This window comes from Carya illinoinensis, chromosome 9, assembly GCF_018687715.1.
Source record: "Carya illinoinensis cultivar Pawnee chromosome 9, C.illinoinensisPawnee_v1, whole genome shotgun sequence".
Classification (NCBI taxonomy): domain Eukaryota; kingdom Viridiplantae; phylum Streptophyta; class Magnoliopsida; order Fagales; family Juglandaceae; genus Carya; species Carya illinoinensis.
This window is the reverse complement of record NC_056760.1, coordinates 26,491,298-26,563,386: the sequence shown is the minus strand read 5'-3', so window position 1 is coordinate 26,563,386 and position 72,089 is coordinate 26,491,298. Positions and strand designations below refer to the sequence as shown.

The 72,089-nt window shown below is 35.4% G+C and overlaps 2 protein-coding genes across 2 annotated transcripts in view; both read left to right on the top strand.

The window, feature by feature from the left end:
• Nucleotides 1-26,631: 26,631 nt before the first annotated feature.
• LOC122277212 (alpha-L-arabinofuranosidase 1-like) lies at nucleotides 26,632-41,347 on the top strand. The gene is made up of 17 exons (XM_043087138.1): nucleotides 26,632-27,013; nucleotides 27,531-27,585; nucleotides 29,011-29,225; nucleotides 29,521-29,642; nucleotides 29,739-29,892; nucleotides 31,324-31,393; nucleotides 32,187-32,332; nucleotides 32,447-32,492; nucleotides 32,591-32,643; nucleotides 32,820-32,964; nucleotides 34,181-34,299; nucleotides 34,440-34,511; nucleotides 34,588-34,691; nucleotides 39,611-39,667; nucleotides 39,784-39,976; nucleotides 40,312-40,458; nucleotides 41,023-41,347. The coding sequence occupies exons 1-17, from the start codon at nucleotides 26,834-26,836 to the stop codon at nucleotides 41,170-41,172; spliced, it is 2,028 nt and encodes a 675-aa protein (XP_042943072.1). The 5' UTR covers nucleotides 26,632-26,833; the 3' UTR covers nucleotides 41,173-41,347.
• A 29,216-nt stretch (nucleotides 41,348-70,563) lies between these two features.
• Nucleotides 70,564-72,089, top strand: part of LOC122276968 (alpha-L-arabinofuranosidase 2-like) — a 1,857-nt gene continuing 331 nt past the window's right edge. The window contains exons 1-3 of the mRNA XM_043086853.1: nucleotides 70,564-70,743; nucleotides 71,567-71,621; nucleotides 72,049-72,089. The exon at nucleotides 72,049-72,089 is cut by the window's right edge and continues 174 nt beyond it. Of these exons, the coding sequence (XP_042942787.1) occupies nucleotides 70,564-70,743; nucleotides 71,567-71,621; nucleotides 72,049-72,089 (276 nt within the window). The remainder of the gene's footprint in view (nucleotides 70,744-71,566; nucleotides 71,622-72,048) is intronic.

Sequence of the window (72,089 nt, the reverse complement as noted above, 5' to 3'; positions counted from 1 at the left end):
CAGGCGGCGGAGAACTGGGCGGTCAAAGGGGCGGCGACGAGAAGGGGTAGGAGAAGGGGGCTGCGCGGGGAGAGAGAAAACTGGAAGAAAAAGAAGAAAAAGAAAGAAAAGAAAGAAAAGAAGAAAAAGAAAGGAAAAAGAAAAAAAGAAAAAGAGGAAAGAAAAGAAATGAGGTCCAATCCTCACTCCGGAGACCAAAAACCAATCCGCCGAAAACGATATTAAAAACCGTAAAACGACTAAAATAAATTAAACACAACATCAAATAAATTATAACCAATTTAAAATACATTAATTTAAAATAAATAAACCAATATATTATTTAAAATAAAATCAACAATTCAGTGAAAATACACGTAAAAGTGGGTCATTACAGTCAAAGTCCCTTCTCATTTTATGTAGCCTTGGTCAACATTGTCAAATAATGCCCAATAAAAGAAAATCTCCTCCGTGCAAATTGAATCTCCAAAAAGTAATATGTGTGTTGTGGGGCCCTTTGAATAGATACATATATATATATATATATATATATATATGTTGCCATGCCCTTTTTAAGTCCCTTTTAATTTCTTAGCTTATATAAAAAAATAAAAGTAAAAATTAGAAATAAAATAAAATAAATATAAAGAATAGAGTATTAAAAATATGATATATTAATAGAAGCTGTATGAGTCTTCTCTCTCTTGCTCTCTCTCTAAGAGGCGACAGAGGTGAAGTTTTTTTCTTGCTCTTGGCAAGGGTAGTCTCCTGATCTTTAGGTTGAGGAGCTTGGTTTTGTTTGTAGCTCGAATTTCTTTTTCGCCTGGGCCACGAGTGCTGAAGCTAGACAGGGAGGTTCATAGTCCAGAAGTTCTCCCATAGGAGGAAGTTAGTGGAGAGAGTTGGTAGTAAACAAAGACACAAGGGTGAGGATACGGGGAAGCTAGAAGAAATGGCAGACTCCATACTGGAAAAGTGGGACAAACTCAAACTCACTGAGGCTGAACAAGAGGAGGTGCTGATCGACCTATCCGCTGATGGCATAGCCTTTAGACGAGGCACTCTTTGCCTGCTGGGGCTTGTTGTGGCAGACAAGGTGGTCAATAAGGAAGCTTTCAAAGCAACCATGGTCCAAATTTGGAAGATACGAGGTGGAGTTCAGTTTAAAAGAGTGGGCACCAATCTGTTCCTGATCGAGTTCCAAAACGCAAGTGACATAGCTAAGGTTAAGCTAGGAAGACCTTGGCAGTTTGACCGTAATTTAATCTGTCTTGAGGACTATAATGGCTTGATTGCACCAGGGGAGATGGTTTTCGACAGAGAACCGATGTGGGTGCAGATGCATAATATCCCCTTAGGTGGCATGACCAGGGGAGTGGGAAGAAACATTGGAGAGCTAGTAGGCGAAGTGCTAGAAGTGGATGTTGATGAAGAGGGAGTTGGCTGGGGACCCTATTTACGAGTTAACATTTCTGTTAATATTACAAAACCCCTGATGAGGGGGGTAGTGAGTTCCTTAAATGGTAACCGAGTATGGATCCCTTTTAAGTATGAAAGGTTGCCCTCTTTCTGTTTTAGCTGTGGTATCATCAAACATGGGGCAGCAGGGTGCGAGAAGACGACTCAAATGAGATCCATGCATGGGAAGGAGGAGTTCCAGTATGGGGCATGGCTACGAGCCTCGTATCAGAAGCATCCAAACAGGGATGTGCCGGGTGGACTCGCCGGAGGGGGAGGCAATCCGGCAAGCAATGCTGGGAGTAAGGGTGATGATGAAGGCGTGGCCCAGTCTTTTCTTCCACAGGAGAAGATGTCAACTAGCCCTGACATGGTGGAAGACACACGACCTAACCCCAGAAGCCAAGATTTCCCACGTGGGGGTCTGCCATCTATGATACGACAAGACTGCACTAGCCCATTACCAGGTATGCCTGCACCTCTTTTCCCTGAGGGACTTTCCAAGGTAGGGGGGACAGCTAGATCTGGGAACAACACGATATGTCTTACTGACTCTGGTAGGGGAAAAAGAGCGAATGAAAAGTCAATGGGTAGTGAGGGGCAAAAGGAAAATCAGGACCCTTTCACGAGTCCTGGTACCTGTTCCCCACAGAACCCTAAGGTTCAGTGCATGACCAAGAGGGACATTAGGGTCCTAAGTGAACGTGAGATGAATAACAATACGAGTGCCAAAGAACAAGGGAGGGGTAGAACATGGAAAAGGAGGACTCGTATTGAATGCTACAAACCCCCTAATCTGGATGAGATAGTGCAGGATGGTGACAGACAGGTTAGCACAGCTACTAGAAACATTAAAAGACCAGGCATACATAACATGTCGACGAGGAAGAAACTGAAAGCTACTTTGGTGTTGGTAGATGAAAACATGAGTGTAGAGGCAGAGGCTGGAGAACAGCCCTGCCTAATTAAATGAAGTGCATCAGTTGGAACTGCCGTGGGCTTGGGAACCCACGGGGAGTTCGAGCACTTCGTGACCTGGTCAGGAAGGAAGTTCCCATGGTTTTGTTCCTACAGGAAACAAAACTACATGTTATGAAAATGGAGTTTGTAAGGAGAAGGGTGGGATATGAGTGTTGTTTTGCAGTAAGTTGTGAAGGGAGGAGTGGGGGGTTGGCACTATTGTGGCAAAAGGAAACTAAGCTTAGTATACAAAGCTTCTCCAAGAACCATATAGATGCTAGGATTTATGATGAAGAGGCTGAGAGACAGTGGCACTTCACAGGTGTGTATGGACATCCTGAGACTGAACTAAGGCAGGAAACGTGGAATATGATTAAAACCCTGAAGGGAGTAGACACTGAACCTTGGTTGGTTTGTGGGGATTTTAATGAGGTGTTATGTTGGCAAGAAAAGAGGGGAGGCAAAGGTAGACCTGAACGACAAATGATAGCATTCAGACAGCTTATAGACGACTGTTTTTTATTTGACTTGGGTTATGAGGGCCACCCTTTCACTTGGTGTAATATGAGGGAAGCCCCACATTCTGTCAGTGAAAGGCTTGATAGATTTTTAGCAAATCAAATGTGGCTAGACAGTTTCCAAAATTATACAGTGGTGCATGGGAGGGCAGCCTACTCTGATCACCTCCCAGTTATCTGTTATTCAAGCAGGGAAAAGAGAAGCACTAGAGGCAAACTGTTTAGGTTCGAGGCAATGTGGGCTGAGGATGAGGATTGTGAAAGAGTTATAGCTGACTCATGGAAATGTGACATAGATAATAACCCTATGAACAGATTCAAGACACAAGTTGAGGCCTGCTCTCAAAACTTAACACACTGGAACAAGATCAAGTTTGGAAGGGTGCAGAAGAAGATACAACAAGCCAGGGACCACCTACAGCAGGTGCAGGATAGAGACCCATACCATATCCAAGTGAAGGTGCACCAGGAGGCTCGAAACAATCTGCAAATTTGGCTGGAAAGGGAGGAGATTTTATGGCATCAGAGAGCTAAGTCACTGTGGCTGCAAGGGGGTGATCAGAACACTAAGTATTTTCACCAGAAGGCTTCGTTGAGAAGATCTAAAAAGTGGATAAAGGCCTTAAAGAACGAATCAGGTGACTGGCAAGATGGTCAAGAAAGGGATGCAGTGATCGTGAGCTACTTCCAGAACCTTTTTTCAGCAAGTTCTCAGAATCATAGCTTAGAATTTTTAGCTGGCATGGAAGGTAGAGTGACTGAGGAGATGAACCAGGACCTATTGAAAGATTTCAGAAGAGAAGAAGTAAAGGATGCCCTGGACCAAATGCACCCTACTAAGGCACCTGGACCTGATGGCCTCCCTCCTATTTTCTATCAGAAGTATTGGCACTTAGTTGGGAAGTCCACGACTGATGCTGTGATGCAGGCCCTGCAAAGTGGTACCCTTCCCCTTACCATCAACCACACCTTCATTACTCTAATCCCAAAGAAGAAGAAGCCTGAAAAAATTACTGAGTTCAGGCCAATTAGCTTATGTAATGTGGTATACAAATTGATTTCGAAGGTCCTGGCTAACAGACTCAAACCAATCCTGAATCAGATTATTTCAAGCTCCCAAAGTGCTTTTGTCCCTGGAAGGCTAATCAGTGATAATGTGTTGGTGGCATATGAGGTTATCCATTATTTGAGAAACAGAAGACAAGGAAAGGAAGGCTATATGTCTATCAAATTAGATATTAGCAAGGCCTATGATAGGCTTGAATGGGGATACCTGGAGGCAGTGATGAGTAGAATGGGGTTTCACCCGAGGTGGATTCAACTAGTCATGATGTGTGTTCAGACAGTTTCCTTTTCAATTTTAATAAATGGAGAACCAAAGGGCCCTATCCATCCCACTCGAGGCATAAGGCAAGGAGACCCTCTGTCTCCTTACCTCTTTCTCATAGGAACAGAAGGATTGGTAAGCCTCTTGAAACAGGCAGAGTTGTCCAGGAGTATAGCTGGGGTCAGAATTTGTAGAGGGGCACCAAGGATATCACATTTGCTGTTTGCAGACGATAGTGTACTCTTCTGCAAAGCCAATAGGACAGAGAACAACCACATACAACAGCTATTGGAGCAGTATGAAGAGGCCTCAGGGCAAAAGGTAAACAAAGATAAAACATCCATGATATTCAGCAGGAATGTGGATTCTAACCAACAGAGGGAGTTACTGAGCTTATGGGGAATCCAACACTTTCAGCAATATGATAGATACCTGGGCCTACCTCCTCTGGTAGGGAGATCAAAGAAAAGAGCTTTCTCAGATATTAAACATAAGGTGTGGATCAAGCTACAAAACTGGAAAGAGAAGTTGTTGTCTCAGGGGGGGAAGGAAGTTTTGATCAAGGCAGTGGCACTCTCTATCCCAACCTACACTATGAGCTGCTTTAAACTACCAGGAAGCCTATGTCATGAGTTGGAACAAATGATGGCACGGTTTTGGTGGGGACAGAAAGAAGAAGAACACAAAATCCATTGGGTAAGCTGGACCAGAATGTGTGATCATAAGCAGGCTGGAGGACTGGGTTTCAAAGACCTGAGGACATTTAATGATGCTCTTCTTGCCAAACAGGGGTGGAGAATCATGCAGGAACCATCTACCTTGATCCATAAAGTGTTCAAAGCAAGGTACTTCCCAAGTGAGGACTTTCTTACGGCAAAACTAGGCTTCAATCCGAGCTTTGCATGGAAGGGGATCTGGGAAGCAAAAAAATTGCTAACTCTGGGATGCAAGTGGAGAGTGGGATCAGGACAGATAATTAAAGTATGGGAAGATAACTGGATACCTGGGCACCCCCCTCTGGGCAGAAATGAAATAACTGCAACAACCTGTGACCAGGATGTAACAGTTGATAGCCTAATAAATTCTCAGACTAGGTGGTGGGATGCAGAAAAGGTAAGGACCCTACTACCAGCACGAGCAGCAGATGAAGTTCTTAAAATAGTGCTAAGTAGTAGTAAGCCAGAAGATAAGATGATCTGGGATCCTGAGTCTCATGGTAGGTTTACTGTCAAGAGTGCATACCGAGTCTTCAAAGAGGCAAAAAGAAGCAGGACAGACTGTGAGGGCTCAAGAAGAATGGGGAGGCAAAAGCTGTGGAAGGACCTATGGAGCCTGAAGATCCCAGCCAAAGTCAAAATTTTCGCATGGAAGGCGTGTAAAGAAAGCCTGCCAACAAAGCATAACCTGCTGCTAAAAAAGGTTCTGAGTGAAGACATATGTAAGATGTGCAACACAGAAACTGAGGATGTAGCTCATGCTTTGTGCCTCTGCCCTTCAGTAAGAGAAGCTTGGGAAAACCATTTACCTGTTATCTTCAAATCTGACCTACCAAGGGTGTATGGGGATATTGCTGGCTTTGTTAGTGATCTACAACAGAAAGAGCAGCTAGAGTTGTTCTTCCTAGTCTCGTGGAGCTGCTGGTATAGACGAAATGATTCAACCTTTGAAGACAAAGTCATTCAGATTGAGCAGGCCATAGCCCATGCCCTGGCTGTCCAGCATGCTTATAAGGCAACCCGTGGACAACCTTTGAAGGCTGTGAGGCACCACTGCCGCTGGGAATTTCCCCCACTAGGTTTTTTTAAGTTGAATGTGGATGGGGCTACTTTCTTGAGCCAACATAGTGCAGGCATTGGGGCCGTATTGAGAGACAGTAAAGGGAAGGTGCTAATGGCAGCAAGTAAGAAGGAATATGAAGTCAGGGATGCAACAAGTATTGAGATGCTTGCAATCTTCAGGGGACTACAGCTGTCTGCTCACCTGGGCATTCAACATCTCATTATAGAGAGTGATGCACTGACTTTAGTTCAGGAGCTGCAGAAACCAGAACCCTCAATGGCATTGGTTGGGAACGTGATCAGGGACACTAAAGAGCTTATGAGCCTCTTCAGTACGTGTGAAGTTAGGTATGTTATGAGGTCGTGTAATGCAGCAGCACATAAGCTTGCAAGACATGCTTGGCATGTAAGTAACATCAGCTTGTGGTGGGGATCTTTCCCTGATGTAATTGCTCCAGTCCTTTGGACGGAGAGACAGTTGTAATGCTGATTTTCTACTATATGAGAAGTTCTATTCCATCGAAAAAAAAAAAAAAAAAAAATATGTTATGCATGTAAATAAACATTGTCTAGTTATATCACAAGTTATAAAATTATGTATAAGTTCATGCTATTAATCAATTTAAATCACAACTCGAATTTATACATCTTAATCATTTTTCCATCTAAAACCAATAATAATGTAACGAAGGAATTAAAATATATTGGTTCTAAATCTATAAAAATATGCAATAACTCAGCTCAATCAGCCTTCCCCCTCTACGTTCACTATCCGATCGAATAATTTTAAAGTCCCCACTAACAATCCAAGGGTTATTTGAATTACCAGTCCCTTCTAAATCAACCCATAATTCTCTTCGAGAAATCTGATTACATTTGGCATACACAAATGTCAAAAACAATTCTTGATCCTCATCCTTTAATTTCAAGGTAATAAACTGATTACTCATACTACAAACCTGGACCACCACTTCGTTACACCACATAATCCATATCTTCCCCTCATAAGATTCATTAGTAATGAACTAATCACACATGAACCATTGAGGAAAGTTGTGGACCCTACTAGTAGCGGTAAAGAGTTCGATTAAGGCCACTACTTTTGGCTTAAAACTTTAAAATCAATTTCTTTAACCTTCTTGTCAAGGTCCCAACACCTTGAATGTTCCATGCAAAATACGTTCCAAACATAAATTTAGTTTGGTAGGGCGAGACACCACCCTTTTAGAACTCATTGCTTTCCTCAGTTTCACTTGGCTACTGTCCCTAGTAGTTTCATTAAGGTCAACAATCAAGAGATTCTCATCATCTTCCCCTTTTTCCAAAAGTGGTCCATCCACCTGATCTCGTTTATTCCCAGAGTCATCAAGGGGCACTGTCTCAATTTCCACTTCTTCACCCTCTGTAAAACATCTCACCCCCGATTTCTCTTCATTGGGCAAAATCGGCTCCAATGCAGTATTTAATGGAGATTTCCTCACAATTGAACCAATGCTACCTCCCAACTTGTTTTGCACCTCATCACCTTCTTTCACCCGATCATCATTCCAGCAATAGAGAAGGTTTCTCCTGCATCCTCCCAAATAGGCACCCCACCTTTATCTGCCACATCAAAGTTCTCTCTGTCCACACCTGCACCATGTTCTTGAGCACCCTCATTACTCATAGAAGCATATCTTCTCATCCTTTAGGAACCAAATATGCATGCATCATTTCTGGATCTACCTCTATTACATGTCAAAATCGTCATCATACTTCCAACCTCTCCCACTTTTTCCTTTCCTTTAGGTTCAATCTCTGGCACCTTGGCCGTTGCTGGGTCCAATTTGGTCCCTTCTATAGGTTTCAATATTTTCACAAATTTCTACACTTTTTGTTAGGTCCCTCATACTTGCATGTTTTATCATTATGTCTTTGTTTCTTACATCGAGAGTAGTAGGAAGTTTCATAAATAATCTATTGGTTTCAACTAGTCGGCTGTCCTGGCCCCCCAATCAAGAAAGATTGTAAGGGAACTTGAGATGCATCCATTTCCAAACAAACTCTAGCTCCATCTGTCTACGTAGCACAACTCGTGGCATTATCTCTTCTAAAAACATTTCCTATCAATGCAGTAAGAGTCTTTAACATCGAAAAATGATAAAAATTGGGAGGTAGTCCAGGAAGGCCCATCTAGATAGGAACCCTAGAAGGCTTCTCCTCTTGGTTAAAAACAAGTCCATCTAAAAGCACAATATTGCACCCCGTAGATCTCACAGGGCTTCCCTCGAGAGCGCTTTATTGAAATCATCTTCAGATGCCATATGAATGAAAACATTACTTGGCCTCTTCATCATTGAGACAATAGGCTGCCTAGTAAGACCTTAATGGCTTCGGATGAAGGATCTAATGGTGTCAATGGAAGGTCTCAATTGCATGAACTTCAGGTCTAGAGATCATCGAATGGTTCAACAGAGCGATCTATCTCTTCTTTAGAAAAAAGAAAACAAACCTCTCTATCGATCACCTTCGGGGGATGAAAAGGGGCACCAACCTCCTATAATGGTTATGGAGCTACCATAACCATGTCAGTGAACATCCAAGGACGAACTGCCTATGGAAGCAAGGCCTCGGTAGCAGCCATGTAATGTGAGAAAAAAAATGAAACCCTAGGAGAGCGTGGAAAATCGCCAATATGGAAAGTTCAGAACCACAAATTATGACTATATGTTATCTTAGTCGTTTTCTTGGATTTCCACCAAATTAAGTTTTGCTTCCATTATTCATAAATAGCTCATACACCAACTTACCCACAAAGAATTCACAAGTACTTAAGAGGCAAAATGAAAATATCACATCACATTAAGCTAAATGAAATGAAACTTAAAAATATAATTTCTTAAGATTTGATTACATATTTGCCATAAATGCTCAATGAGATTCATTTGGAGTTGACAATGAACTCGCTGATCTCTAATGCGATAATAATCTTAGTGAAAATGACTAATTCATCTATATGATCACGTGACACTGGATCTTGGGACGTATAATCATTTTGTTCATATACAAAGTCTTCTATCCAACCCCAAGGTAAATATGTCGCTTACCTTCTAAGATAATATTATGAAACATCTTGCATGCCATTATAATATCTTTAAACATTTTAAGATAAAATTAAAGATCGTGCAATTTCATGCACAATTATAAATAGTGTTGAAGCACTCCAAAATGTCTGTTCTATATCTTTTCTTCTTGAGTCTTGAGCTGTAGTAAAATATTTTTTTAATTTTCAAGTAGAGCATGATTTATTTCTCTTTTTTTTATAAATATTGATCACAAAGGATATATACCATCAGTAAGATAGTATTGTGTAATCATTTTCATTGACTGAGTAGTGACCTTAGGACCACATCCTCAGCAAGCTCTATAAAGCAAAATAATGTTTTAGCACATTAATATCATTATAAGAGTATATTAATCGAAAAAACACATACCATATCCAAAGATGGTATACGCTACAACATCCAAAATTATTGTTGGTTCATGAATGTGACACAATACATTCCCTTTTATGAACCCAAATCATGTCACCCCGTCCTTCGAGGTAAGGAGCTTGGCAAGGATCCATGGTGCTAGAGATGCCAGCTGGTTAGCAACACTCCAGTGTTACTATCTAATCTACATGTTTAATTATGATTCGAATACACATTAAGTAAAGTAAGCCGCAGTGGAATAAGTATAGGTTTAGTCAGAAACTAAATGCTAATTGTACTAGAGGCCTAAACCAATAAAAGGTTCATCCATTAAGAATGATAATATCCATATGCATTGTTATTTCCCAAATAACATCACACAACACCAACTCCTCATCACTTACATTTAGGTACAACAAAACGAACTCGAGACGAATCTCTGTTTCTATCACTAGAAGTGTTGGTCCTTCTTTCTTGAGAAACTCACCATGCCTTTGAGATCAAATGATATGGCCTACAACTCCATAATTTTTTTTTTCCCATAGGCTGGGGAACAGTTTTAATCTAACAACATCACCATTAACATTTTGGTTTTGTAAAGTTACACAAACCTTTTCAAATTCTTTTAAATGCAAATAAGGACTTTCTGAGTTGAAGCCATGAAACTTGAGAAGTACTTGAATTACTTCCGGCTTTAATCAAAATTCCTCATATTCATAGGAAAAATCATGCAAGACGGAGTACTTGTCTTTGTTGGCTGCAAATACTCATGCAAAGTTCTCATTGGTGGATTATTTTGAGCTTCCTCATTTTCAAGTTTATTATGAACATTATAATTGTCAGTCAAGGTATTAAAATGAGAATCTTTTGAATCATCAGACAACCTATCAACCAATTCTCCTAACACAATTTCCTATTTCCTCAATCTACTAGTTTGATCACATTGCCACGAGATCAATCATCATAGAGGCTCAAGTACATCAAAAAAAAAAAAAAACTAAAAGGTATGGTCAAGTTTAAAAATTAATCAATGCATGCACCACCTAAAGTTTTCTATTCTAAAAAGTAAAAGAGAAGGGAATGAGATTACTGAATAATATAAATATGAAAACAGTGCTACTCAATCCCTTTCCCAACAAAATAAACAAAATCATACCTACAAAAATAAGAGAAAGTTAGTAAAATATGATTATTATAATTTTTTTAAAAGAAAAAAAAAACTCTTATCACACGTTGCAATCCCTAGCAACGGCATCCAAAACTTGTTACACCTAAATTTTGACTCAAAATAGTGAACTAAAAATTCAGGACAGTTTTACTTGTAATTATAATGATATTGTAGTGTCTAACAAGGTCAAATCCATGGTGATTGACTTATATGATAAGGAAAATAAACTCAAATAATGAAAAAAAAATTACTAAAAAGAACGTACAATCAAATAGAAGAGAAAATTACTGAAATGAAGATTTTTAAAATAATAGAATAAAACTAAAATACAAAATAAATTGATATAGAGAGCGACTAAGGTTTTAAGGATCTGTCTAATAATTTAAAATATTATTTTCGATCGATTTATTTCAATTAAACTAGAATAATGATTCCATTTAATTGAAAGATTTAACATTTAAGGTCAAGAAAAATAGTCACTAATGGTTAAGTATGAACGATTGATGATTACAACATTCACAAACTCATTTGAATATTACAAAGATTTTTTCAAGCATTCAATGTATTTAGAAATCATAATGAATTAAGATAAATATATAGATAATCAAAATATCCAATAATAAAAACATTCAATCGATCAAACTCACAACATAAACTCTAATGTTAATCCAAAAATAATATTTAAATCATTAGACTTCGCATCTAACCTTAGTGTGAAAATTTAGCCAATCATGCTCATCAAATGAGCCATAGAAATCAAATAAATATTCTCCATTAGAAAACTAAAATAAGATACAAAGTGTAACACTAGAAACATAATCAAGACCATAGAGCAAGAGTAAAGAGAAGATAGAGCCCTAAACGAAAAGGATTCCCGCTCCATTTGTCCCAAGCTGTCCAACAAGCTTCCAGCTCAAATGCTGCCTCTCTTCCCGTCATTTGAGCCTCTGGTTCCGTCTCAGTTCCTCGGAAGCCAGATTTTTCCGCTGCTAAAGTGTAGCCTCATGTTTTTCTCTCAAAGGAAAATAAAAACAGCAGGCAAGAGCCCCCCCCCCCCCCAAAAAAAAAGCCCAAAAAAACTCCCACTCACTCTTGATCAAAACCAGCTAGCCGTCCTTTCAAGAGCTGTCATGCTCTGTTTTTTTCTTCCAAGCTCCCATTTTTCCTCTCTACCCAAAAAGTCTCCAAAAGTAATATCAAAACTCCTTCCAACTATCAATGAAAAAAAAAGCTTCCCATCTCTCCTCTCTTTCTTTCCATGTTTTGGCCTCTAGTCTTACTGAAAAAGCCCAAGAAAATCCTTCTCCTATCCTTAAATCACTCCTCGTTTCTCTCTCTGTCGAAAAAAACCCCTTTGTGTGTCTCTTTTTTCTTTCAAGGAAAAGTGACGTGCCTTTTCTGCTCTCCACCTCTTTCTGTTTTTCCCCCAGCTGTCCCAGAAGTCCCACGTCGTGCTGTTCCCCTTCAGCTTAAACATGGTTCATGCAACATCCTCCTTTCATATCCGTTCCCCCAAAAAGCTCCAAACAAAAACAAGCCTGCCAAAAGATAAAGCTGTCCAGGGAGCAACTCTTTCCATTTCGTCTAATGCTTAGTGTCCTCAAGAAAAGGAAAAAATAAAAAAACTCTCTACGTTCTTTCCCAAAACTATCTTCAGCATGCCCACGTTGCTGCCTTCCCCTTTCAGTACTTATTGTGGTCCCACTTTGTATCATGTGCCTATTTAGAAATATTTCAAAGCCTGAAATAAATTAAAAAAAAAGAATTAAATATATAAAAATATGTTGTGCATGTGAGGAAATATTACGTAATTAAATCACAAGTTATAAAATTAAACATAAACTATGATATTAACTAACTTAAATCACAACTCGGATTTATGTCTATTAATCATTTTTCCATCTAAAATCATTAATAATGTCATGAAATGATTAAAATATGTTGGTTCTAAATACATGAAATATGCAATATTTCAGCTTAATCAAGTTACTCCACTACCCTAAGTGTACTTCCACTGTCCATGTCAGTCCCAAATAGTAGTTGATGGGAGGGCAATTAGCTACCTCACCACCACCCCATCACACAGTAGCTCCAAGATAGAAAGTTGTGTGCTATAGTCCATGGTTTTGCCCATGGTTTTGACTAACAACACATTACAAATGGTCACCCTCACATCCCATATTAGTCCCCCTAGCAATATATGAGTCATCCATGGCTTGTACCTAAGACTTTTGTAACTTTTGATTCACTTTCTTGGAGAGAACTTGATGAGAGACTTTAGACAGCTTTTCTAGCCTTACTTGCTTGAATATTTGAAGCCTTTTTTAAGTAAATTCTCACAAAATGATCTTCATATAAGTTGTTTCTATTTGAGTCTAATTTCAATTGATATATTTTTGTGATTTTTTGTAGATGTTTGATTGTTAAAAGTCTATTTGAGCATGCAAAGGTCATATTGGGGGATAATCTAGACAGTGTGTGATTCTTTGATTTTTTTTGTGAAGTTTTTAGCGAGATCTTGGTTCAGTATTTTTATAGTTTAAACTTAACATGTTAGCATGCAAGTCTGATTTGAATTTTTTCGGTGTTGAAAGTCTTAGTGGGAGTTTTATATGAATCTAGATAGTTGGAAACTAGTGTTGCAAAAACAATTTCTGCTTTAAAAAAACGCTTATCTTTTGTTATGGAAGTATGCACCTATGGTCTTGATATTCACATATGTTATTTTTAGAACTTTGATCTATGTGTTAGAAGGTTACTTTAAAGGTTTATGGTTGTGATCTTGAGGAAATGAACTTTTATGCATGCTAAGGTCCAGTTGGAACACAAACTTGAGACTCATAGGTTGCGTTGTGTTTCTATGCAATTTTGGCTATTTGATCTTGAGTTTAATATTTAGATCAGTTTTAGACTTGAATACAAAGCATATGATGTTGTTTCTTGATGATTTACTTCATGGAAATTTTAGATCAAAGTGGTTTGATAAAAAAAATCAAAACTTGTAGTACTAGGTTTTGGAGTAAATTTGCAAAACAATTATGTTGGTTGACGTTTTGTGATTTTTGTGATCTTTGAATTGTTTTTTCAAAGTATGTTATTTTTCTGGATTGCTTTATGAACATGTTAAGAGCATATTTTTTTTTTTAACTTTTGGAGCTCTTGGAGTTGATTTGAAGAAGGATAGACTAAGAACATCAAGGGTTGTTCTTTGTGGACAAAAAACTTGATGTTTTGGCATGAAAGAAATTTTGGTTTTTGTGATATGTATTTTGTTAATATCCTACCATGATTTTAAACCATAGGATATGATTTTGTATAGTTTTAGTATGAAATTTAGAATTAGAAAGAATTGCAATAAAAATCAAGGATTTTAGAATTTGTATGTTTTGGCCTATGCTTGGTTCTTATAACTATGTTATGTTTTAAAATTTTCTAATTAGATATTTGGATTTATGTCAAAATTATATGAGAAATGTAAGTTTTGGTGAGGTTTGGAGTTTGAATGTGAAATCCTTAAATTATGGACAAAATGATCATTTCCACATATAGAGGGCCAAAATGATAATTTTGCAATGAGTTAGTGTTTTCATATTTCTAAGTATGAATGTGAGGAGTTTCTAACCTTTAGAAATATCTCATTACAGTTCTCATTATTTCGAGCTTTATTAGTCAAACTACAATCACTGTAAGTTAGACTCTGATTTACTTTCAAGGTACTTGTATGGTAGTAAGAACCCATCATTCATGTTGATTAGATTTATATATATATATATATATATATGTTAAGTTATGATATGCCCAGTTTTATTTTCAAGTGTGAAATTATCTATTATATATTATGTCATGCCATGTTTAACTGTTGCATGCCATATGCTTAGTCATGACTCACATGTACATGCCACTTCATGTTAGAACATGTCATGTCCTCTATCATTTCATTTTCAGGCCACTTCATGTCACGAGTTTGGAGTTTATCACAAAAAATAGTATTTTCAAGTTAATTGAGTCTTTTATGTCTATCACAAAGCCAAGTATTAGGATGAGGTAATATTATAGTAGAACTCCATTGTTCATTTTACAGTGTTTAAACTGGTGTGAAATTCATTGTAAACTTGCTGAGATTTGTAATGAAATCTCACTTGGTAGTCTCAACTATCACTCCCCTAAAAAAGGTAGATCATGTGCTAGGATAAAGAGATGCGATAGAGGGTCGACTGGAGGTCAACTAGGTAGCAACATAACAATGGGGAGCTTATCACTTCGATACTCTGTTTTATCAATAGGCTTTTGACTGCCTTGACCGAGTTGCGTGAGCTACTCGATAGGCTAGCGTAATAGTTATATTAGTCTTTGCATGTACTTAAGGAGTGTTATCTCCAATACTCTTGATGTTATAGAACTTTAGGACATACAGTATAACTTTTGGACATTAATTTTTATAGATTATGAAGTTTCTTTACGCTAATTTGGGATATGTTATATCTAGTGCATAGTATTACTCAAGAAAAAAAGTTATCTACTACCAGTATTGCATATTGTTAGATGCATGCTAGATGCATTACATCTTTATTTGTCATAAATGAGGGCAGGTAATCTTGTATTGCATGTCCCGATGCTTTAGAGTCCGTTCGATCCCAAGTAGAATCTGGGAGCATCACAACTTTTATATATATACCCACATTGCCCATGCATGCCATCTTCTTCCTCTGCCTTAGGGTTGCCGCATTTGTACTTATGAGACCAACTCCATTCTCCTTTGTTTCTTAGCCTCTTGTTTTCTCTGGAAGAGTGCTTATTGTTCCCTAATTAAAAATGGGCCCTTGGGCGTTAAGCCCATTCGGTCAAAGGTACTAGTCTTTACCAAGTGCCTTCTGAATATCTTAAGTTGGACTAATTTGCTTGGATTGGGTTGGGCTAGATGTGTAAATTTGGACTTGTGTTCGAGTTGGGTTATATTTTTCAGAGCACTACCATATGTTGCTTTATATGGGCTTGGTTTTAATTGAATAAATATGTTAGCCCCTAAGTATTAAATTACGATTAGCCTATGGCAAAAGTTTACAAGGATTTTAATATTGAGTATGGTTAATTCTATTTTAAGAAGTTAATATTTCCACCATTATTTTATAGATTTAGATAAAAAATATAGAGAATAATCATATGATATTAGTAGTTGTTAATTTTAGTATAGATCATAATATTATTAAATTATTCTCCCTAGTATGAATTTAATTAAGTAGAATATTACAACAAGTTTTTCTGGAAAATTTAGTAACTTTTAGTACTTTGTATAGGTATCAAGTCATAAAGTAGAATAAAAAAAGTAGTGCAATGAGGTAAGTAACTTGATCATAAATTAATATTAGCAAATGTTAGTCTATCATTGATAGCCAGTGTACCTCGCATGTCATAATTTATACAAGCATGTCATTTATCATAGTATGTATATATTATGTATGTCATGCATTTCACGTTGCAAAAGATACGTAAGCTTTCTTAAGATCAAGTGTAAGATAAAATTATATCAATTTAATCAAATGGTTATTCAAATGCATGGTACTACTGTAGTTAGGGCGGATGGGCAAGCCACAAACTCAAATATGGTCCACTATAGTATGCCAGAATACTATTTAGTGTCTCCCCTTACGATCACTGGATGTGGGGCCAGTGCATAACCTTGCGTACATGATTAAGTGTCTTGGTTAGTCAGGTTAGTCAATTAATTTAGGTAAATCAAGATAAGTCATGCATAGCATTAGCATGAATATGAACAAGCATGAGGTTATTCTCTCACGCATGAAATGTTTTATAAAAATATTTTTGTTTATTATTTTTACGTTGTGATGAATTTCTTACTAAGTCTTCCACTCATTTTAGTTTTATTCCATGTTTTTAATCACTCAGGTGAGGATGATGATCAGTATGAGTAGGCGAACCAGGCTTAGATGGAGTAGTTTGATTTAGTTCCAGACTTTAATTTTTAGTTTGATTTATTAAATTATGAAACCTCTTGTCTGACTATTTTTATGAAAATACGTGAAACCCTAGGGAATGGATGTTACAATATGGTATCAAAGTCTAGGTTGATAGATTCTACAAACTTTTTGAAAACAAAAATAGTATTTTATTAATTGTAGGATAAAGTCACCTAAGCATAGGATAAAGTCACCTAGGATGCTCTTGGCCCGCTCAAGAGTTTTTGAGATAATTATAATAGGATGTTTTATAGCTATTGTTAGTGAGCAATATTGTTGTTATGGTAGATATTATTATTACATTTATTATTATCGAAATACTAGTAATTAATGGTTATCTTAGAATATGTCACCTAGCAATGGGAAATTTCATGTAGCATGGATATCTAGAATTTTATGGAAATTATGTGTACTGTAAGCTTGTCAATATGGTTATGATGGTATGATTATTTGAGATAATTACTAGTGGATTCGTTACGAGCCCTAGACAGATCAAGGTTTAGAGATTTTTATTTTAGGAAATTAGGAAGGTAGCTAGTAGATTTTGGAGTTATGATATCTCTCTCTCTCTCTCTCTCTCTCTCTCTCTCTCTCTCTCTCTCTCTCTCTCTCTCTCTCTCTCTCTCTCTCTCTCTCTCTCTCTCTCTCGATAAACAATGAATACTGTTTTATTCATCAGAAAAATAGAGATTACATCAAAGCATCATGCCAGATAACTTGTGAAACCCTTCCAGGAAAAGAGTCCCACCAAATCACTAGTTCATCCATATGCCATGAATGTCTTGCCAAACAATGGGCAACAACATTGGCCATTCAACCTCTATCCTGGACTGTAGCCTTTGGAAATCTTTGTAACATTCTCCTAATCTGGAGCAAGTTTCCCCAAATAGACATAGACACCTGATCTCTATTAAGCTATTGGACTACCAAAAGTGAATCACTCTCCACTTGAAGCTCACATATTCCCAAAGGAAAACAAATTTGGAGGCCCCTCAACACTGCCAAGAGTTCAATTTCCATAGGATCACTTACCTCATATTCTGGTCTACTAGATGTGAAGATTAGCTTACCACCCTCATCTCGAAGAACCATACCTACACCAAATCTGCACTGGTCATGGAATAGAGCACCATCAATGTTTATACTCATGATAAACTGAAAGAGTATGATCCAATGTTTGTTTGGGAGATAACTACTTATTCTCATAAATTAATTGATTTCTTCTGTACTATAACCCCAAAGCACATAGAAATAGTTTCTCCATTTCTCCTGATTTGTTTCTTCTCACCAATTGAGACACAACATGAACTAAATCTCTTTGAAATTGACCCTCTTGCAAGAAACAAAGCTAAGCCTACAAAACATCTTTGAAACTTGGACAATAGAGAAGGGCATGATTAATATCCTCCTCCTCCACCTCACACCATCTGCACTTTGCCTCTATCACCACCTTCTTAGCTTGTAAGTTTTCAAAGATGGTAAACCATTATTACACACCCTCATAGCAAAGATTTTCACTCTATTGGGAACTTGCATCTTCCATATTTTCCTCCACATTCTTCTCTGCTCCTCCCCATATGACACCTCACCAGGCAGCCTCTCATCCCCAAAAGACAAACAATCTATAGGCACTCCTAACACTAAACTTTCCACTCTTCTCATGCTCCCAAACAATACTGTCTGGTCTATTGTTTGGAGCTAACATCATGTAAAGTACCTCATAAGCTTTTCTCTTGGAGGTAAGAGTCTTCTCACCTTCACCATGTCCCACCATTTTGTATGGTCATCTATCAGATCAGATACTTTCCAATTCAATTGAGTTTGACTAACAAAATCTGAAACTAGAACCAATTTATGATTAGGGAATCCATCCCTTCTTAGCTAGGAATGCCATATTAAAGGTCTTCAAATCTTTAAATCTCATTCCCCCATGTGCCTTTGAATCACACAATTTCCTCCAACTAACCCTCCTTATCTTGTTTTCCTCTTTCTTTTGGCCCCACCAAAATCTCGCTATTAAACTCTCCAACTCAATGCACAAAGAAATTGGAAGTTTGAAATAACTCATTGTGTAGGTAGGAATGGAAAGAGCTATAGCCTTAAAAAGCACCTTTTTAACTCCTTGTGATAGAAGCTTCTCTTTGCACACCTTATTCTTTAGCATAGAAAAAGCTTGATATTTACTTCTACCCACCATGGGAGGGAGTTCCAAATACTTGTCATGATTTTGGCATTGCTGGAATCCCCAAAACTACATGATCTCTGCTTGTTGACTAATAAGCACATTTTTGCTGAACACCATGGAAGTCTTATTCCTATTCACCTTTTGTCTGGAGGCTTTTTCATATACATCCAACAGATGAAGAATATTCATATTGGTTTGTAAAGTGGCCCTGCAAAACAAGACACTATCATCTACAAACATAAGGTGATTAACCTTTGGAGTACCCCTGCACACACAAATCCCCTCCACTACACCTTTCATTTAAACTTTCAGAAGAAGAGAAGTTAGTCCCTCAGTACATAGAAGGAATAGGTAAGGGGAGATGAGATCCCCTTGCCTTAAACCTCTAGTATGATAGATTGGACCCTTAGGCTCCCCATTTACCAAAATTGAGAAAGAGACAGATTTCACACAATTCATTAGCAACCCAATTCACTTAGCTCCAAATCCCATTTTTCTCATAACTGTTTCAAGAAATTCTCACTCTATACGATCATAAGCTTTACTCATGTCAAGTTTAATGGACACAAAACTATTGTTTCCTTCCCTCTTCCTTCGAATAAAATGCACTCGCTCGTAAGTAATAAGCACATTATCAAAAATTAACCTTCCTGGTTCAAATGCACAAATGCAAACAAGGGTACCTTTGGCTTGATATTTAGGAGTATAATAAGTCAATTTATAATCTTTAACACCAGTTTTGAATCCAACACTTGCTTTAGTCTTTGTTTGTGGTGACATAAGTCCCTCCCTACAACTTATAAATTAAGAAATCTCGCAACAACAAGGTCTACTCGACATGAATTAGGAGTTAAAGAAACCTTTTACAGGAATCTTTTCACAAAATTATCAACTAGTTAGAATAGTTTGTTATTATATTATGATATTTTATTCGCCAAATACACCATTATTGTATAAATTTATTTAAGATATATGGTATTAAATGATTACCGGTGGACATGAAGGACTTTAAGAATTTTTCATGCATCCTAAATGTACGTGTCAATAGATTTATGAAAAGAATTTGTAAAGTCAATATACTTGTGGAGTCTTGATAAAAGCCATAGCCGTCATGGGCAGGTGCTTTATAAGGACCCATCTTAAATACTGCAGTTTCCACCTCCTCCGCTATAAAAGCCTTGAGAAGAGCATTATTAATTTCAGCTGTAACTTTTGGTGTCAGGGCACGCAAGCACGTATCAATGTTGGAAGTCTTTGTCCACTTCATTTGAATAACAAGTGAGACGCACTATTAAAATAATTGTACAGAGTTTGTACATTTTAAAACAATATAAATTATTTCTTTTTAAAAATAATAAGAGTTAGTTTGTTTTGATGTTTATAAAAATTGTATTAATTTTTATATTTAAATAATAATTAGATTATAATTAGATGAAAAAATTCAAAATTAAAAATTAAAAAATATTTTGTACTTGAGTGATATTTAAAAATAAAATTATAAGATATTTTGAGAGTTTTGAGAATTATGTAACTCATCTTTATGTCCAAACGAGTCCTAAGTCATTTGTACATATAGTTATAGCCTGGGTGATAGATACCTAGGGATAGTCATCTTGCCTAGCTAATCACACGTGAGGACTTAAAAAAAACATTTGTAAGTCCCATTTACTATAATTGGGAAAAAAAATTTTTTTGAGAAAATTGGCTGCATGCCGCTTGTATATTCTATAATAATATGTAGTATTACTCTAAAATAAAATGTCATTTTGTGATGGTTTTCGTTCCTACCCAAAATTTTAACCGTGTAATTCAAATTTGTTGGAGTGACATATCCACTTCCAGCCATTCACCATTTTTTTAATGTCTCGTACCAACTTTGAGTGAGGTGATCTATAAAATACTTTGTCATTTCAAGAATGCTAATCATTAACTCTTTGAATTCTTTTTCGTATAATTAATATGAGAAACCTTAATTATAATATTCAATATTCAAATCAATAAGTAAAATATATATATATATATATATATTTTAATTTTTTTTATATTTGATATAATTTCATAAAATACAGTATATTGTAAGGTTAGAACAAAATTTTAATAAAGATTTCAGTTACATCTTATTAAAAGTGTATTGAATATATCTTATTAAAAAGTGAATGAATAAGATTGAAAATATAAAAAAATATTCTAACTTATTTTTTGATTCAAAACAATTTTTTCTGTTTATATTTTTAATTGATGTAAGCCAAAATCTTTTGAATAGATAAATTTTGTATAAATCTTTTATAAAAAAGTGAGTCTCACTAATAAAGAATAATTTTTTTTAATATTTTATTAAGGTGAAATCTACTTTTTTATAAAGATTTATATAAAGTTTATTTATTTAAAATTTGTATAAATTATTTCTCTTTAAAAATATAAGATAAGTTAAAAGAAATTAACTAGTGAGCATAGTTAAAAGAAGGTTTAAAAAAAAACAACTATTAAGGATCAGTCATGGATGTCGATCCATCCTAGCCACTCTTGTGTGTGTGACCAACCACCCTTTTAGGATGAATGGCGGCTACTTCTTGAAGTCATTTGGGGATGGTGGTCTGGTTGTGTTGTTCTTCGTGTGTCTAGAGTGTATCTCATGACTTTAGGGCTCTTTTTGAATGTTAAAAGAATATCTCAGATGGTATAGTAAAATAATTTATGAATAATAATAAATAATAATAAACTATTTTTAAATAGTAATAAAGTAACTTAATTGAAAAAATTTGATACTAGTAGAACAAAATTGGCTTCTTTTATTTATTTATTTTATTTTATTATGCTCTTGAGCGTCAACATTCTTTGCTAAACCGAAATGTTCTAAACAACGAAAGCAGCCCAAAACCAGAAATGTTGGTATTTTTTAATAAATAATATTTATTAATAACATTTCTTTTTAGAGATGATGATTACCAACGTTTCTTTTAATAGGTCATTACCATTTGTACGGTTGCTTTACGTTTGGACGTTTTTTCTCTTTAATTTTATCAGTTAATGCTCCTATAAAGTTGGTTTTTACTCAATATTTTGTTATATACAAGAATGTAATGTAATAATCTATAAATTAATACTAATTTTTTTATATTTAAAATTTAAATTAATATATATATTAATATATAATTATGCTTATAACTAAATTTTTCCATTTACTTTTTAAGTTGGTGATAACTGAATTTGTCTTTTCCGGAGGAAAACGTAAACTTTTCTTGAATTGGTCGATTCATCCGTTGCACAGTTGCCAAATAAATAATAAAAGAAGATTTCTTTTATTGTTTAAATATTGATGAAGGTAGGCGTCCGTAGGTGGGAAATAATTTCTTTCAGTATATTGATGTGTTCTTTCCTGTAGGGAATTATCTAGACATATTTTTTTAAAATATTTCTAAATAAAAGATAGGTGTTCTTTGAATAGAGCTTTGAACTCAACCACTTATATAGAATTGGTTTGGACTATATGACGATCAGTTAGATTGTTGTATTCCAAAAGAATCAAATAAAGAAGAATTCTATTACACCAGTTAATTTGAGATTTTATATATTATTATTGGTACGAGATTTCTGTACCTCAGTCTAAATTGGTTTTATTTTAATTTTAATTTTATTATAATTTTCATTACATTATTGTATAATTTCACCAACCAAAAATCATAGAAGGTGTGGATTTGAATCTCCTAGAATTCTTGAAAAACTTTAAGATTTAGAGTAAAAGTGAAATAAAGGCAAGACGTTTCCCTATAACATTAATGGTTGTCCAAATAGGACTATGCTACAAACACCTCTAGGAGCCATCGTTAGGCTAAATTTTTTTTTAAAATTATTTTTTAACATTTTTTAAATATTTTTAAAAAATATAAAAAATTTATAATAGTATTAAACAATTTTTTCTTAATCATTAAAAAAAAATTTGGCCAGCGGTGGCCAAAGTATTTTCTGTCCAAATAAATTACTCAGTCAGTATTAAATATATGAAAAAGGTGCTATTAAACCTATTTTATGTATGTATCTTTCTCCCACACTCAACTTAGAATTTGGTCAAGAACTCTAGAGGATCTCTATCCATAGGAGAATGCTCTCGTGGTCACATTATCCACACATTTAACTTTATTTTTCTTTATTCTTTTTTTTAATTCGTCATTATTTTGATTGGTACGAAATACTTGTCAAGATATTTATTTTGATCTCTATCCACCGTACCCTATTTTATGTTCTTTTTTTAATATTCAATATTTTTATTTGCTTGAAAAATATATTTCATTTTAATATACAATGTTTAACACTTGTGAAAAGTTTAAGCAACTATTGCCATAAATTTAAGTCTTGTTATTAATCATCACTTAGGCCAAAGCCTATCTATTTTTAATTAGTTTTGGCCTACTCAACCTCAACTTGAACTTAGATCAGTCACGTAGTCCACGTCCCTAAGTTCTGTAGCTCCTCGTGCTTCCTTAGGTCACGTTCCTTTTTATTCAATCTACTGAAAATGCCAATTTCATTAAATTTCTTTTAAAATAAAAAATAAATTTAGTAGACTGTTAGAAAGTTTTTTGTGCTTATTGAAGAATGAATTAATTGAGACGAAGTTTATACATTCACAAAATTCTATATGTAGCTACTTGTACATACTTTTATATATTTTACTAATACAATTGGCTAGTTGTGTCTTTTTTTAATATAAAATAATTATTTTGATTAATCACATCAGTGAAATATGCAAAGAATGGTCAATCACCTTAGATGAATGGAAATCTTGACTAAGGGGCCTGATTCAAAACTCGTTATTCATTAAAAAAAAAAATATTGCACAATAATCATAAAATTTTTTTATAAAAATAAATCCACAAATTAATATAATTTGATGTGGTATGTTAGATTTGTTTTACAATAAAAATAACTTTATAATTTAATGTACGATTTCAAACCATTTTAGTTGTTAAATTTACTTTTATAAAATCTTTTTTTGTAGTTAAAGTATTTCTCTTTCTCAACATATCCAAACTCTAAGTGTCTTTATCAACATCTTTAGCTCATTAGAGTTCGAAAATTACTATATGTAAATGACACTTCAAAATTTTTATTTTATTTATTTATTTATTTGCCTCTTTTTTTTTTTTATGAGGAAATGAGAATTTGTAAGCTCTTCGAAATTACAATTATTTAATTGAGGATTATCCAAATTTCGTGATGAGATGGATGCGAATAAACAAAGGTTCTAGTTTTCTTTTAAATATGTCAACAATGCTTTATTGATGAGTATGAAACATTCCTGAGTGAATGATTACTATTTCCTTATATTTTTAATTCCAAAAGTAATAATCAAGTGGCCATTTGTAATTGAAAAACAAGTTTGTACAAAAGTTATGTTTTACTCCTATTTTATGTCAAGGTGACAATTCATGTTTACGGATCATATTCATATTATATCAATTTATAAATATTTCACTGATATAAATTAATTTATTTTTTTTATATTTTATATTATTTATTTTAACCCGTTTAATAATTAATTAGAAGTATATCAACATAATGCAACTCATTCAAACTCATTTTATATAAATAGATTAAACTAACTCACGATGCATCATAAGAGAAGACTCCTAGTGTTCTTTTAAATATGTTAGCAATGATTTTATTTATGAGTGTGAAACATTCAAGAGTGAATGATTACTATTTCCTCATTTTTTTAATTCAAAAGGTAATAATGCAAGTGGCTATTTGTAATTGGAAAACAAACTTTATACAAAACTTCTATTTTACTCAATCGTATTTTATTACAATGACGTGAGATTGTTCATCAGCCCTTTATCTTTTCATCAATACTATAAAATAAATTATATGTGATAGCTTAAATTTGATAATAATTACAGTATATCTTAATTGAAAAATAATAAATACAGTCATTTTTACATACTCTTTGCATATTCCACTGATATGATTGACTAAAATAGTTATTTTACATTAAAGAAAGTAACACAACCTATTACATTAGTGGACTATGGAAAAAAATACATAAAAGTGACTGGACGTAGAATTTTTCATCTTAATTATATTAAAACTGGTAGCAATTGGAAACTGGTCTATATTAGCAAATTTTGAAAATTCTTACTCTACATATGATTTGTCTCTTAAATTTAAGAGAAATGATAGTTGTAGTCGTGAGTGTGCAAGGGCCATGCAATCACTTTGAAAAAAGTAAATAAATACAAAATTCACATAAAAAGAAATTAATTTTTAATAGTAGATCTCACTCTTTTTTAAAGCGACTGTACAGCACTTGCGTACTCTACAACTATATGTAGTATTACTCTAAATTTAATATAATATTTATTGTTGATCTTAATCATAACCCTAATTACAGAACATTTAGTTATTTAATGTGTCCAATTTCATTTTTGGAAGTAAGAGTGCAAAAATTTTAATTTGAGGCCTCATGAATGGGTCTCGAGTAATTTAATAATTTTACACATTTTGAACATTACAAAAAACATTTTTTATTTTTTTTAAAGAATATGAGAGGCAAAACTTCTATCTTATTGATGTACAATATTTAATAATATTTAACTAATTTATTAGGTATTCTTAGAGTACATTCACGTGATAATTTTATTGTATCATAAGATGTAATGTCAATTAAAATTAGCACTTATATAAATAATTTTTATTCATTCTTACATAAATAACGTCACATGTTCTTTAAAAATACCTAATAATGTTTTATCATTAAACTTGTAAGTCAAAATAGTGAAATACACAATCCCAATCCACACTGCTAAGAGATTGTTGGAACCCACATCAACGGCGTTGAGATACAAGACAGGAAGAAGATCACATGATTTTTGGGAAAACTAAGAGTATTTTTTTTTTTTCAATACTGAGAATATATTAAAATAACTATAAATATTATTAAAATGACTTATAAATGGTAATGAAATGATTTGTGTTATGATATTTTATTAAGTTTTGAAAAAATAAAAAAATGAATAAAAATATTATAAATTTAAAAAGTTTTTTAATATAATTTCTTAAAATTATTTTTATTTAGATGCTTGGAAAGTTGCATGAAGTTTCAAATTTTGTTTATGAGTTTGAAAAAAATTTAATGATTAAATAAAAAAGTTAAATGTATAAAATTAGGAAAACACTAAACCCACCAATAATGGTCCCGACATTGGATTCCATTAATGATTTTTTTTAACTTAATATATAATTAAGAAAATATTTTTTTAATGATATTGTGAATTTTTTTAAAATATTTAAGAATATAATAAAATATATAAAAAAATAAAAAGGCTAAATGCCTTCTCAAGAAAATTTGTCGGGCTATTCCGATGGGCATAGCACGTCTCATCAAATTAAAAATATTTTATATTTAAATAATATTTAAAAATAAAATATATAAAAATACATAGTACAACAATTATCTTTTACGCTTGATGATGTTGAGATAATGAGTTAAAATTGAAGTTAAATAAAATATTATTATAATTTTAATTTTAAATATTTTTGTTGTTTTAAGAATTAAAAAAATTAAATTATTTATTATATTTTATATAAAAATTTTGAAAGGTTATAATAACGAGATCAAATAAGATACAATAAAACAACTGTCCAAACCCGGTTCAGGAGAATCGGAAGATAGAATCGCGGGAGGTGGGGTCTACAGCCAAACGATGAAGTCGCTGTAGCTTGAGATCCACTGACTGAAAAATAGCTGCTTACGTGAAAGCAAGGCAAAGACTCTTCTTTACCCAACTATAAAAGCGTTGTAATAAACTCCGGTAGAGACAAATAACAGTGAAGCTCCCACTTCCAAAAACACTTGTCACTCCTCGCTCTTAGACTTTCTCAGCTGTTAAATTTCGCTTTCAACTAAATTTGTGAGGAGTCAGTCCAGTGTTGCTTATCAATCTATCTACTTTTTCTGTTGAATTCCTCAGAATATAACTGAATAAGCTCTTTTCTCTTCATAAGGTTGTCAATAGAGTAGATGTGTTGAGGACAAGATGGGTTCTTGCAAGGTTCCTTACAGTGTTCTTCTGCTTTGCTTTTACGTTGGGAGTTTGCTTGTGCCTCAATGTCTTTCTATTGGAGATGACGCCAACCAAACAGCAGTTCTTCTTGTAAATGCTTCTGAAGCATTGGGACGGCCAATACCCGAAACACTTTTTGGAATCTTTTTTGAGGTTAGTTGTCGACCTGGAATTATGAACATCCTCTTCAACGCTGATTGAGTTTCTTGTATGTTGTCGTCTCTATTGCTTGCTTTTTGCTTTTGTTTTTAAAATCATTTTCGCATTTTTATATAGTGAATTCCTGCTTGTGCTCTAGATGCAGTCTATGTTGTAACTTTGTTGTGCTTCGAGTTTTTACACGGGCAATTGTGCACACACCCTACGGTCTCCGCACAGGTTCTTTGAAAACAATGCTAGCCACCATGAAAATTTGAATTTTTTCAAATGGGTCCCACTTTTTTCCAAAATAGTTGTGTTGAACTTGCTTGTTATTTCCATGTTTTTATATGCACATGCACACAATAATATAGTTGCATTCTTAAAAGGTGAGGAATTCCATGAAAGTACCGCCATGGAGTTCTGAATTTTGTATACGGAAACATGATTGATCAGATTAGCCAAGCATGTCAATCTTATCAACAATTTGTGACTAGGGTGAATATTCATTCTCTCAAATGCTTTTCTGCAGGAGATTAACCATGCCGGTGCTGGAGGGTTGTGGGCAGAGCTTGTGAGCAACAGAGGTCATTTCTAAATACTCTAAACTTCCAATGTACAAGAGAGTTTGAAGAAGAAGGAATCGACTTTAAATTTGTCCAGTTTTGGCATTTGGGGTGTTCAAACTGAAATACTAGATCACCCTTGCAATGGTAAAAGAAGAGGGAGGGAGGCAGGGAGGGAGGAATCAGTGTTTCAATATGTGCTGGTCTCCAGTACTGAGATTTTTAAAACATTTATAATTTTGAGATTATTAAAAGTTATATTTGGGATCCAACCATCCATGAAGCTGTTTGCTTAGCATTAGTGCCAATATATATATATATATATCTTCTATATATAAAAAGTGTGTATGAAACGGAAAATCTTGTTTTAACGGTTTTTCTTGTTTTTCTTGTTTTTCCGTTAAAGTTAACACCGTTTGTTTTAACGGTTTGGCACATAAAATGAAGACATAAATATTGAGAGAGATAGCATTCAATGTTGTTATATGATTTATTAATCTCAATAATTATAATACTTAATAGTTTATATAATAATAAGTAATTAAAGATTAGTTATTATATTTTTCTCTTTCTCCTTAACATATACACGTGTATTAGGTGCATAAGACGTGAATCCCTAAATATAATATATGTGTATTATACGTTTCATTAATTCAGATTATTGAGTATTCTAAATTTAAAAATCTCATATAATATATAATATAAGTATGTTTAATCAAAGTGTTTTTTTTCCATGGTAGTAGGACGTAGCTTCCGCTAAGTCATATTCCATACGTGGGCTTGCTATGATAGGCACGTGACAAAGGCCGTGATCCTTGAACTAATCAAGAAAGAGTAAATTCGGCCAACAATTTCAAAATATATTTTATGATTTATATATATGCTATATATAGAAAATATTATACCACAAATTTTATAAAAAGATTATGTTTTAACTTTATGTTGTCCCTGATCGACTCAACCAACAGCAAAATAAGAATTTCAATGTTGTCTCTATTGATTGTCTACAGGATAACATAAATTGATGAATTATAATATAAACATCAAACGACACATATTTTAAACTACCGTTTGTGTTAGACTTTTATTAAATTTTTCGTATATATCTTTGCTAAAATTATAGATGTTATAAATATGTATTGGATTATATGATACTTTGAACTAATTTTTTTATTTTCTCCAATATGCCTTAAATTATTAAGTGACATCAATAATTTTTATAAAATATATATTATTTTTTACAAATAATCATTTCATAAAATTAGACAAACGTGCTTTGCACGTTACTCCCACCTAGTATATATATATATATATGTATATATATGCTTGTCGAACTTTCGTATAAATTTTATGACTTTGATATTGTCTTGTACAACCAGCTTTTTAAATACCAGACCTCATCTTTATATTTTAGCGTTAGGGATTTTTATAAAATTTCTTTTCCAGGTTTTGAAGCTGGGGGACCTGATATCCCCTCAAACATAGACCCTTGGTCTATTATTGGGGATGAGGACTCATCCCTTACACTGTCCACGGACCGCTCATCATGTTTTGAGCACAATAAGGTTGCACTCCGAATGGAAGTACTATGTGACACAGAAGGTACCAATATCTGTCCTGCTGGGGGCGTTGGTATTTATAACCCAGGCTTCTGGGGCATGGTAAGTTTACACCTTTTTTACGACAAGATCACTAATTTGCATAGTGCCTCTCTCTCTCTCTCTCTCTCTCTCTCTCTCTTCCTTATTTGGAATAGTTAAAAAATTTAATCCCGTGTGCAGGGAATACAACTTTTGTTTTTGGGAAAATCTTGAATGTTACAGTCCATATTGGTTTCAGGATGTTTGGGTGTCTCGGCAACCGGATGCTATGTCCTGCATCTTTTATATCGTAATTCTGCCAAGTTATTCTTTCAAACTTCTGATTTGGTACAAATTCACTTTTGTTTTCTTTCAGAATATTGAGAAAGGAAAGAAATACAAAGTGGTTCTGTATGTTCGTTCATCAGGAGCAATTAATGTGTCCGTGTCATTGACGGGCCCAAATGGCTTGGAGACACTGGCAACTCATGACATAATGTGAGCAACATTTGTACATTCTTTCAGTGTTCTGTAAACATTATCTAATCAAACAGGGCTAATGCATCCTTTGAAATAAATTTGCCTGCCTCTCAGAGCTTCTTTTTGTGACGTCGCAACCTGGACAAAGATGGAGGTCGTGTTGGAAGCCAATGCCTCAAATCCTAATTCAAGACTTCAATTGACTACAACCATAAAAGGAGTTATTTGGTTTGACCAAGTGTCAGCAATGCCTATGGAGACATATAAGGTATCTGTTTCTTTCTGAAGTCATATATGGTTATTACATGAGGTATGCATGCACTCAAACTGTGATACCCCATATGATAAGGATAATGATAGGTGGTGTATGAGATCCCACTTTGCTTGCGAATGAGAAGCTTTTACTCTTTATAATATTCTAATGGGACTCCAATTGTATCATTAATTAGTCTTTTTGAAGTATACGTCATGTGGTTTGGGCCTTTCATTAGGGTATTACAACACAAACTGTGGTTTACCTATATATATAAGATAGATTATGCATGTTCACGTGATACAATTATGATAGTAGTTTATTAATGCCTGAGTTGAATGTCTTCTCGCGGGACGATCATTTAATTTACTGTTCATATTGTGTGATGGGGTGTCGATGGACTTTTCCTGTGAGCTTTCCTTTTCTTCACATCGTCCACATCCAATACCATGAAATGGAATTTATACACGTACCCTAGTGTTTATTATGCCTGATGCATGGCATGCAACTTGTAGTATTGAAATCTTGATTCTGAAATTATATTCATTAAGAAATTTAGATTTTTGAATATAAGATGGTTTAAGAAGACTTGTTCTTCATTTAAGGCCGCCTTGCCTCGATAATCAATTGTTAATTTGGATATGGAAATTAATGGTGAACTAGACCTCTGGTGGCATGATCTCGGCTACTAGACGATCTACTCCTTGCTAAAAGAATAAAAATTAGAATAGGGTAGTCTAATATTTTACCAAAATGAAAACGTTACAAACATGAAATTGTTTGCAATCTTTCTGTCTTCCCAGAATCTAACAACAAAAGGTCTCTTGCAGTCACTGAAAGTGGTAATTATCTGCTGCATTACATTAAGCTATTGTTGTTTCTTTCTTTGATATCAACCCCTTTACAATGCAGTATAAATTGAGCTGGTCAAATGAGAATTTTGGACTTTATCCTGGGGAAAGTGAAACAAAAGAAGAAGATATAATGAACACATTTTTAAAAGCCATTCTATGAAAAATCTTAAACAAACTTCATAGATTGTGCGATTTTTGTCATCTACTTGACTAGTGTTCAGCCACTATTACACCACCTTAAATTTGTGAAATTGATACCCACTTAATGATAATGAAAAGTAATACATGCTGAAAGGAAAAGTATAAACCTTGTTCGATCAATTTTCACATTCTGATTCATGTTAGGATTGAACGAATTTGTGGAAGTTCAAAACTTAAATAAAGATTAACATATGCAAGCTTTCACCTTTCATCACTTGAGCTATGGTCATATTGGAAGTTGATTTCTTCTGTGCAAGTTGTTCAAAATAATTATAAATTTACTTATTGTCATGTTTTAACCTGAATGCTCACCGAAAGCCTCTTGTTATGGCTTAGTACATGCATCACTTTGAGGTCTTGTTAGTCTTCAACAAAATCTGTCTTGGCACAGGGACATGGTTTCCGTAGTGAGCTTGTTGACATGCTGGCAGATCTAAAACCAAAATTTATCAGATTTCCAGGTGAGCAAAAATTGTATGTGTTGAGAATTCTCAATTCAGATTGTATTAGTTATTCTTAGGAACATTTAGACTGCATTATACAGGCTTCTGAAGAATGAGTGTAATATTTGTGATGCTGACGCTTATATTTCCATAATAATTTATCTACGTCTTCCCTTTTGGTACATGGTCATTCATTCTTTTGAATGCTTATTTGTATCCAAGACTATATGATATATATTACTTAGCAGGAGTGCTTTTGATGGTGTGGAGAATCCATGAGTGAAATCAAGGGACTTTTCTTGAAGTTTTGTTCAGATGGGTCTTTATTCAACTTCCCTTTTTTTTTTTTTTTTGCCTCTTTGAAGTTTTTCTTAAGTTTTATAGATGCTCCCAACTTTAAATCTTAAGCTGTTATTATTTATTTGTTATTCTGTGTTCTTGGTTGACGTCCCCATTTTGGCTTTTCTTTATACTTTTTTTTTTTCTTTTCCAATATTAATCATAAATTTGTCCAAGAACTTCTGTGAGAAAATGAGTAAGAAACTCATGAAAGGATCGGTCATTTTCTATCCTCTATATCATTTTTCCCAACACTACCTCCAACTGCACCCCATTCAAAAAGAAGCAGCAGCTTCAAATGGGTTATAAAGGTGCTGTAAATTTTGGCATGTACATTGGGCTTTTTCTGTTTGTTAATTGACCGAGCAAGGGTTGACATCATACTTTAATTGTTATTACATATATATTGTTTTATTCCTCAGAAGTTTCTACCTAAATAATGAAGTGCGCCCTCCAAATTATGTTGCATCAGGTGGCTGCTTTGTTGAAGGTGAATGGTTAAGAAATGCATTTCGTTGGAAAGCTACCATTGGACCCTGGGAAGAGAGACCAGGGCACTTCGGTGATGTTTGGATGTACTGGACGGATGATGGCCTTGGTTACTTTGAGTTTCTACAAGTAGGCATCTTATTTAATTTTGGGGGTGGGGTGTTAGCATTACTAAGCACCTGAGAATGTTCCATTATAGGATTCTTGAGCAGATTTTAAAACATTATTTTTTGTTTTCTGCAGCTATCAGAGGACCTAGGTGCATTGCCAGTATGGGTGTTCAATAGTGGTACTTCACCAATGCTTGTGATTCTAACTGTTTGTCTTTCAATCTAGTAATTGAATAATATATGTTTTGTAACCGTATATAATCAAACAATTATACAGGGATCAGTCATAATGATCAAGTTAATACTTCCAATGTCATGCCTTTTGTGCAAGTAAGTATATGCGTTTGTTGGTTCCTAATACATTAAGTTGATCAAGTTCCTACTCAATCACCCTTTACCATAACAGAGCTTCATAGCTCAAATCATGTTCTGTACAATTCAGCCTCACTTTTTGGTGCTGAAAAGTCGATATTTTTATTCTTTGATGATAAATGACTTGATTACAGGAAGCCCTCGATGGTATTGAGTTTGCTAGAGGTTATCCTAATTCTACATGGGGCTCTATACGAGCTGCAATGGGACATCCAGAACCTTTTGATTTGAGACATGTCGCTCTTGGGAATGAGGATTGCGGGAAAAAGAATTACCGAGGTTTCCATTTATGTTTTGATGTTATTATTATTATTTTCTTAGTTATTATTTAACAGATAGATTGGATGCCTTCATAGAGATTATAAATTGAGCAAAAGATGATCTTCTCCATACATTTAGTAATTTGAGTAAGAATCACCTAATCTATATAGGAAACGTTTTAATGTATTTGAGTCAATTACTCCAGAGCTTCTTCTGTAGGTTCTTTTCCAGTCAGTAAAGTCTATTTCACACTTTGTCCTATTCTACTTAGTCATACATAATTAATGCACTTTTTGTCGCTTTTTATTGGGCATTATAATTTTCCTCATGTCTGATGATGTTATTTATCTAACTATTATGCACTGAGGAAAAATCTGATTTATCGGTCATAAGCATGATCCTTAGTGGGCTAGATAGGGCCCACAATCTGTCTCTCTCTCTCATGCATACCCTTGCATGGTGTGTGCACACACCCACACACACACATTCTTTCAATTTAGAAGGACTCGGAAAACGTCATTCTGGGTATTATCTTAATGGAGAAAAATCATTGCAATACTAAAATGAAAATGCTAGCTAGTTGCATATCTAAAAAAAAAAAAAGGAAGAAGAAGCTAGTTGCATATCTTCAGTTCCAAAATAATGAGAAACAAATGGTACGATATTCTGAGATACTATTGCATTGCAAGAAATTCATGTTGGAGAAAATCAACTCTATGTTAATGAAGATCTGAATGCCTTTGATTGCAGCTTTCTTTCCCTCCATGATGCTTCATTCCTGTAAAAACATTTTTTTGAATCAAGTTTCTCTCGTCATAAAATCTTCTGTAAGCAACACGTTTAAAATCTCTCATCATTGAATGGAGTAGTTTTCATATTTTACTTTCCTCGCTGGAAAGTTAGCCACGGGAAGATATGGTACCTGAATTCTTGAAATGCTAGATGGGTGTATTTATTTTTTCTTTGTATTTGTGCTCACCAAAAGTTGAGTGCTTCCAGAAAAACACTTTTAACTTTGTTTCTGGATGTGTACTGCTTGCTTAATTTGACTGACTGCATGTGTGCTATAATTTAGTTGTTGCAATAACCATTATTCCTTCCAAATATATTTAGAAACCAAAGAATTCAGAAGGAAAAAAAATTTGTCACTGCAATACAGATTCTTTGTGATGCACCTGATGTATGACTTTATTCTTTGTTTTACTTTTTTATTATTTTATTGTTCATTGACCAGGAAATTACGTCAAGTTCTATAATGCCATAAAGAGGGCTTATCCAGACATCAAAATTATCACAAATTGTAACAGGTTTTCTCAAAAGTTGGATCACCCTGCAGATTTTTATGATTATCATGTAAAATTCTCATCTGTGTTTCTTGTATTGATATGTGAATGGAGCCATTTCAGTGATCTTTTATGTCTTATGATATGAATGTCTTTCGTCCGTCGTTTGGTAACGAGGTACAAAGTCGTCTTACTCTGGTGTTTTGTTAGGTTTATACATCTGCCAAGGACATGTTTTCGCTGGCTCATCGGTTCGATCATGCATCACGTAATGGTGCAAAGGTGTGATGTTGTCCCTGTATGATATAATATATGCATTTGATCAAATGCTTAAAGGGTTTTCATTGATATGCATCAGGCTTTTGTAAGTGAGTATGCTGTAACTCGGAACAATGCTGGCAAAGGAAATCTTTTAGCAGCGCTGGCTGAGGCTGCATTCCTTATTGGGATTGAACAGAACAGGTTTGATGTAATTTTGTACTTGCTGACTATAAAATTGTGCTTGCAATTACTTCACTTCAGTCCAAATTTGACGATTCTTTTTTCCTCCAAAGCATTCTTTAGGGGAACCATGCAACTAATCCTAGAAAAAGAAAATAAAAATATCAACTCTGAATTGATAGTTTTTGGAAGATGCTGAGTTTTCCCCTGTCGTTTGCCTAATTTTAATGTTAGAATTGTGTTTTTAAAAGTCAATTAAACTTGTGCATTATTATTAAAAAATTGTTTATTTTCTTAGATGAATGTGTTTATTCCCTGGGAATATCTATTTATTTTAATTTGTATATATCTCATGAGATGAATTGTATGTAGTTCTCAAGCCATTAAGAACATGATTCAGGTTCATTTAACGAGATTAGTCCACTAAAGTTATATTTGCTAAAGTTTGCAAATGACTTGCAAACTTATAGTCTTACAGTTCATAGCTAGTGGTGGAATTCGGCATTTTATCTGATAAAATTACAAATAGATTCGTCTTGATCATGGAAGAGGTGACTTCTTAGTTAAAAATGCCGACACATATGATGTACTCATGAACTGCACCACGCTAGCCAATACAAGTTCTACAACAAACTTAATTGTCAACTGAATTTGTTATTCAAATTCATTAATAGCAAATGGTTCTGAATCTTAATGCATGAACTTTCTTCATTTTCCCCAAGTATCCTCTAACAGTTTTCCTTAGTAGCATTGAACATTTCTCCTTCAAGTCATGTAAGATGTTTTGGTCCTGTGCAACAAAGGCATCTTAACTAAAGAGTTATTTGGTTTAAACAAAAGGTGACAACCAAAAGACAATAGATTGGTGTGAAGAGTGCAGAGGGTGTGGTATAGGAAATGATAGCTGGAATTTAATGGATGATATGGCTTCAAACAAAGGTGTATGGTGGGGACCCCCTCTCTTGATGAAGGCATAACATGGTTGGCTTATTATGGGAAATGCTTGATTTTAAAATAAATTCTATAAAAGTAAACTTACAAATTGATGTGGCTTGATTTGGGATGTCATATTGTAAAGCTCTGTTTATTGTAAAGTAGATTTGACGTCTCAAATCAAGTTACATCAATTTGTAAAAATGTTTTGTAAGATCCTTTTGTTAAGTAGCTCTTTCTTTCTTTTGTTTGCTTGTCCTTCTGTCTAGGAAAGTGGGAATCCAAAAGGCTCATCCACAACCAGATAGGAGTGTTGGGTGAAGAACCATTATTCTAGAAGACATCCGATCCGGAGCCCACATCTTGTGAGGGTTCTTGCCATTAGGCCTTAGTGTTCGGCCTTTCCTTTTCTGTGTCTGTTCATCCTTTGCCAACCAAAATGGTGCTTTGAGCTTGAGCCTTTATGTAGCGATGAATTCATTCTAAGGAGATGTGTGCGGTATGTACAGACTGCAGAACAATGAAAATATTAGCTTCTAATCAGGTCTCTAGTTTAGTAAAAAGGAAAGCAAAATAGTAGAAGTATAAAAGAAAGGGAAAATCATAAAATGGAAACCTATGCCCATTTAGTTTGACGTATAACTACCTAGTAGAGTATATAAACTGCTTTGATTTGCATTAATTTTCCGAAATTGACAATGCTAAGTCTCTCAAACGTACCTAAATCCCTGGAGTCTCCAAATGGGTTTGTATAGGAGTGGCAATATGTGACACAACCCATGAACCCAATACGAATATAACACGAAATTAGGAGGTTTGAGTTTTATGTTAATGAATTCGGGTCAAAACGGATTGATCCATTAAGATACGATTTATATACGAGGCAGCCTGCTTAACCCGAATCAACCCGTTTTGATTTTATTTTAAAATTATAATTTTATTATTATTGAATTGTAATATTAGTATTTCTCAATATTCTTATGTTTTTATTGTTAGTATTGTAATTCTGGACCTATACTTATATTTATTATTGTATGGTTTGTAATCTTGGTTTTATTATATATTAAATTTGAAAAATATTGATATTTTTTGTTAGTAAGTAGTCTTACTTTTTTTAAAAGATATTGTGGCTACTAATAAATATAAATTTAAACTTTTATGTGAAATTATGTTAATTATGCCAAATGGGTTATGCATGTTAATGGAACTCATCTATGTGAAATGGGTTTAAATTAGGGCTGAGCAAAAATCCAACTCTGAATCCAACCCTGCTCCAACTTTGACAAAATGGAGTTGATGTCCGATTTTTCTTCTTCTTCTTCTTTTTTTTTTTTTTTTTTTCTTTTCAATTGGATGGGTGGTTGGGCCGACTCCGAGTCCTATCCGACTATGATATTGTACATATGTTATAAAAATATGTATTTATATATATATATCATATATATTAGTATATTTTTATAGTTATATAACTAGTACTTATATAATTATATTCAATAATATACTAGTATACTAATATACTTATACTATAATATAAATAAACTAAGAATAGTTTAGTATATGTAAAAATCGTAGTATTGTTACCATACATAATCAACTATAGAAATAAGTTAGACTCTAATATTGATATAAGCCTATTATAATAATTTAATAACACAAAATACTAATTTACTCAAGTATAATAACTTGTAATTAGACACTAGAAAGTCTAGTATATGATTAAGTTAAAAATATGTTAGACATTAGTATAATAACATGTAATTAGACACTATATGTTGCCCAGATGACTAACACAAGAGGGGGGTGAATTGAGTTGTATTAAAAAAATAACAATTATAAATCAAATATATAATATAAAATATAAACAAAATATGAAACAACAATAAATATAAAGAGTAAGGGTAAGAGAGAAGCAAACTCAGTATGTTAACGAGGTTCGGCCCCACTGCTTACGTCCTCGCCTCAAGCTACCCCTTGAGGATTCCCAAATTCACTATTCAACCTCCTTCAGGTGGAGATAGAAACCTATTACACCTTTGAACAACACCGCTACAAAGGATCCGTGTAGAACACCCTCTACACTTACAATCACCTTACACGTGGTGATTCAACTATTCCCCGTGTAGAATACTTTCTACACACACAAGGGTTATACACACCATTTTTCTGATACAAAAACTGATAGTGGGTAGGTTATCAGAAAACACTCCTCAATGACTGAAATAAGAACAATACAGCGCAAACTATATCTCTCAAAATGAACAAGGATTAAGGCTCAATGCTTAGAGAAGAGAGAATGAAGGCTTTGAATGAATGTTGTATGCTCTTGGTGTTGTAAATGTGAAGCTCTCAAATGATCTATTTATAGGCATATGAGACTTCATATTCAAATTTAAAAAGATTCACATGTCAAAGACAACATCATTCATTTTTTCAAAAAATTCAAATAAAAGGTTCTTCTTTTTCAATTGTCAAAGACAACATCATTCACTTTTTCAAAGAATTCAAATAAAAGGTTCTTCTTTTTCAATTGTCAAAGACAACATCATTCACTTTTTCAAAAAAATCAAACCTAATCTTTTACTTTTGGCATATGACAAAATGAGCACACTTTCATTTTCAAAAAATTCAAACCTAATCTTTTACTTTTTGTATAAGTCTAAAAAAGCATCAATCACTTTTGAAAATATTTAAATAAAACATGCACATGTGAAAGATGACAATCAATCATCTTTAATATTTTCAAAGTTCAACCCTTTAATCAAGGCATGCACATGCAAAATATGACAATCAATCATCTTTCAAAATTTTCAAATTTAATTTTCAAAAATATTCATGCACATGTGGAAAATGTATTTTAATGCTTTATGATAAAATATTAATTTTGAGCATTAATCCTAATTTCAAATTTTGAAGAGATTTACAACATTACTCTATAATTTTAATGTGAACTTGTTCCCTTCTTGCTCATGCTTGTTTCCTTGATGTGCTTGACTCCATTGTGTAGACAACTTGAGCTTGAGACTTCTTTATTCTTTGAATTCATTTGTTATCATCAAAATCTATGTGTAGATTTATAATCACATGAAACTTGAAACCTTGAGTTCAACACTATAGTATAAGTTTTGTATAAAAATATATTAGACATGACTAGCATAGAAATAACTAATAGTCTAGTATAATAAGTTAATAACACATAATACTAATTTACTAAACTCTAATAACATGTAATTAGACACTAGAAATAAGTCTAATGTATAAATAAGTTAAACACTAGTATAATATAATAGCATGTAATACTATAGTACAATAACATGTAATTAGACATTAAAAATAATATGTAATACTACAGTATGATAAGATGTAATTAGACATTATAGTATAAGTCTAGTATAAAAATAAGTTAGAGAATTAGTATAGAAGAAAATTAGCAGTAAATGATTTAGCTTTAGTTTTTAACATTTGGAAAAACTAAAATTTGATAGCCAACAAAAAAATTCTTTTTTAAAAATGGGATAAATATGAAAAAAATAAAATAAAAGCCTAAATCCAACTCTGCTCCCACTCTGCTCCAACAAGTCAGAGTTCAAATTTGAACTCTGACAAAATCGGACTCGGATTTAGGGGAATCCGACTCCAACTTTGTCAGTGCTCACCCCAAGTTTAAATGAGTTATGTTGTGTTGACATATTTCTAATTAATTATTAAACGAGTCAAAATGAGTAACACAACATGATTAGTTATCTAAATGGGTTGGGTTAGGGTTTGAATGTTTGACACATTTAGCTTAATGGTTTTGATTCGGGTTGACTTATATAGTTGAATGTTTATAACTTGACATGACATAAATACGATCCAAAAACACGACTTGCTAACCGTATGTTTGTGTGCATAAATTAAGGATCTTGATCTTCAAATTCTTTTGCAATTAATTAGCTTCTATAGTAAGAATTGTAACGCCAATCAGAAAGAAAATCTGCTAAGGACTTCCATTTCGTTCTTCAATGCAGTGATATAGTCAGCATGGCATGCTACGCACCACTTTTTGTGAATGACAATGACAGGCGGTAATTTATCTCAAAATTTTATCATAAAATAATTTTCCATATATTTTACTTCAGAAATGAAAATTCAACCTGTATATAAGTGTTATATATACTGAGATTGAAGAACTTCTATTAAGGTGGAGTCCAGATGCAATCGTCTTTAACTCTTCACAGCTATATGGAACACCAAGCTATTGGGCACAACATTTTTTCAGGGAGTCTAGTTCAGCAACTATTCTTCATTCAACACTCCAACCAAATACATCCCTCGTTGCATCTGCAATTATGTGGAACAATACGGATGATGGCACGAGTTACCTAAGAATAAAGGTTTACTTCCTCATAAGTGACCTCACTATTTTTATACTGTAACGCTTCCTAGCTAACCCATTTTCCAGCTCCATCAAATTCAAACATCTTCACAGATTTTTCTTTGTTTGGGCGTATTATCCAGTTACTTGCTTGCAGGAATATCTTGTCTTTAGTCACTTGCATACATGTGGTTAATAATGGCAGATAAATGGTTTTTCTAGCTCTTTAGTTATTCTGAATTTCATAGATGCACCACACGCTTTTGAAATTCATCAATGGAATATGGCTTTTCTATCTATGAGACTATGTGGCCCTGCTATTAATTTGTGATAATTTTTTTGTTTTTTTGGCAGATTGTGAACTTTGGGAATAACACAGTTAATCTCAAGATACGTGTTGACGGATTGGAGCCCAACTCCATACAGTTATCCGGGTCGAACAAGACTGAACTCACCTCTGGTAATCTGATGGATGAGAATTCCTTCAAGGAGCCAAAGAAGGTAATTCAGGAATCGCTTTTTCAATAGATTAGAAAACATATCCGGGTATTTATATATACTTCTACATGCTATTTTGTAGGTAACTTTTTAGATTGTTTTCATTTTCATTAGCTTAAAGTAAAGATGATCTCCAGACATTCTCAAAAGGTTAGGATAGGTTTTCAATTTATAGTTATGAAGTGAATATTCATTGATCAAGACAATACCCTAGTGCTGTTTGGGCGGTGGGTAGACTTCTCTACCATCTTTACCCATACACAGCCAAAAGTTGGGCAAAAATTTAATAGAATTTTAATTAGCCACTTATCAAATAGCAACTATTTAGCTGTATTCGGCTATTCATATCTTCTTGCCAATGTAATATCTATATAGGTTCATATCTCTTGGTCTATACATGGTTTCATGATTCCCACGATCTACTACAAACAAAAAATTACAGTATGAAATAAAGAGGAGAAGAAAAATTGATAGAGGGGAAAGAATATTCTCTCTTGAATGGTAAGATTGATAGAAATAATATATAGCTCTAAATAATACTTTTTGTCTTCCATTGTATGTATCCAGGTCAACCCGAACCAGAATCCACTTGAAAATGCTAGCAAGGACATGGATGTCGTACTCCTTCCATATTCTCTCACTGCATTTGATCTGTTGAAAGGATCTAGCAACATCAGAACCGCAAGAACTGATTCTTTCTCTAGATCATCTTTTTAAAATATTAACTCATGATGAATGTCAAGTACTGTACTTTTGAGAAATAAAGGTAGTAACCCAACAAAAGATGGCGGCATCCTTGCATGTCAACTATTCTGTTGGAATGTCATGTTTTATGTAATATCAAACTTGTTGCTTTTGGCTTTCATGCTTGTAAGTATATGTATGAATGCGCTTTGTTCTTGGTGATGAAATTGTATCCTTCAGTTCATTTTAATACACCCAGGCACCCTGCATTTCCATTCCATGGTCATACCTCAAATACAAAATGGTCTGTGTATCAAAATAGTAGAGTCCAGAAAAATACGTAGAGAGCTTTGGAAAACTTGTCTGCTATGTGCAGCCTCATTCTCATTAAGTAGGCAATATTTACAAGGTAAGAACTATACAAGTTAAGAACGAAGAATAAGTCCTAACTATTAGAATCTATACATGGAAACAAAGAATATTATAAAATCTACGTTAACATCCCCCCTCAAATTGATGTTAGTAAGCCAATCAACAACAATTTGCCAACAAGAAATTGATGCCACTGTCAAGTCATTGCTTTGATGAAGACATCAGCCACTTGGATATCAGACGAACTATAAGGAAGAGATATCACCCAATTTTCCAAGGTACTATGAATAGAATGACAATCAACCTCAATGTGCTTGGTGCATTCATAGAATATATGATTGGTTGCAATCTGAATAGCACTAGCTAGTGTTATCAGCATGAAGAGGTGTAGAAGTAGTCTGAGGAAACCCAAACTCCTCAAGAAGACCGCGTAACCATACAATTTCAAAACAAGCAGTAGACATGGCCCGATACTCTGTCTCAGTAGAGGATTTAGAAACACTATCTTGTTTCTTACATATCCAAGAAATTAAGGCATCAGCTAAAAACATACAACAACACGTAGTAGATCGACGTGTATCCAAACACCCAACCTAATCAGCATCACTTTAGGCAGCAAGTTGAAGAGATGAGCCAGTAGGAAAGAACAACCCACGAGTAGGTGAACCTCAAAGATAGCGGATGATGCGTCGAATTGCAGCAAGATGGAAATGCCGAGGAGAAGACATAAACTGACTGACCTGCTGAACAGCATAGGAGATATCAGGTCGAGTTGTGGTCAAGTAGATAAGACTCCCAACCAGGCACTGATAGAGAGTAGGATCATCTAGAAGGTCCCCTTCATCTTTCCTATATTTGACATTTACCTCCATAGGAGTATCAATAGAAGAAGTGTACTACAAACCAGCCAAGGTGATAAGATCTTGAATATACTTATGCTGGTTCACAAAAATACCATTGGCCCAATGATGAACTTCCAATCCTAAGAAGTATGTGAGCTGGCCAAGATCTTTCATATGGAAAGTTGCATGTAACAGCTACTGAAACTTAGTAATCAAACCACAATTAGTGCCAGTAATGATAATATTATCCACATAAACTAAGAGAAGAACTATACATGGCACAAATGTGTGGAAGAAGAGAGAAGAATCATATTGACTTTATGTAAAACTGAATGAAAGAAGTGTACTGCAAAACTTCTCAAACCAAGCCCGGGGCACCTGCTTGAGCCCATATAGAGAACGCCTCAGCTTACAGATATCATGAGGAGAAGAAGTAGTCATATCAGAGGGAAGCTTCATGTAAATCTCTTCCTGGAGATCACTATGAAGAAAGGCGTTCTCCACATCCATCTGATGCAGTTGCCACAACTGTGAAGCGACAATAGCTAAGATGGTTTAAACTATGGTCATTTTGACAATAGGAGCAAATGTCTCCTCATAATCAACCATATATTCTTGCTTGTTAACCAAAGCTACAAGGTGAGCTTTATACCAGTCCAAAGAGCCATCAGAATGAAGTTTTACAAAGAAAACACATTTACTCCCAATAGGTTTGACTGTAGGAGAACAAGGAACAATATCCCAAGTGTGATTCTTCTCAAGTGCTTGAAGTTCTGTTTTCATTGACTTTTGCCAACACTCATGTTCCACGGCCTGTTTGTAGCAAGATGGAATGGAAATAGATGACAAAGTAGCGACAAGAGAGACAGGAGAGGAGAAACTATACCAATCGAGGGCTCAAAAAGGCGAGTAGACCGACAAAGAGTGGTGGAAGAAGAAGCATGATCAAGCGCCAGGTCAAGATCGGAAGAGGGCATAGATGAAGTGGAACCAGACTCATGTCGACTACATCTTTCATACACAAACTAGGTTTGAACCTTTCTACAATTGTTGGGAAATCAGAAAAGGTAGGCAGAAGATATAAAGATGCAGATGGCAGCTCAACATGAGATGGAAAGAAATATTGATTTTCAAAGAAAATTACATTCCTAGAAACCCGTATACGACGAGCATGAGGATCATAACAAACATAACCCTTTTGATGGATAGCATAACCAAGAAAAACACACTTAACAGACTGAGCAGTAGGTTTATGTTCTTTATGAGTAGGGAGATGCACAAAACAAGCACAACCAAATGTACGAAGATCAGAATATAAAGAAGAATGACCAAACAACTTAAAGAAAGGAGAAACATGATTTAACATAGGAGAGGGTAAGCAATTGATCAAATGAACTGAAGTAGAAAGAGTTTCACACCAAAAATGAGGAGGAACAGATGATTCAAATAAAAGGGTTCTTACCACATCAAGAAGGTGTCAATTTTTCCAATCAGTAATACTGTTTTGTTGTGGTGTCAAAAGACAAGAATGTTGAGAGATGATCCTTTTGCTTTGGAGAAAGGCCTAAAACTCATTAGACATGTATTCACCTCCAGAATCAAATCGCAAGATCTTGATGCTGGCAAAGCATTGAGTCTCAACAAGGGTAAGGAAGCGCTGAAAGATTGAAAAAACTTATGCCTTAGCCGGTAGGAAGTAAACTCAAATAAAACGACTAAAATCATCAATGAAAGTAACAAAGTACTTATAATGCACATGAGAAACAATAGGTGTAATCCCCTAAACATCACTATGAATAATATCGAAACATTGTGGGACATGAGATGCATGAGAAGGAAAAGGTAGAACTTTACTTTTGCCAAGTTTGCATGTTGTACAATCAAAAGAAAGATCAAGAGAAGAATATGCTCTATTTCCCAATAAAGTAGAATTAAACAAAGTATGAAGTACATCTGAGTTTGAGTGGCCTAGACATCTATGCCACATCTTATTTCCAAGACGAACAACATTACATGCAAATGAAAGTAAAGGAAAACTAGGGATAATTGGGGAAGGAGAAACATGAAGAGGAAAGAGTCGTCCCACTTTAGGCTCCTTCGCGATCATCTTTCCAGACATTTGATCCTGCACAACACAACCAGAATGAGAGAAATTGACATTACAATTATTATTAACCAATTGAACAATAGAAATAAGATTTGTGGAGAAGGCAAGAGACACTAAAATATCAATTAAGGAAGAGGAAAGATAACCAACAGAACTGATAGATAGAGAACTGCCATCAACGGTGTTAATTTTTAGATTTCCATCATAATGTCTAACATTGGAAAGATGAACAATAGTATTGGTCATATGATTAGAGGCTTCAGAGTCGAAATACCATGGCTTAGAAGAAACTTTATGATTACCTAAGAGCCAAAAAGCAGAAAAAGTAGAAATGATTATTTGTTGTACTATTTCAGGAGTGAGTGTGCTCGGATTTGCTAAGATTGTAGGAGTAGGAATAGGAACAACTAGTGAGGCATCAAGCAATGTAGTAGCACTAGTGGCATCAATGGAGGCATGATACGCAGTGCCCTACTTCCTTTCAGGTCGTATGGAACAAACGGAGATGATATGGCCTGGTTTATTGTAGTAGTTACAAAACTTTTGTGGGAAATCTTGAGCAATATGATCAAAAGCTTTACAACTAAAACACTAGATATCACGAATGTCTCTACCCTTATTCCTCCCTTGTGTTGCATAAACGATAGGAATAGGTGCACTAGCAGGAGCCTGATGTGCCATGGAAGCTTGAGTGAGTAGACACTGCTCCTTACGAAGAAGTTCACTCAAACAAGCATCCAGAGAGAGGACAGGAGCAAAATTCATCATATTAGACCATACAATTTCAAAGTCAGGTTGTAGCTTCATTAAGAATTGATCACGCTTACTGGTTGCATGCACTGCTTGGATAGCAGAGAGATTTGTAGCGAGAACATTTGCATAAACAATGTTAGAATAGTCAACCCAAAGAGTTTGAAAACCAGAAAAATATTCCTCAATTGAGAGACTTCCTTGTGTGAAATTAGCCATCTCATACTCTAATTGAAATCGCCTAGCGGAGTTATCTTGATTGTATACCATATTGAGATAATTCCACATAGTAGCAACAGCTTTATAGGGCCTCAAATTGAGAACAAGATGAGTCTCAACTGAACTAAGGATCCAAGTCATAACCCAAACATCCTTAATTTCCCACTTAGACAATGCCTCAACATCTTGAGGTGCAGGATCACTCCCATCAATATGACCCTACAATTCTTTCCCTTTGACAAATAATTTAAATTGAAACTCCCTAGCAAAATAATTTTTTCCAATAAACCGAATATGAAACGAGTCTACTTTATCATATGATATGATGTAGCGGAAAAATAATCGCATGAAAAAAAAAATTCCTATGAGAAGCACAAAAATCAGGGACTGCTGATAACACCCCAAACTCGAGAATAATAATAGAAATGCCAAAAGGAAGTAACTCACCAAAATGCTGAGCAAATGGCGCCAAAAAGTGAAATCCAAACCAGAAACATGCGCCAAAATCTAGAGGACTGAAATAACTCAAAAAAAAAAAAAACAACTCAGACAGCACCTAAAATCGCAAGAGGCACTGAGATGTGTCGAAATTTCACAAAGAACTCCAACCAAGAACCAACTACTGCACCAAAAATCGCAAGAACCCAGACTAGACTAGAGCCAAAAATCGTAGAAGGTAGAAAATCTGAGAACACCCCAGACTAGAGCTGAGGTTGAGAAAGTGGCATCAAATCCACCAAAAATCAACCTAGAGTGCGCTGAATAAGAGAAACCTAGAAATCCAAGAGAAAAAAAAATTCTAATAGGCAAGGAAATTAACAACCTGCTCTTGATACCATGTCAAAATAGTAGAGAGACTAGAAAAATACGTAGAGAGCTTTGGAAAACTATACAAGGTAATCTTTACAAGGTAAAAACTATAGTCCTAACTATTAGAATCTATACATGGTAACAAAGAATAATATAAAATCTACGTTAACACTATAATCATGACTTAGCTCCAACTAGTTAGCTCCTCATTCTCAAAATCACAAGTTGCTACATAATCAGTAGTAAATGTCAAATCATGATTGCATTGGATATCAAAACTTATAATCCTTGGGATGAATCTAAAATTCACCTCCCATAAACAATAAGAGAAGTGCTACTCTTCTAGATGAAGGATCCTGACGGGGATCTCGACAAGTGTTTTTTTTTTTACTAAATGATTAAGGAAATGTTTTTTTAATGATATTTTGAACTTTTTTTTAATATTTAAAAGTGTTAAAAAATACATGAAAAAGAAAAAAAAAAAAAACAAAGAGAGAGAGAGAACACTAGTGGGATCCCCCCATGTGTGGCTATAGAGCTACTCAAACAACAAGGCTCACCAAACGTCGTAGATTTCATTGAAGTCTACTAAGCATAATTAAACAGATTAAATTTTGGATAGAGTAAGATACGGTATTGCATACATGCAAGAGAAATACAAGAATATGCAATAAATTAAATGTGGTTTCGGTGACCATGTAGGATTGCCAATTTGGGGCTTTAGCCATTTAGGTCTTAATGCCTATATATGTAAAAAATGAAAACATAAAGAGCCTATAAAATGAGTAAAATATGAAGAAAATGAAATATAAGAAAAAATTAATTTTTTGAATGAGGCCAAAAATGTAAATTTAGTAAAGTTTAGGGGTCAACGTGCAAACACCAAAAGTCTGGTTGAAGTGGCTATACACTCAGTTACACACGGTGACAAATGTCTATTTACCTTGCTTGTAAATGTAAACACGCTAACAAGGAGGCATTCATATCAACAATGGCCAAAGTTTGGAACCTAGTAGGGTGGGTGCAGTTTCGTGATGTAGGTGATAATAGATTTCTGGTCGAGTTCCACCATTCAGACAAAGAGAAGGTGATGCATGGCCACCCTTGGTCTTTTGATAGACATTTGATTAGTCTCCAGGAATTTGATGGGAGCCTCTTGCTAAACAAAGTGCAGTTCCAACATGAACCCTTCTTGGTGTAGTTACACAACCTCCCCTTTGTTGCTATGACTGAGGAGATTGGACTATGTCTAGGCTCTTGCATGGGTAAGGTTCTTAAAGTAGAAATGGATACAAATGGCAAAGGGTGGTGGGGGAGGTTCTCAGAATTCGTGCGGAAGTTGATATTTCAAGCCCTTTGATTCGAGGATGTGTTCTTAACATAGGAGGCAAGCAAATGCTTATTCATTTCAAGTACGAACGATTGCCAACTTTTTGTTTTAAGCGTGGCACTTTGAACCATAAAGACAAGAAATGTACCAAGGCGAAAGGGGATGACCAATCTGTGGAACAATATGGCTAGTGGCTACGTGCCTCACTAGTTAATTCTGTAGTTACTTTGGCCAAGAAGTATGGTGGTACCTCGAGCTCCGACAACTATAGTCCCCGCGACAAGGGGATTCCGATGAGCAAAAGGGGAAAGAGATTCTTGAAGAGGCAAGTCAGGTGTTATCCAAGGAAATTGGAGGAGTTACTGTGTGATGACCCACTTTTGCGTGTATTTTCACTGAAGGGTTGTTTTTAATTTAATTAATATCTTGGTTTATTTATTTTAAATTATTACATTTTAAAATTGGTTTTTATTTGTTGGATGTTGTGTTTTATTTAATTAGTCGTTTTACGGTTTTTAATCTCGTTTTTGGCAGATTTGTTTTGCTTTCCGGAGTGAGGATTGGACCTCATTTATTTCCTACATCTTTTCTTTTCCCTTTTTCCTTTTTCTTTTTTTTTTCTCTTTTCTTTCCTTTTTCTTTTTCCTTTTCTTTTTTCTTCTTCTTTTCCCTTTTCTCTCTCCCATGCGTCGACCCTCTCTCTCTCTCTCTCTCTCTCTCTCTCTCTCCTCTCCCACGCCGGACTCAGCCCCAGCCCCGACCCACCGCCGTCCGGCCACCGTGGTCGACACCACCCCCACCGGTCGAACCCCCTCCTGCCGGCCCACCACCCCACCGAACCCCAGCCCCATCCGGCCAGCCGTTTGGCCGGAAAACGCTCAAGAAGCCCCACGGTTATTGCCCCGATCCGCCGCCGTCGCTCCACCTCCTGCCACCACCTCTTCACCACTTCATCACCGGTTCCTTGCCGTCCTAACTCACCCATTTCCAGCCTCTAATAGCCACCGGAACAGCTCCCACAAGCTAGCTTTCCATTTTGGAAAATCCGACCATCAGCCACCGTTTTCGCTGCCACCCACGGCCAAACTTCACTTCCACTAGCTTCATAATCATCCTTAGACCATTCCCTATCAATCCCAAGCCTTGGTTTTTCCCCGTTCAAAAGTGGGTACGGCCACAGTGAATTTTCACTGTTACGTTGCTTTTTCTCCGCCGTTTGCAACGCCGCAAGCTTTCTAAAAATACCGTATAGCGCTGTAAGTATTTTTCAAACCCTACTTTTAGATTTAAATATATTTTTCTCTCTCAATAATTAATTGTTGTTGGTTGCCTGAATCCGGACTCAGTCTGAGGAGTTCAGGGGTCGGATAGATTGAAGACGGAGTGTTTGGTTTTGCTTGTTTGGGTTGCTTGATTATTTGTTCTATGTGGCATGAGTTGCATATTGGGTTTATGTGCATATTGTTTTTAATCGGAAAAATCCCGTTTTATTGGCGTAAATGGTTTTTGGGGGCATGTGTCTCACGAGCCCAAGCCAGGATGGTTTATTATCTCGGTGGAGCTCCTCTATTCACTCGGGAGTGGATAAAACTGAGTGACATCCCCTGCGTTGTCGTAGGGTGACGATCGGATCGCACGATACGGTAACGCTGTCGTGTCAATTCCGTGGTTCCTAGAGTGGCGGGGACTAGAGGATGGCCTGGCCAGGTACGCGCGGGGCGCGAGTCTGGGCATCACTCGTTTAGGTGTCACATGCGTGGTCGTTATCTGTGGTGTGGCACAGAGCCAGGGCATGCGGATGATCCCTAGGGGAGATCATGGTGCATGCATAACCGGATTGTTTTTATGGTTTTCGGATGTGGGCCATTTTCTGAAAAAATGGCGATGCTTGGTTTCTGAGGTTTTGATCCGTTTTCTGGGAAAATGGTGGTTTGGGCCATTATCTGGGATAATGGCGAGACTTGGTTTTAAGGATATGTTTTTGTGGGCTAAATGGGTTTTTGGCGTGCGTGGTAAAAATGTGGTTTTGCGGGACATGTGCATTGGCTTTTCTTGCATCCATGTTGTTTGAGTTTTATATGTTTTTATCTAGTGGTGTTTGGAGTTTACTTACCTGCGGCGCCATTTTTTTGGTACCATAGATTTTGGTGCAGAGATCAAGGATGAGGAAGAGGAGGCTGAGCCCGAGGATGCGGCTCCGCCGGGTTGCTGATGTTACGTTTTGTATTGGGTTTAAAAATTATATTTGTGTCTTGTAATATTTATTTATGTATGCTTTGAATAGTTTTGTATTAAACAAGAAAAAATTCTGGTACTTAGTTTTGATTTCCCACACTTGGCACACGCCGATAGGGTGATGACCCGTGATGTCATCATCCGGACGTCTCGATTTTCCCGTGTTTGTGCGTGGGGATTTGGGGGCGTCACATGCTGGCGAGGATCATGGCATAGAGGTCCAGAAGGAGCAAATCTTGGAGAAAAATAAGGAAAGCTTGCCTTTTTTGGAAGTCAATAACCATCTCTGTGTAAGTCAAACTTCTTCTCTGCTCACTCTTCAAGATTTTTCTAATAAGAAAGGTAGGAAGGATATCCTCTCGATTATGGAAACAGAAACTAGGAATCATGATTCTCATGCTTTCCATAGTACACCTTCCTCTAATATCATTGTTGATGTGGAAATTGATTCAACCAACTTGGCTTACAAGAATCTCCTATGAAATCTTGTAGGGTGTCCACATAGAGAAGGAAAGCTAGAAGAAGAAAGTACTACTCAAAATGGAAAGGCTAAAGGCTCCCCACTTGGTAAATGTAACAAGAGGTCTGTTGTCATTGGCAAAGGAAATTTGGTATACTCACCTATGTCCAAAAGGTTCAAAGCTCAGTGCACACTTGGAAGGAGATTAAATCAGGATGATTTGGTGGTGGCTACTATGCAGCCTCACCACAACCAATGATTTGCTTAAGCTGTAACTATCGATCGCTTGGGAACCCTCGTACAGTTTATTAGCTTCACCAACTGCTGAAATCTAATTACCTACTGTTAGTCTTTCTTATGGAGACTAAGTGTTGTAGAGATAAGGTGAAGAGTATTAGAATCAAAATTGGATTTGACAAAATTTTTGTGATTAATAGCACGGGATGGAGATGGGGTTTAGCTTTGCTATAGTTATTCACTAGGTTCTATGATAACCTTGAAACTGGTAAAAGAGTGGAAAGCTAGAAACTACTTCAAGCACTAAAACCTCAAGGTACTATGGCTTCGCTTTGTATTAGGGACTTTAACGAGATTCTTAAACAATATGAAAAGTTTGGTGCTGTAAGAAGACCTGCTAGACAGATGGAGAGTTTTTAGTTTGCTCTAGAGGCATTTGAATTGTATGATTTGGGCTATAGTGGAGATAAATTCACTTGGAGGAACAATAGAGATGGGGAAGCTTTTACAAAGGAAAGGCTCTATCAAGCCTTTGGCAATTTAGCATGGATAAACAAGTTTGAAGATCATTCAATGCATAATCTAGTGGCTAGTTGCTCTGACCATGGCCCTATTCAGATTTATCTATAGAATCAAAACCCTTTTAGCAACAAAGACAAAATATTTAGATTTGAAGTCAACTGGCATGAGAAAGCAAAATGCAATTCTCTTATTCCAAATGCATGGACAGCAAATACTAGCTCCTTGAATAAAATTGAAGCTGCCACTAGAGGTCTGAAGAGTTGTCAAAGTAGGCTCCAGCAATGGAGCAGGAAGATGCATAGAGATAGAGGTAAGGAGATAAACTCAAAGTCCGAATCACTAAGCATGTAACATGAGGTAGATGAGGGATAGTTGAACAATGATATTAAGCAGCTCCAAAAGGAAATTACATGTCTACTTGAAGATGAGGACACAAAATGGAAGCATAGGGCTAAATAGAAATGGCTTAAGGATGGGGATCTTAATACTAAGTTCTTCCACAACTGTGATACTCAAAGAAGAAAGAATAACATAATACACCAGATCACTAATGCAGATGGCCAATTGACTGAGAAAGCTGAGGTGATTACTGGCATGTATTAAAACTATTTCACGGCTTTATTCGAGACTTCAAGGCCAACAGGTACTGACTCTTTCCTGGAATCTTTAAAAGATAGTGTTACTAAAGATATGAATATTGATTTGACAAGGAAATTTACTACTGAAGAGGTTAAGGATGCACTTTTCACTATGAATGGGAAGCCCTGGTCCTGATGTGTTCCCTACAGCTTTTTACCAAAAACATTGGCATTTTCTTGGCCCTAGAATAAGTACTGCAGTGCTTGGAGTTTTGAATGATGGGAAGTGGTCAGCTAGCTTAAATGAAACCTTCATTACCTTTATCCCTAAATCCAAGTCCCCACTCAAGGTAACAAAATTCAGAACTATTAGTCTTTGTCTTGTCTTTTACAATATCATTGTAAAGGCTATGGCAAATAGGTTGAAAGGAATCATTCCTACACTTATTTTACCAACTCATAGTGCCTTTGTTCTAGGAAGACTCATCACAGACAATGTCATTGTTGCCTTTGAAGCTATGCATTCTATGAAGACTCGGATGAAAGGAAAGGAAGGATTCATGGCTCTGAAGCTTGATATGAGCAAGGCTTATGACAGAATATAATGACCATTTCTTAGAGCTGCCATGGAGAAAATAGGGCTTGATCTCAGGTGGATTGATTTTTTCATGAGATGTGTTTCTTCAGTTTCATATTCACTAATCATTAATGGTGTTCCACAGGAGAAGTTTATTCCAACTAGGGGATCAGGCAGGGTGATCTTCTTTCACCCTACCCGTTCATCCTTTGTTTTGAAATTCTAAATAATCTTCTCAATACAACTAAAGCCAATGGGTTGATCACTGGCCTTCCACTGGCAAGGGGTAGACTGCATATTAATCATCTCTTTTTTGAAGATGATAGATTTTTTTTTTTTTTTTTCTGCAAGGCCAATTCATTGGAGTGGAGCAAGCTATTCATGCATTTGGAATCTTATGAAACTACCTTAGGTCAAAGACTCAACAAAGACAAAAACATTCATCCAATTCAGTAAGAATACTCGAGAAGAGACTAAGCAAATCATAACAAGTATTGCAGGGGTTAGGGCCACCACATCCTATGAGAAATACTTAGGCTTACCAGCACTGGTGGAGAGATCTAGAGCTTTTTATTTCAAAGGACTCGTTGACAAAGTGCAGGACAGATTGAAGAACTGGAACACAAAGTTCCTATCACAAGCAGGCAAGGAGATCCTTTTGAAAGTTGTGATGCAAGTTATTCCTAAATACAGCATGGGCTTGTTCAAACTCCCTAAACTTCTATTACAATCTCTCGACCGAGTTATAAGCAACTATTGGTGAGGGTAGTAGGCTCAAGAGACAAGATTACATTAGGTGAGTTGGCAGGAAATGAAAAGAACAAAGAAGCAAGGAGGTTTGTGTATTAGGGAGTTTGAGAACTTCAATTCTGCTATGATGGCCAAACAAGGGTGTAGGTTTCTTCAAAATCCCAACTCCCTAGCTGATAAAGTTCTTAGAGCTAAATATTTCCCAACCACTAATTTCCTTAAAAAAAAGCTAGGCAGTAATCCTTCTTACTTTTGGCAAAGTATCTTATTTGCCAGACCTTTGTTGGAAGATGGCCTCTTATGGAGAATAGGCAATGGTGAGACAGTGAGTATATGGACTGATAAGTGGTTGCCTTAGCATAACACCTTCAAATCTCAAAACTCAATTAGATTCTTACAAGCTAACACTAAGGTATGTAATTATATTTATTCAAATTTCAGACACCCACCAGTGGAAGGACTCTTTGCTCAATGCCATTTTCTCTAGAGAAAAAGCAACAATCATTAAATCTATCCCTACTAGTCACTGCAATAGGCCAGATCAATGGATTTGGAGATGTACTTCAAAGGGTGACTTCACTGTCAAAAGTGCATACCATCTCTATTGTGAAATCCAAGATCATGGAAAATGACAGACTTCAAACATACAAACTAAACCAGAGGATTGGACTAAGATATGGCACCTATAGATCCCAAATGCTGATAAAATTTTTTCTTTGGAGAGCCTACCTCAATACTCTTCCAACAAGAGTTAATTTAAACATCAGGAAAGTGGATGTTAGCCTTAAGTGTCCAGTATGTCAATAGTATCCTGAAACAGTGGAACATATGTTATGGGATTGCATTGCAGCAAATGATGTATGGGGACAATGTACTATTAGTATTCAAAAAAGTGGAACTCACAGCCAGTTTTTCAAAGAACAAGTGGATAAGATGTTTGCAACCTTAAACCAATAGTAGATGCAGGAATTTGCTGTGGTTAGTTCGTTGATGTGAAAGAGGAGGAATGATTTCATTTTTAATAAAAAATTTACTCATCCCTCTACACTAGTGCAACAAGCAAAGGACCTAATTTCTGGTTTCAATTCTCCTCTCAAAACTCAGGCAACACCAAGTCTAGTAGGGCAGTTAGTGATACATGGCAAGCACCTCCCCATGGTATTTTCAAGTTGAATTGGGATGTTGTTCTGGACAATATTCATTGTAAGGTGGGGATTGGAGCTATTATATGAGATTGGAAGGTCAATATTAAGCCTACTTTGAGGATGAACAAAAGTTTATTCCCTAACACTCTCTATTGGCTGAAGCAGTTGCTTCTCTCCATGCCATTATTTTCTATCAAGACTTGGGTTATAGGGACATTATATTGGAAGGTCACTCTTTGCAAGTAGTCAAAGCGCTTATTAATTATGAGGAATATGGAACAAGCACTAGAATAATGTTGGTAGATGCAAGATCTCTATTGGCAAATTTTGATTCATGGTCTGTGCAGCAGATTGAAAGAGATGACAATAGAGTTGTTCATGCTCTTGAACAAGATGCCTTGGGTCTGAACTATTCTCTTTTTGTCTTGGAGGAAATTCCTCCTTGTATTCTTCCTCTCTTATGAGAGTTTTATGAATACTACAGACCTTTTCTCAAAAAATAAAAAATAAAAATAAAAGATGATGTTTTTATTAAATATTTTATTTATTATTTTTCAATTATTTATCTAGTTTTACTTAAATGCTCACATTCCCCTTGATAATTGTTTTTACCAAATCAATCATTGCCATGTGTTTAAAAAAAAGTTTTAGAACTACAAAGACTAGACTTACAGGTCATAATACTTGCATGGCAATCTCACCTATGATCCCACCATTTGGAACCGTAGTTCGTGCAAAGCACAAAGAGGAAGATGAATAGAAGATCTGCAAGATTATCCATACAACTAACTAGATTTCCTCTCGTCAATAATGCTGACTTGAAGTATAGAGTAGTTATTCTTTTCTTTGAAACTTTAAGCTTACTTTTTCGAAGAAAATATTTATTTTAATTTGGGCATGTCATAGGCTCCTATGCATTAGACATGTATGATTTTTGGACATAGTTGCATTTTTCTTTTTGGCTATGTATATTTTTCTTTGACATTTTAGAGAGGAAAATACTTTAATCATAAAAGGAATATACAAAAGTAAACCCACAAACAGATTTCATAAAATCACATCAATTTTTAGATTTATTGTGTGTAATTTCTTTGTATTTATAGCAATTTTCTTTTAGAGATTGTGACTATAATCCTTTAGAACTATAGAATCTAATGACATGCTAAGTACACATTGATACTGAGATTCTTGTGTCTGATGTGCCTCAACTCGGTCCTCTCACTAGACTGGAAAGTCTAGGTGTCACATTCTTCATTACCCATAGCGAAAATTTTCCATTCATCCTATCGAACTCTTTTTCCATGTTTTACTTTATTGTAGTTTGTTCTTCTTTTCACTTGTTTATGTATTGCATGAAATATCACTTGCAATACGACTTCACAAGTTGACGAGGGACTTGAATTTTTTTTTTAGTTTGTTTGATAATCATAATCTTTTTTAGTTGTTTTTCATTAATCATAATTTTTATTACGTAGGCAAGAGAAATTGAGTTATGGACATCTCTTGTTAACAAATATTATCAGATAATTAGAAGATTAAGAATATGTAAATTATTTAGTGAATCATTTAGACAATAAGATCCTTTCGAAAATAAAATATTGTTTGGAAGAGAGAGAGAGAGAGAGAGAGAGAGAGTTTTAGATTTTTCAAAGGTTTTATTTGAATTTGAGAGACATGAGATGTGTCGTATATAGTAATTGAAGAACATGTTTAATTTTATTTTGCTCTAGAAAAGAAAATGATTTGCATAGTTCTATGGTTTGAAAATCTCCTGTAGTCTTTTTAAAAAAGCGAGACACATTTAGCATCCACATGGAGAAATTCACTTTTTCATAATGTTCTTCATTAGGTGGAATATACGTACTCTTAAGACTGTTTATATAATTATTAAATTTTAGGGTTTAACTTGTTTAATTAAACGGGTCATGACCCCATATAGTCCAATACTAATAACTTGACATGACGCGAACACGAATTGTGATCCCCACTCAAGAGTATAAATTGGATTTCTTTGATCCCATTGCGTGGAAGGGATATTTTTTCTGTTTTTTGAAATATATGTGGAAGGGACATTTGGTGAATGAACTACAAAGCCTACCCAATGACATTGATTTTGGAAAAAAAAAAAAAAAGTATAAAAATCGTATATCTCATTCACACACTAATCAACCTAATGGATCCCGAGAACGCTTCCCTTCACGAAAGAGGGCAAAGTGTCCGTACATAGCACCAACTTAAGCATAATTAAAAATGGGAAGAATTGACACCAACTTAAGCATAATTTTGGACACCAACTTAAGCAAAGTGTCCATACATACTTCCCTTCCGAACAATCTTAAGCACGAAGAATTAACAAGTACTTAAAAATTTGAAAATGGGAATATCCCATCACATTCGACTAGATGAAATGAAACATAAAAGCATAATTACTTAAGATTTTATTATATACTTTCTATAAATGCTTAATAAGATTAAATTGGAGTTGAGAATAAACTCATCTGTCTCTAATGTGATGATGACTATTGTAGTGTTTTGTAACTTTTGCCAATGGCTTCAAGTAACCTGCAATCAGAAAGTAGGTGGGGCTGAGTGTGTCAAGGGACACCTAACTTTTAAGTCAGTATATCGCTTTGAGAGTGTTTTAGATTTTAGGGTGGTTAGAAGTTACATCAGGCATGTTCTTTAACCTTTATTTATATGGGTTGGCCATGTGATGAAAGGACTTGCCTCATGGCACGATTTCCTCTGATCTTCATTGAATTGCAGATCGTTAGGGCTTTAGTCAGCCATTACCCTGAAGGGAATTAATACATTGGGCAGGTATTCTAGGCATACATCATGCTATAGATCATCTTACCTGTTACATCATTAATTAGTGATTGATGATTATTGGATTTGAATTCTATGCTTGCGCACGATGGCTATTGATCTCTAATTATTGTTTCGCTAGCCTCTATCCTCCAATTTGTGGGCTTTCATGGTTTTGGGCTCAACCCACTTTTATAAGGGTCTATTTGACCCTCCAATTATCCTACAAATTCTTGTCACACAAGCCTGATGAGAATTTTTAATTTTGGCCTTTATTAACTACTCCATATGGTTTGGGCATGGCACTTAGGCTTCCTGGTGCATTAACCATTTTGGCAATACATCTTCTCACGCATAAAGTGGCATGTGTCAGTTTAGTTTCCATGTCCTTTCGTGCAGCGTAGATTGCGGGATTTGCATGTCTGGTTTGGGTGGGATTTGCATGTTAGTGAAACTTGTCATTATCTCGTTGGGGTTGCTTAACCTTCATTAATTTATTTAAACTCCGCTTTTCATAATTTTTCATTTTCTGCAGTTGCACCTTCTTCCCAAAAACCCTAGGCACCTCCTTTTGTCATCCTCCCTCTCAAATCCTGCATCCTTGTTTGGATATTGAGATAAGATAAGATAAAAAAATCTATGAATAGTAATGAAATGATTTGTGAATAGTAGTGAAATGGTTTGAGTTAAGATGTTTTATGGAATTTTAAGAAATGAGAGAGAAGAAGTTTAATAAAAATATTATAAAATTAAAATATTATTAGAATATTATTTTTTAATATTATTTATATCTTGGGATATGAAAAGGTTGAATTGTTTTTTGGATGTTTTGGAACTTGTAATGATTCGATAATGATTAGACGAAAAAGTTAGAGATTTCAAATTGAAAAATGTTTGTATTTAAGTGATATTGAGATGATATTAATGATTGCAGGTTACTGGAAGCAGTTGGCAGCACTACAAAATATTTCTACAACATTTGGCCTCGTCTATGGGATCATCTTACTTCTCAATGTGCCTTTTGTATGCCTATGAAGATCCATTCTCAAGTAATTCACAATCAAGATACAACTACAAAAAAACAAGTAGATAACAGAATGGAGAGAAGGTTTGCATAGATGGAGGAGAGATTGAACAAGATGACTTTGGAAATGGAGAACCTCCAGCAAGAGAATGAGGTTCTCAGGAAGAAAGGTGCAGAGAATGCCGCACCAAGCCACACTGAAAGAAATGAAGCCAGATCGCAAAACATGGGTAGAACGAACCTCAACAATGAGGAGTAGAGGAAGGTGCACCAAGACTTTCATCACCTCATGGGAGAAGATGAGGAGATGGATAGGAAGATTGGTACATCTTCCTCCATTGACAATCTGCTCAACAATACCGACTTGCCATACAGCAACGAAATAATGACGATGCCACTACCTAAGTTCGAAGTTATGTAGATGGAACTAGAGATCCAGTCGAATACCTAAAGACATTCAAGACTCACATGACTCTCCACTGTTTCTTTGGAGAGATCACCTGTAAAGCCTTTCCCTTGACCCTAAAAGGAGTGGCAAGAGATAAAAGGAGTGACAAGAAGATGATTCAGAGCCTTATAGTCGGGCTCCATCAATAGTTTTGAATAACTTGCCAGGCCATTTCTAAAGTGATTTATGGCAAGAAGGAGGAGAAGGCGATGGCTTACCTCTTAACCATTAAATAATAAGAGGATGAAAGCTTAAAGGCATACCTAGCCCAGATTAATAGAGTGTATAACCGTCGATAATCAAGATGAGAAGATCATGCTTACTGTGCTCTAGAGGGGGTAAGGCCTAGGAATCCATTCATGGCGGAATTGGTGAGAAGAACTCCAACTATACTGTTAGACTTCATGGATAGGGCCGATAATTTTGTCAATGCCGAAGGCACTCTCAGGGCTCTAGCCGCCCTGAGAAGATTTGAGTTGGAGCAGGTAGATCGAAGCTCCAAAAAGCCAAGCGATGGGAAGGTGCCAGAAAGGGCCAAGAAGGCCAATATGACAGGAGAAAGGGCATAGATACGTCTTCTATAAATTAGATTATGAGACTTGCACACACAAATGCTTTCTCCCAATTTCTGAAAAGGTCAAGTGTCTCCATATTTGCACGGTGATCAATGGGCGAAGACATTCCCTTGAGTGCTTCTACCATTGCCCACTTAAGATGAGTGCCCCTGCATTCGCATCACGATCAACAGGTGATGACACTCTTTAGAGTCCTTCGACCCTCACCCCTTAAACCTAATGCCATTGCATTTGCACCACAATTAATAGGTGATGACATTCCCTTGACTACTTCAACCCTCGCCCTTTAAGCCTAATGCCATTGCATTCGCACAACGATTAACAGGTGAGGGCAGTTCCTTGATTACTTAAACTCTCTCCCCTAAGCCAAATGCTCTTGCATTCATATGACAATAATGGGCAATGCCAGTCCCTTGTATGCTTTGACCCTTGCCCCCTAAGCCTAGTGCCCTTGCACTCACATTTGATGCCTAAGGGACGATGATGCTCCCCTGAGTACTTCATCCCTCAACCATGAACATGAAGAAATTACAAACACAGGTAACAATATCAAGTGTCCAAACATTCAAGTATCAATATAAAGGTGTGAAAGGGCATCAAAGTCAAAACTGACACAATAAAAGTCCAATCCAAAGACAAAGCAAAGTGAATTGCTATGAAAAATAATTATATAGCAGTTCAAAAAGTCCAAATTCAGGGGTTTTGAGGTGAAGAAGGAAAAGCGTCAGTCATTACATCCCGACTCAAAGAGTTGATAAAGAGGAAGATGGCACGACTAGGGTAGATAGAGTCCAAATTCAATGACCTCAAATCTTCATAGGGGTTCTTCAACAGGTGATTCCTCAACCTTTGTAGGCCATATTTATAACCCAATCCCCAAAATTCGTCACAGACATCCCTAGCTGCCACGAGCTAAGGAGAAAGGTTGGCAACCTCCTCCTTGGAAACCTCTAGCTTAACCTCTTACACGGATGCTTTTTGTTCGAAGTTAGTGGACCTTTTCTTGTGAATATTAGTGATGTGATTGCTATCAAATAAGGTCTTTGTTAGCCACCTCATACTGGGCTTCAACTAAGCCATCCCACCACGAGTGCTATGAAGAGTCGAGTTGAGTTCCCAGCAAGCATTTAGTGAGTTGGCTAGCTAGTTAGCTTACTCTACAACATGCTTCTTAGTTTCCTTTAGTTCCTAATCCAGGCATTGAAGCCTATCTCACCCATTATTGTGCTCCTCTTAAAAGAGTCCAGCCTAAAAGTGGAACCTAGACACCTCTTCCTCAGACTTGTGAAGATGCTAGCATAGACTGACCAGCTCTTCTTGGAGACCGGTAATATCCTCCTCCAACATGTGGGAATATGATTCCCAATAAGAACAGGCATCGCCAACTCATCCCTTTCCACCCTTGTTGCAAAAATGACTTGGCTAGCCTTCTCTGCGTCAGCACGAAGGGTGAAACCTCATCTTCCAAATAGAGCTGGCAGTTAACAATCCAGCTGGTGATATCATTAACCGCTTGAGACACAAAACCAAACTATGTTAGGATAACGAAAAAAAAGGTGATACAGTGATTAAGGTGACTCCTCCACACGATTGTGGTCCCGCAGGGTAGGCCTCAAAGAATGAGACCTAAAGGGGCCAGGTAATCTCAAAAGGTTAAACCTCCATTGGCAAATAAAGAGCTAGAACTATCCGCTCACTCAAGACTAAGGGGTGGTGAGGCTATAGGTGATTGAGGCACAGAGGCAGTGCTTGTTGGGAAAGCTGACTCACCTTGCCCAAATGGCTCATCCCCACCTAAAGAAAGAAGCTGATCTGATGCCTCTTCCAAGCTAATTGGTGGAGGAACTTCATCACCAAGAGGTGAGACACTAAAAAGTAGGGTAGGATTAACCGACGAAGGAATCCCCTCGATAAAAGGTGAAATGCTGAAAATCGGGAAGGAATTGAAACCCAGCCACCATTGAGCTTAACACTTATAGGATCATCTCGGGAAAATCCCCGAGGATCAAATGGAAGATTGGGAGTCTCCCCACCAGATGTGGTGGAAGTAATGGATGGCGGGGAAGAAACACAATCACCTTTAGAAAGCATCTTCTTGTCAGCCTCATGCACCTCAGCCAAGTTCCCCGACCCCAAAGGCATGCATTAGAGAATGATCCGCAAACCCCTCAAGTACGAGCTCTAGAAACGTGGAATGTAGCTCCACGTCAATATCCTCCTCCATTTTATTAGGGACTTCAACCATACGATCAGGGATAAAAAGAGTTTAGCCAATTGGCTAGATTCAAAGGACTCAACCTCCAAAACTAATGCCAAGTCAACTTTAGCCTACTTTATAATCTCCTTCAACTGGTCACCATGAGGCAAAACTAGGCGAAATGGTTCACCATCTCTTAGGGACAATGGAACATGCCATTGATAATCAGTTGGCTACAACAAGCCACTGTCCCCAACGAGCGATGAAGATTGCCCCTGGGTAGCACCTCCCAAAGCAAAGGAGGCATCCCCAGAACTTGACTCACTGGAAGATTTGTCCTTGCCATGGACTAACTCACTATCCAGACGAGCCTTCTTTACCTTTTGCTACGATGGGATTGAAGGCCCCCTTTTCTGCTAGTGAGAATTGGGTGGACCCCTTAAAAAATTACTTTGAAAACAGCTAGGGACAACAAAAAATGGTCAATGTTCTCCCAAGTAAGGAGAACATCAGAGTAAACCACCTCGAGATTTTGTTCCATCTAGGAGTATGCTTGTCAAATGTGAGCCTCCTCTCGGACGGAGAGCAAGGCATCGAACTCGTGGTCTTTGGGAACTCCACAGTATCTAGATGGGAAACTCCAGGCGTTGAAGTCCTCTAGTAGGATACTCCCAACCAGTGCCCGACACAAAAAAATAACTTCTTGCATTAGTCCTTGACATGAGGGTAACAGATTTCTAGACGTGCCACCTTACACTTGGCCCTCAAACAAAAACTATACGTCGTTCACCATGGGTAAAAAGGAACTCACAGGCAATAAGGTTGGGATATTCTTTGCTGGTAGGCTCCAATATTTGATGCCACATAATGCAACACAACAATAACATCTCCAAGCATTGTGATGAAGCTGAACTAGGGCTAAACCCAAATAATCCAACATGTCCCAAATCGGACGGCAAAATAGGAGACGTAACCCATTAAAAAACAAGCTTATGAAAAGGGCCTCCTCTCTGGTGCCTTCAACACAACCAAGTCAGGAACTCCATATGAGTTTCTCACAAAATCCAAGTCTGATTGGGAAGTCATAGCCGACCAACGATGACCTTCAAAGGCATCCAGGAGATAAGAACTGGTACCCCTAGCCTTTTGAGGGGAAGCTTGAGGGCGGGAAGAGCAAGAATCGTGAGAACCAAAACGGGAAGGCTGCGTGAAGCCATCAAAAGCAGACAAAGAATATGGATTAAGAAGAAGAAGAAAATTTGGAAACAGTTGATAAAATGACGTTCTGGTATCACCCCACTAGATCTATGCTGGAAATTTTTGTTTCCAGACCACTTTGTTTCGGGTTGGGTATTTTGAACCAAGTCAGGCTGGGTACACTAGTTAATTGTATAGCCCTACCATGGACGAGTCACTGCACTACTATGGGCTAGCCACACTACCACTCCAGTTGGAGGTTTGATTTTGTTCCCCTCAACATAGGACATAAACACAAAATACCTTCATGTCTATAGGTCATCCTTAGTAGCACAAATCCTCCCAAATTGAAGGCAATTTCCATGAGCTACAGACGCACCACGAGATACCACCACTGAAAACAACCACTCGACAACATCAAAGCCACAACCACCAATCTACACCTATAATTTTATAAAGTAGAAAAAGAGCACTTACACACCACATCTCCCTCTGCATATCCAACCGTGAAGCTAGCTGTCGTCTCCCTATGTTGCACTGAGCTATCCAATTGTTGCCCATACTGCTGGGTGTGGTGTTACAATGCACAGCTTGGACTCTTTCTCCCCTCCATGCAGTAAAACATTCTCTCTCTCTCTCTCTCTCTCTCTGAGTGTATGCAATCTAACCAATCTTTCTTCAAGTGTTAATTTGAAGCCATGAAGTTGAGACGCGTACATGTAATGCTTGAGAACTTTTTTAAGTATAGTTACATATATGCCTTGATTCATTAGTTAATTCAATTTAGGTTATTTTGGATCCATGGAAGAATAGAGTCAATAGACTATTTTGTTGTTAATGATACTATGGAGGTTGGGAAATCAAAGTTCGATTCATGAAGACTAGATTTATAGTTTTAATGTTGATATTATATAGTTATTAAAATTTTAGGATGATTTAGGCTTTATGAAAAATAGGTTATTAGTATTTCAAGTTTTAATTGCAAGTTATGTGCCTATTTTATATGCTACGATTAATATTCGTTTGGCACTATTGTAGGGAAATTCAAAGATGCTAAAACGTTTAGGTAAGCAGTACTCCTATGTTAAACTTACCTAAAAACTTATTAAGGTTAATTTTATGAAAACTAGCATGTTTTGTTATGAAAACAACCTCAGTCGCTTTTCTGCACTATTTCTTTTTCTAAACAAGAAAATAAAATATTTTTCTATTATGGCTGATGTAGACATTTGCTTTTTTGGTATTCTATTCTTAACTATATAAAAAGAGTACATATGAAATCTAGAATTTGTATATGATTATATGTTATTTATATGCTCAGTACTCTATTATGATATGATGTTACATTTGAAAACCCTCTAGCATGACATTCTATTTATGATTCTGGTCTGACCTTACCACAGGTATAAAATTGTGGCCTCTATTATTATGTTGGTACCAACATTTTCTATTATTATGTTGGTACCAACATTTTTGTTTTTGAGTGCACCCACTTTAAAGACAAAGTGATTATCTATGTGGTTTTTCTTGTATGCACAATCAGCGCACTGAGTTTAAAAGGGGAAGATTTCACTTCTATTTCTATTTGGTTTGGCCACCAGGGATAGTACAACCCTATCACGGGGGTTAAACATAGAATTTGTTCTATTATGATGTTGTTAAGATATGCTTATGCCAAAGGAATTTTGTATATTGTATTATTGTAAATAACTATTTTTGAAATGCCGCTATGCTATTTTGATATTTTGATATTGAATTATTGTTATGCATTATGTTTACACACTAGTTTAGGTTCGTTGTTTACTGAGTCGGTGGAAACACCCTATTTATCCACCATTTCTTTTATAGATGACTTTGATGGTTGTGATAGTTGAAAATTATTGGCACATGACAAGATTATAAAAGAAAGAAGTGCCCAGTGGCATAAGTGAATTTGCCTGAGTTAAAAGAAATCTTGCTAGTGTTTAGTTGTTTTTAATTGGAAGAATGTTTGGGACATTTGGTTTTGGATGACTTTTTATATTTAAGTTCTTATTATTGTGGATTTCAGGTTAAAGGGTTCACTCTCAAATTTTGGGGGTGACATGGACAAGTATAGTTCATGGGCTTATCCAATATGGTCCATTAAATATAATATAGACTCAATAAAATTATCTTTATCCAATCCATAATAACATTGGATTGGGTTGTTACATGTAATATAATCTTAATCCAGATTTGATAAAACTCGAACTCCCTAACAATATCAAGTATAAATTTTCTATCCCATTTGTCACATGCTTTGGCCACACTACAACAATTTACAATATTTGTGGCGGACATAAAAACAAAATAATCACAAAAAGATAACCGTCATAAAAACTCAAAGTCTGTGTTGGATATAAAGTAAAAGCGCCATTTTGTGATGGTTTTCGTTCTAACTTCTAACCCCAAAAATGTAACCATAAAAGAAACTCAAATTTGTTGTAGTGACATTCCACTTTCATCCATTCACCATTTTATTAATGTTTTGTACCAACTTTGAGTGAGTGGGGTGTTCTATAAAATTATACTTTGCCCTTTCAAGGATACTCCATGTTCCTTGGATATCAATCTTGGAAGTTGGGAGCAGCCCCAAATTGGCTTTTTTTAATGCTTTGAGTGGAAACATTCTTTACTAAACCAAAATTTTTAAGCAATGAAAGCATTCTTGACAGAACTCATGGGAGGAAGATTTGGATATCCTAGAATTCTTGACAAAACTCTCAAGTTTACAGTGGAGAAATAGATGTGTGAAGTTTCCCTGCGACATTAAAGGTTACCCAAGTGAATTTACTCAAGCAACCTTTTATGTATTTATTTTATGTATGTATATTTCTCCTACTCTTAATTTTTAAGTTTGGTAAAAAAGACTTTCTAAGATTTCTATCCATGAGAAAATTCTCCCATGGTCACATTTTTGACACATTTAACTTCATTTTCCCTTTTTTTAATTGTCACTGTTTTGATTGTTACAAGGTGCTTGTCGAGCCCTCCGCCCTTTTTTTATGTTCTTTTTTGATATTATACATATTTATTTGCTTAAAAAATATATCTCATTTTTATAAACAATCTTTAATTCTTCTGAAAAGTTGAAGCAACTATTGCTATATATGCAAGTCTTGTTAAAAGTATTATTAATTATCAGTTGGTGCACTCATAAATATCTTCAACTGGTTGCCCTAACTATCATAAAAAAAAGTCATGGTTGTGTGCGTGCCTATGCTAACAACACTAATCTACAACCCAAAGCCTAGTTTTGATAAATAATTTTGGCCTACTCAACTTCACTTTATCCATTTGTTTAATCTGTGTGTTGTTTTTTCTTTTAATGCAACATGGGAATGCCAACTAATATACTAACCAAGGAAGCACTAAAACGGACTACAAAGCTTATTTCTATAGATTATGTTGTACCTTTTATTCAATCTATTGTATAATTCATTAATAAAATTTCTTTTTCATTAAAAAAATAATAATAACAAAGTATAATTTAATTTTTAAAATAGAAAAAAAAAAATAACAAAGTCCTATTGGTCACCACAAGGTGGCAGAGTTTGGTAACCCCCAAGTTGACCGAGCATAAGCCACAGTAGGGTGGATGGATTTAGCTATCTCATGGTGTCTCAAGTCTAGCCACCATTTGGGTGGCCAGATTCAGTCACCCTATTGTGGCCCATTGCATGGGGACAAAATCTGGCCACCCACACAATAGCCAAACCTGGGCCACCACAGGAAGGTTGAATCAGGCTAGCTCATTGTGGCCGGAGCTATAGCCACCTGGTGCTCAGTGATCTAGCGTTATTCTTTTTTAGTTAGTTTTAAAATATTGAATTATAGTTATAATTATTTTATACTTCTAAAATAAACAAAAAGCTAACACATAATGTTATTCCTAAAAAAATTGCACGATGGGCAAATCTCTTAAAGACCAAAACACACGGCATTATTAAACAAATATTCCCAATTGAAAATATAGGAAAAGTAGTCTTTGTATGGGAAGTTTTTGAGAATTTTGTATGTTTGAGGAAAAAAAAAAAAAAACTTTAACCGTAAATGAAAAATCATTTAGGGTAGTGGAAACTCTTCAAATTAATTACAAGTGTTGTCCTTCTAATTAAGTTTTCTCAATACATCCAAACTCTACGTACCTTTTTATAAACAGCTCAAGTTCATTAAAACACTTGTAAAAAACACCTTCATCAAATTAATATGACTATTTTTTAGATGGTTTCCAACTTTTTATTTATTTATTTATTTGCTTCATTTTTCCTGAGGAAATGGGAATTTATAAGCTCTTCAAAATTTTAATTACTTAATTGAAATTTCAAAGGCACATTTATTCAAGTGTTTATTAATAGAGTAATACTACATACAGTCGTGAAGTATATAAGTGTCATGCAATCGTTTTGAAAAAGAGTGAGATCCGCTGTTAAAAAATTAATTTTCTTTTTATGTGTATCACGTATTTATTCATTTTTTTTTAAATGATTGCATGGTTCTTACAAATTTAAGACTATAAATATCATTTCTCTCATCAAAATGGCCAGATCATGAGATGGATGCCCCAAATTAAAGAATGTGAATAAACAAAGTAGTCTTGGAGTGAACGCAACGTATCATAAAACAAAACTCCTTAGTGTTGTTTTAAATATGTCAACAATGCTTTACTAATGAGTATGAAACATTCAAGAGTGAATGATTACTGTTTTCTCGTATTCTTAATTCAAAAAGTAATAATCAAGTGGCTATTTGTAATTCAAAAAGTAATAATTAATCAAGTATCTTAATACGATAAGATGAGATTGTTCATAAATCATTTTCTCTTTTGATGATGAGTTATTATGTGATAGCTTAAGAGGTTGTTTGAATTGACAAACACTCTCAATCCATCTCATCTCATTATGATTACAATTTAAGAGTAAATAATTACTATCTACCCAAATTTTTAATTCAAAAATAACTTTTGTTATACAAAACTTCCATTTTAATCAGTTTGTCATCTTTTCAGATTTTTCTTTCTTTTTTCTTTTTTTAATAAAACTTCCATACAAAACTTCCATACTTAATGAAAGTATTGTTGATATACAATGTGATGAGACCGATGTATGTTTCCTTTTTTTTTTTTTTTTGAGTAACTAACTTAGAGCAACTCTCTTTCCTCAGGGTCATATATGACCAATAACCTTTGTTATAATCGACGAGAAGACCTTTTTTGTTTTTTGAAAGACTTAATAAGTATGGAAGTAGAAGACTTTATAGCTATATCATCAAATGCTAAGTAAAAGACATGACTTTGCAATCCTATTGTACGGAAATTTTGCACATTCTTTTTGAAAAAAATTAATAAATTTGAAACTGACATGAAAAAATTATTTTTTAATAATAGACCTTATTTTCTTAAGAGTTCAAAAACTTTTATTTGAGGCCTCATGTATGAGTTTCTTTTTTAAAAGAATACCAAATGCAATACTAGTATCTTATTGATATACCATATTTAATCATTTTTGGAGTACAGGCTCGTAGTGCTTTTATCCTATCATAGGATGTAATGTCAATTAAAATTGGTGCTTACATAAACAATTTTTATTCATGACATGTTGTGATAGGACAAGCATACAAAGTCATCCATACTTTAGAGATGCCTAATAATTTTCTATCTTTCTACTTGTAAATGTGGAAAATACACCATCCATACTAATTATAAAGTATGATTTGATTTATAAGATTCAAAATTTTAAATTTCACTTGTTTAAAATATTATTCCAATTTATAAGTAGGATTTGTTATAATCTTATCTTCTAATTATCACATTTCTAAAAATGTAGATCACCATGTTGTGAAAAATATTACCCACACACAACGGTATCGAGAGAGATAATGAAAACAATTATGTGGAAACTCAGGAATCAAGCACACAAAATCACACGACACACATAATTTATGTGATTTGACAATGTTTCTACATCCACAAAGCTACATGAGATTTTATTCTATAGTAGATTACAACGGACAATGAGTTACAAGAACTTCCCTTTACTCACAAATCTCAATTCTCTCTCTCTCTAGGGCATCTTTTTCTCACAAGAATGCTCACAAGACACCTTTTTCTCTCTCTGTTGTTTTTCCCAATTCAATCTCATTCGTATGAATATAAATATTACATATTTATAGGAAACAAATTTAGAAACCCTAATCTGGCAAAACATGGTTATTCGCTCCCACTACATCTAGTGCCTCTCCATCTGCCGTGTACATCTTTCCAAATCACCAATAATATATTTCTGCATGATCTCTTAACATGAGATGCTATAGGACAAAGCCCTTGAAATCTAACACCCAATTGTCAACGGATTGTGCACCGCAAAAAATAGAGCATCCTATATTTCTTCAGTCACTGTGTTCATAGTGTTGTTCTCACTATTTTTTTAATTCTGGCAATCTCTTTTGATGTGGCCCAGCTTGCCACAATTCTAGCAAGTGATCTGTTGCCCAGATCTTGACTTACTTTTGCTTTCGTTCCTAGACCTATCATGTCCTTGACCCTGATAGTCAACACTTAGGACCAAACTGGTACCAGAAAACTCACCAAAGTCTTTCCTATGTACCTCCTCAGCAAGAATAATTTCAAAAACATCATCGTAATTCTCCATTCTTCATTCTCATAGCCTCCCAACTATTTGGCAACAATACTAAAAGAATCAATACTCTAATCTCATCATCAAACTCAATTTGGATCGATGACAATTGATTTGTGATAGTGTTGAATTCATTCAAATGTTTGGCAACATACGTACCTTCTGCCATTTTCACATTAAATAATTTCTTCATCAAATCCTCCTTATTATTCGCAAACGGCTTTTCATACATGTCTGACAAAGCCGCCATGAGATCCGTCATGGTTCTCTGCTTAATAACGTTGTGTGCCACTAATCTAGACATGGTGAGTCGAATAACCCTCAGAACCTGTCGATCCAATATATTTCAATCAGCATTGTCCATGTTTTTCAGCTTCTTTCCCCCCCCCCCCCCCCCAAAAAAAAAAAAAGGTAAAGCCTCATCCCATGGAGATAATCCTCAATCTACATTCACCAATAACCAAAATTTGTGCCATCGAACTTATCGATTCCAATCTTCACTTCTTCTCCAAACAACATTCTTTTTCAGGTTCAAAACTTTGGGCTCTTGATACTAATTGTTGTGAAAAACACCACCCACACACAATGATATCAAGACAAACAGTGAAAATAATATTGCGAAAACTAAAGAATTAAGCACACAAAATCACACAACATACATAATTTACGTGGTTTGACATTGTGCCTATGTCCATAAAACTGCAGGAGATTTTATTCCAGAGGAGATTACAACACATGGTGAGTTAAAGAGCTTCCCTTTACTCACAAATCTCAACTCTCTTTCTCTCACAAGAATGCTCACAGGACACATTTTTCTCTCTCAACCATTTTTTATAGTTCAATCTCAACCATATGTACATAAATATTACATATTTATAGGAAATGGCGTCAGAAATCCTAATATTGCAAAACACGTTTATTCGCTTGAGTAGAGTGTCGAGTACGCTTCAAGCGAATAATCTATCCAACATTTGCGATTCTCGAGTGAACGTTGGAGCGTACTCTCTGTTCAACGTTCACTCGAGCCAACTGTCGAGCGCATCTCAAGCAAACTCACTACCAGAGGTTCGCCTGAGCGCCTTGTCGAGTGATAGTTGAGCAAACACTCGACTTGAAGTTTTCTCAACTCAAAAACTCCATAACCCAACAAGCCAAACACCACATAATGGAGCTGAGATGCAAGAGAGGCAGAGGAAAAATGATTTTTGGGAAAATAATGGAACAGAATCGGAATATAGAATCGCGGGTGGGGGTCCACAATCAAACGAGGAAGTCGTTGTAGCTTGAAATCCACTGCCTGAAAAATAGCTGCTTACGTGAAAGCAAGGCAAAGACTCTTCTGAACCCAACTATAAAAGCTCTTGTTATAATAAACTCCGGCAGAGACAAAAAACAGTGAAGCTCCCACTTCCAACAACACTCTTGTCACTCCTCGCTCTTAGACTTTCTCCTTTTGTGAGGTGTCAGTCCAGTGTTGCTTATCGAGCTGTCTCCTTTTTTCTGTTGAATTCATCAGAATATAACTGAATAAGCTCCTTTCTCTTCATAAGGTTGTGAATAGAGCATGAGATGTGTTGAGGACAACATGGGTCCTTGCAAGGTTAATTACAGTGTTCTTCTGCTTTCCTTTTTCATTGTGAGTTTTTTTGTGCCACATTGTCTTTCTATTGGAGATGAAGCCGACCAAAGAGCATTTCTACGTGTAAATGCTTCTGAAGCATCGGGACGGCCAATACCCAAAACACTTTTTGGAATATTTTTTGAGGTTAGTTGTCGACCTGGAATTATGAACATCCTCTTCAACGCCGATCGAGTTTCTTGTATGTTCTTATCTATATTGCTTGCTTTTTGCTTTTGTTTTTTAATCATTTTCGCATTTTCTTATTTTGAATATCTGCTTGTGATCTATATGCAGTCTATGTTGTCATTATGTTGGGCTTCGAATTTTTACACTTCTAACTGTGCACTTGCTAGTTATTTTATTTTATTTAAAATAAAATATACGATGAGTCAAAATAAGAGACAAAACCACGAGGCAGTAGCATTTTTCTTAAAAAAAAAAAAAAAAGACTCGCCGTAAAAAATTGAATTTTCTATATATAGATCGTATTTATTTAAAAATAAAATAAAAATACAGTGTAAATATCGTGTAATTATTTTGAAAAAAATAAAAAAAATACAAGACATCTAAAAAAAATTAATTTTTTAATAATAAACTCTATTTTTCAAAACGATTGTATAGCAACTATGACTATACAAAACAATACTCGCATTCCGTCTGTACAAATTATTTTTATTTTTATTTGTGCACCTGCAAACAGAGAGCAGCAATCTTAAAAAGTTAGGAATTCCATGAAAGCACCGGCATGGAGTTCTGGATTTTTTATACGGAAAGTTGATCGATCTGATTGGTCATGCTTCATTTGATGTCAATCTTATGAAATGTCTCTAAAGATAAACTAAATGGTTTAAATTAATATGGCATTTGTGAGCCCTCGTGATGTGTATGATGAATCTTCAATGGTTGAGTGTATAATAACAATTTGTGACTATGGTGAATATTCACTCTCTCAAATACTTTTCTGCAGGAGATTAACCATGCTGGTGCTGGAGGGTTGTGGGCAGAGCTTGTGAGCAACAGAGGTCATTTCTATATACTTTAAACTTCCAATGAACAAAAGAGTTTGCTGAAGAAGAACTGCGGGATAGGGATAGAGAGAGAGGAAAAAATCTTCATAGGCTAATTGTCACTGCTTATGAAGCTTCACAGAGAGAGAGAGAAAGAGAGAGAGAGAGAGAGAAAGAAACCCAGTGGAATCAGTGTCTCAATATGTGCTAGTCTCCAGTACTGAGATTTTTAAAACATATATAATTTTGAGATTGTTAAGTTATATTTAGGATCCAACTCTCCGTGCGGCTGTTTGCTTAGCATTGGTGTCCAAAAAAAAAAAAATGGTTGTTAAACTGTCCTATAAATATTATGAATTTGATATTGCCTTATACAACCAGCCATTGAAATGCAAGACCTCATCTTTATATTTTAGTGTTACTCATAAAGTTTCTTTTCCAGGTTTTGAAGCTGGGGGACCTATTATCCCCTCGAACATTGAC

Coding starts and splice junctions, on each gene's coding strand:
- LOC122277212 (XM_043087138.1), top strand. CDS start 26,834: ATGGGTTCTTGCAAGGTTCCTTACAGTGTTCTTCTGCTTTGCTTTTAC. Junction 34,512..34,587: donor CATCACGTAATGGTGCAAAG/GTGTGATGTTGT, acceptor GATATGCATCAG/GCTTTTGTAAGTGAGTATGC. Junction 39,977..40,311: donor CGAGTTACCTAAGAATAAAG/GTTTACTTCCTC, acceptor TTTTTTTGGCAG/ATTGTGAACTTTGGGAATAA.